Source organism: Hypanus sabinus, chromosome 11, assembly GCF_030144855.1.
Source record: "Hypanus sabinus isolate sHypSab1 chromosome 11, sHypSab1.hap1, whole genome shotgun sequence".
Classification (NCBI taxonomy): Eukaryota; Metazoa; Chordata; class Chondrichthyes; order Myliobatiformes; family Dasyatidae; genus Hypanus; species Hypanus sabinus.
Genome location: NC_082716.1, coordinates 80,849,191 through 80,921,279, shown reverse-complemented (window position 1 = coordinate 80,921,279; position 72,089 = coordinate 80,849,191). Strand labels below are relative to the sequence as shown.

Sequence of the window (72,089 nt, the reverse complement as noted above, 5' to 3'; positions counted from 1 at the left end):
TTTCCAATTTAAAGAAAAAAATGGTCCTTGAACTCTGGCTTGTTTGCACTGTGGCCCATTATCTCTGTCCAAGGGAGGTTTGCTATCTGTGAGCTTAAAAATACTCTGGCAACGAACAGGGGAGAGTCTATAGAGCAGGGATTCCCAACCTAGGGTCCACAGACTCCATGTTTAATGGTAGGGGTTCATGGCATAAAAATGGTTGGGAACCCCTGCTATAGAGTATTACAGAAATAATAATGTATAATTCTAATCCTTCTAAAAAGTGACGGGGTTGACAATAATTTTCATGGGATTCATAGGAAACTCAGGGAAAAAGTTAAGTGCTATTGGACAGAGACATTTGAAGTTAGAGAAGAAAGAAGAATCCAAGGGATTTAGAGGCATTTGCAGTGTGCCAACACTGAGGCTGAAAGCTGTGGTACCAATAGTGTTGAGGAAGGAAGCACGTTGTTGGTTTGAATTGACTGGGGCAACAAATAACCTGCTGGAGGAACTCTGCAGGTTGAGGAGCATTGGAAGGGGGAAAGGAATTGTTGACATTACAGGTTGAAGCCCTGCACCAGGGTTTCAAAACCCACAAAACTTTCAACTAGATATATCAATTATTCCTTTCTCCGGCTGAGTTCATTATGCAGAATTTTGTTGCTTTCCAACATCTGCCATCTTGTGTCTGAGTTGATTTGTTTTCATTATGGTACTACCTTTCTATGCCGCTCCCCTGTAATGATGACTTATTTAAACCTACAGCATTTTGTTGTGTAGTCATCCTCAAGGCCAAACAGGGCAAGTTGAAGGCAAGTGGAGAACAGACTGATCACTCTGCACTCCACACAGCTCCTCCCCTGGCCAGTTTTTGCATTTTGTCTCTCTGTTGTGCCAATCTGGTGAGGGTCTCTTTTCCTACTGCTCTAATCCATACACAGGGTGCTTGGACAGGGTTCAATAACCCCTCTGCAGGTCCCCCTCACACTGGAAGTCTGGTAACCAAGTGTCTACAAGAAGCACTGAGTTATCTTAAGGAACTGGATCACAGGAGCAATGACTATTGCTCCTTCACTTACATCAACAGGCTAAGCTAGGATGTGAGAGTCTACTCCAAACCAAGTTAAGTATTAAAAAAGTCTCAAAGTTAATTTCAGATTAATCATCCTGCAAACTCAATACATTTCACTGCTAAATTTACTCAGTAATATGAGACCGTGTATTTCATGATGTGATGGTGTTCTTTGGTGCAGCCGTGGTTTAGAAACTGGAACTGAATTGGAGGTATTCCCTTGGGATTGACTGGTGGCAATGTTCTCCCCATCAAGTGAAGGAATATTGTAAATTGTGTAGCAACAGCGTCCTCTGCTGTTCAATTTGAATACAACAGCTATCATTTTGAACTGTTAAGTTAGCTTATTCTGCAGTAAAATTTCCTCCATCCTTTTCAAGTCGATGAATTGCCCCCGTTACTTCCACTATAACAGGTATTCAAATTCTCTTTCTCATAACACATATCTTTCTCAGAATGGACGGGAGTATTCAGCCCATCAAGTTTACTGTATACCAGCTCACAGAGCAATCCAAATCCTGTACCTATTCCCTTGTAACCCATTCTCTCTCGCTCGAGCCCATTAAGTTCTGCCCTGATTCTCCTGCCCACCCCACCCAGAGCTATCTGATCTACCCAGCCTGCATGTCTTTCGGTTGTGGGAGGAAACCAGAGCACAATGGGAAACCCATGTGGTCACAGGGAGAGCATGCAGACTCGATGTACAGAAAGCATCCAAGGTCAAAAATTAAGTCTGGGTCATTGCAGGTGTTATTTCTACTTGGCAAAGGCATGGGTAAAAGGAGCAATGAAATGAGAGCAGAAGTGACTGTCACCATGAACACAGGGATCTGTGGTTAAGCTCGATCATTTCAGAGCCTGGTTGAAACAGTTTGCTGACCATCCAGGATGTTCTAAAACATAGAAGTCATCTTGTATTGATGCAATCAAAGATCTGGATCTTACTGCTGGTGAGGAATTGCACTGGGTAAGGCATCCTGAGACTGTGTTAGACACTTTAGAGTATTGACAACCCAGCTGTGGGTTTAAGAGTGACCTGGGACAGTTTAGACGACTGTTACAGTGTTACCGGAGTTAATAGAAACTTTTCCAGAAGCTGGACAGGTTTCCAAAGATTTCAAAAGGATAATTGAAGTGATGGTCTGTTAATGGCGATGCTTTCAGCAAAAGAAGATAGTTATCTGCCTGGCTTAGTTTATTTAGACACTGCCTGAGGCATTAGTCCTATTGTTGAAAAGCTGTCACATTCTTTGCAAGAGAAGTGGATTTCTCAAGCTTCAGAGTATAAAGAGGAGAATGGAGTTCCTTTCTTCACTGATTTTGTCCACTATCAAGGTAAAAAACAAGAATTGACCCCAGCTTTGCCCTTTTCAGCCACAGCTCATCATGGAGCCTCCTCTAAAGCACACAAACATAATGACTCCAGTGTCAGCACTTAAGACCGATGTCTCTCAAACAACAGCTCAAAGATTAAAGTTTCAAAGTACATACGTCTCTTTTCAAAAAATGTATAAATTATACAACCTTCAGATTTGTTTGCTCATAGGCAGCCACAAAGCAAGAAACCCAAAAGAACCCTATTAAAGAAAACAAAATAAAAATAGACCAACAGCAAGAGAAAGGGGGAGAAAACATAAATCATGCAAATAATTGAAGCGAACAACTACATTCCAAACCAAAGCTAAGTCCTCAGATCCGAACCCCGGAGCAGCCCAGAGTAGGCCCAAAGCCTCACTGATCAGTTCATCATATTAGTGAGCACGGAGTACAGCAGCCAACATTGTCTTCATAGTCTCAGTGCCATGGAGAGAGGAGCTTCCACTGCGGAGATGAGCAAAATCGACACCCTCTCTTTTCATCTGTCTGCGCCAGCATTTAAACTGAACAAACAGGGGAACAGCAAAAGGCTCTGGTGCCCTGGAGAGAGGAGTGACCATCTTGGAGAGCAAGCAAAATCTGGTCTGGCCTCCGATCTGGGCCAATGTATAAATCGTCTGAACAGACCTCGCACTAGGACCCAGCTACTGAGAAGGGCTCGGGGCCTAGACCACGCTGCTCAGTGACTCACTCCGGGCCCAGACTTTACCGTCCAGCCCAAAGCCGCTCTCAAGCTCTTCAAATCAGCTCAGCACACGGAGCATTCCAACCTCTCACCCGGGCAGTTGTATGGCCATCAAATATCCTCTGCCCAGACTCCATTTTCTCTTCTCACCCACCGCCCAGAGTGACCCAACCTTGCACCCAGGCTTCAGTTGTTCAGGCATCGGAACTCCACCTGCAACAATTCTGCAACACATCATCTTGGCTCATCCCCCAAACTTGCCCCTTCACTGTTTGCAGTGATAATTTAACACTTTACCTCAGGAAAGGTATTTTAGTGATGTTTTCAATTGGATTTCTTAACTTTTTAACTATCAGAGAGCTGTCACATACGTTCAGCGTTGCCATCTTAACCGGAAGCTGAGTGAAGATCAGAATGAATCTGTACCTAAAGATGACCCTGCAAAACATTGCCCTATCCATAATAAACTTCACCCGTTGTGAAAGTGATGTGGCTTTAGATTTTAAAAACTATTGAGGAAAGAGCAACGGATTTGCTTCAAATGGTGCTCTTCATCAACACATTACACATGTAGCTGCAAGGCCACATTAAAGTGTGATGAATAAACAACAACAGTCATGTTACAGCCCTACATCCTGCTCCCCCTTATTGGGCATCCAAGATTTCAGATGGCATTTCAAAGCACGGTGAGGAGGAAGGAACTTTGCCATTTGTGAGCTCTTTATGCACAGATGTTTATAACAGCAATTTAGACACTAAATTCTGCTCCGTTTGTTGAGAAAACATGTATCCTAAAGGGCAATGAGAGAATGCTTTCAAAATGCAGGCTATGCTAAGTAAGCAGAGCAACAGATCACTAGCCCAGTCAGAGTTTTTGGATCTGTTTTGCATCCATGGTGATTCATCATCCTACATTTTAAAGATCTGTGCTGGTGTACTGAAGAGATCAGGTAGAGGAGCCACACATTATCAGACTGAAGCATGGACTGTTGGCAATACTCTTACACTTCCAACACTAAGGCTATGTCCACACTACGTTGGAGAAATCCCTAACCAAAGCTTTTTCTCTTCATTTTTACCCTCTGTCCACACTAAAATGGTGTTTTCGTCCCCTGAAACCAGAGCTTTTCAGAAATGCTTTCCAGGGTGGGTATTTTTGAAAACGCTGCTGGGGCAGATCAGTGTGGATGGGGTAACCGGAGAAATCTGAAAACGCTATCAGACTGCAGCGCGCCATTTCACTGTTTTCTTGAATGCAACCTAATAATTTCAGAAAAGGCGGCAACGAGTCTGAAGCCAAAAGAGTTAGAAATGTACTCACCAAATACTTTGACCCATAACTTACTGAATAAATAAGTATACTGTACTCACATTGCTGTTTTCTGTCCTTGCTCATATGAAGGTGGTTTACCTATTTATGCAAGTACTTCTCTGACAATAGATGTGTAACAGCCTAATGTAACATTGTATGGAAATACAAGATAATACTGATGTAGACATGTTTTATACATTTAACAAAGTGCTTTATTAATGCAACAGAGTTAGTCAGTTTTTCAATGTTCGTCGTCAGCTGGGTCAATCTACCCATGAATTCCCTGTCGGTTGCCTCCGTATGCTCCAGTATTTGTTTTTTTTTACTTTTAAGTTCTCCTGCACGAAAGCCAACAGCTGTCCGTTGTTTAAGTTTTTCTAGTCTGTAACTACACAAACGCGCTCTTTTATGGCGAGATTCGACACCAAACATGTCACTTATTTTCAGTAGATGTGTCCTGCACATGCGCAGGAGGAGATTCGCCAAAATCTCCATTTCACTGTGGATAGAGATATTTTCAAAAATGCATAGTGTGGACGCCTATCGTTTTTACACGAAACTGGCGTTTTCAAAGTTATCTGGTCTAGTGTGGACGTAGCCTGAGTCTAAATCATAAACACGAGGAAGTTTGCAGAATCTAAAGTAACATGCCCAAAATGCTGGAGGAGCAGGTCAGGCAGCGTCTATGGAAATGAATAGATAGTCGACATTACAGGATGAGGCCCTTCCTCAGGAATTTTATTACTCTTCCCACAGACTTGCTAAGGGTTCCCATCATTTTTAAAAATATTACTCACTTGGCTTCACCTATCACCTTCTCGCTTGTCCTCCTTCCCCTACTCCACCTTTTTATTCTGGCATCCTCCCCCATCCTTTCCAGTCCTGATGAAGGGTCTTGGCCTGAAACGTTGACTATTTATTCACTTCCATAGATGCCGCCTGACCTGCTGAGCTCCTCCAGCAGTGAATGTGTGTTGATTCTCCCTGCAAGAAATATCCTCACAGCACATTAGGTCACGAAGCACATTAACAGCCCTGGCAATCCACCCTTCACACAGAAGCTGGACTTAGGATTGGTGATATGTGTGAACATCCACGGGCCTACTGTTCACAGCTTTGAGACAAACATTCTGGAAGCACATCAACAGCCCTGGCAATCCACCCTTCACACAGAAGCTGGACTTAGGATTGGTGATATGTGTGAACATCCACGGGCCTACTGTTCACAGCTTTGAGACAAACATTCTGGAAGGTGGGAGGCCTCCACTGTGCCGCCCTTGATAGACTCTAGTTCATAGTCTCAACATGGTCTCTCGCAAAGCAACAGTATCAACAGAACATGTCAGAATAACCTGCGTCCTGATGTAGGTGTGACAGACACTGCACTTGGACAGAGAGAAGAATTAGAGATATGCAGTTTCTCTAGCCAATGCCAAAAGGGCAGACTGGTGCACTGGCTCAGTTTGATTTCAATAATTATGCAAGTGTCATCATTATTGATGATCACCCAGTAACAGCTGTGGAGGAGCAACTGTCTGTGTCAGATGTCAATGAAAGTTTTATAGAAGTTATCTCAAAGAAGCGCTGTCATTGGCTCAAAGAAGAATGTAGGAAGATAGTGCAAATTGTGCAAGCACGTGGGAATGCTTAGAGTGAGAAGAACTGGCCAACTTCTTCCAAGATTCCTCCTTGTTTTGTTAAAAAGCACACAGGTCTGAGCAGCTCAGAGAGGAACTCCTTTATTTTGCCTGGCAAGCACCATGTCTCCATGTTGCTCATACATCACCATCATGAGCAGGTGGGACATCAAGCAAGCATCTCCTCAGAAGTGTTCACAAAGTAGAACTCAAGGTGACCAAAAAAGGGTCAAGCAAGAAGTTCTTCAGGCCTGCGTCCGAGACTGTTCTCCGTTTGAAAAAGTAGCGTTGAACATTAACTGTTTGTGATGCCAGAGAGGGAGTGCTCAGACTTTTATTTTGAAATACAGTGCTACTGACTTTTCCTGGTACTTTGCCAGTTCTAATCTTACCCAATTGTATATGTCCCAGATAAAGCACCTGGAGTTTGGACACTGTATCTTGACTCCCATGTTCAGCTGAGTGGAGTACAGCTTCACTATTCCCAACAGTTCTTTGGAGGAAACATCTGCTCTTCCAGCATAGGGGGTCAAACAAACAGGTTGAGGAATTTGAGGCTGTGGTGGGATCAAAAAATGATGCACTGAAGTCTGATTCCATTGGATTCCTCTGGGATCCATTCTTGGATAGCCCAGTATTCTACCCCTCAGAAGTAAAGCTCTACCATGGACAGAAGTGAGAGACAGCAATTCAGAGGGAAGAAATATCTGTAAAAGTACAAGAGGAAGGTCAGGGAAAGGAAATTATCCACTCCCTCACTTGCTAAGACTTAAATGTATAGTGACTTATTGACATGGAAGTATTCAACATTACAAATCTGAAAGCAGGTATTTCGAATAGGTGATGGAAGCATTGAGAATCATACAGACATACAGCATGGAAGCAGGCCTTTTGACCCATTGAGTCCATACTAACCATCAAGCAACATTTACACTAATCCTTCAATATTTCTATGCTTTTTTATTCTCCCAATATTCTTGCAGTTAAAGTTGAAATGCAGATCCTAAGCCTCCCCACCCCACCACCCTCCTGGCTACTCACCAATCTGGAAAATAGAAGTGAAAACCTCAGAGCAAGACTGCAGTAGCAGAGAGATATCACAGACTGCTGTGCACTCTGCTTTACGGAAACATGGCAACATGCTCATCCCTAGCATTACAGGCACAGGGCTTCGCCTGGACGAGACACTGGTGTTTGGAAAAGGCAGAAGCAGCGGTGTTTGCTTCATGATTAACTCAATGTGGTGAACAGATTTAGCTGATCTGTTGCAGTCCTGTTCCCCTGACTTGGAGCATCTGATGCTGGTCAAGTGTTGTCTATTCTATCTGCTGAGGGAGTTCCCCAATGTCTTCCTGGTTGTATTGTACATTCAACGACATGCTGGCACTGGAGTAGCTGAGCACTGTGATCAACAGTCGTGAGACAGTGCACCCTGAGGCCTTCCTGATCACTGAGGGGAACTTCATCCAGGCCACCTTGAAGATGTCTCTGACAAACCACCATCATCCACCTGCAGAACCTGCCAACAAACTTGATCACTGTTACAACACCATCAAGAATGTTTATGGTGCCATCCCACACCAGGGATGGTCCAGTCACCAGGCTGTACTTCTGTTCCCAGCATACAGGCAGAGCAGGCGACTGCAGCACAAGGGAAGAGGAAGGTGAAGGTATGGTCAAGGGAGTCGGGGGCGCGCTCTCAGAACTGAATCATTGTAAAGGACTGTATTCAGGGATTCATCTTCAAATCTGAATGAATTTGCCACAGTCGTCACTGAGTTCGTGAAGATCTGCCTGGATGAATGCAAGCCTCCAAGAACGTACTGAAGAAACCCGAACCAGAAGCCCTGATGAACCAGGAGATTTTCAGCAAGTTGAGGGTTATATCTGTGGTATTTAAAATCAGCAATCTCAAGAAGTCCATGAATAACCTAAGGAAGGCCATCGTGAGAGCAAAACGGTAATATTGCATTTAATTAGAAACACAAGTAGTTCCTTAAGATTGTTATAGCTGGAGATGGTACTGGGGATAAGCTCCCATTACCTATTAAATGCTCCCAGTGGCATGCACCTCAAATAGCCTCTAATAACCTGGCCTCCACATCTGGCTTAGCGACTGTCCATGGAACCATTGCTACTGAAAGGAGAAGGGGCAAAGACGGGTTACTGGCACCTTAAAACCAGTTGCTTCAGGCAGATGGGGCTCGTCAGTTTGGTGGGTAGCTCATCTTAGAGAAGGAAAACTCTGATCTCAAATCTCTGCTGCCTTGCATCTATACTCACTCATCAGGAAGACTTAGGGAGTAAACCCCGAGGGAAAAATCTGGAGTTGGAGTCCTATGTTGAGTTCCACGTTGACTGGCAACTCTTGTGATGTTGCTGGAGCCCAACTGTATCCATCTCTGTCATTCCTTTGGGTTCATCAGATGCATGGACAGGAGCAGCTTGCTACATGGGCAACTGCTTGCTCCCCATATTGTACTGCCCTGGCTTTAACTCTTAGACAGCTAGGATGCAACATCATGGTTGACCCTGACCAACCAAGCCTCAGAGAAACACAATCGGTTACACGACAGCATGGCAGGGTTTACATGTGTTACATCCTATGAAGCGAAACCTAAAATCATAAATGACTGCGATGATTAACTCCCCAATAAGCTCAATCCCTTTTATGCACACTTGAAAGATAGAGCTACAGACCAATGCAAATCCCTGCAGCATCCAAAAGCCTCAAAATGGCATCAATCATACCAGTGCTCAAGAAGCGCGGAAGTTCAAGAGCTGCCTCAATGACTACTTCAATGACTCTCATATCTACTGCCTCAATGACCATCGCTGGTAGCTCTCAGAAGACCATAGGAAGTGCAGATTGGTAATAACACCTTTTTGCTGACTATCCACACAGGTGCACCTCAATGATATGTGCTGAGCCCACTGCTCTGCGCTGTCTACACTCATGACTGTGTGACTAGCCACAGCTCAAATGCCATCTATAAACTTGCCACTGTCATTGGCAGAATCTCAAAAGGAAATAAGGAAGCAAACAGGACTGGGATAGATTGGATTGTTGGTATTGCAACAGTAGCCTTGCACTCAATGTCAGCAAGACCAAGGAATTGACTGTGGACTGCAGGAGGAGGAAGCCAGAAGAACTCAAGCCAGTCATTGAAAGAGTGAGCAGCTGTAAGTTCCTGGGGGAAGGCATCACAGAGGATCTATACTGGGCCTAAAACATTGATGCAGTCACAAAGGTGACTTCACTTCATTAAGAATTTGGGGAGGTTTGTTGTGGCACCAAAGACCCTTGCAAATTTCTACAGATGTAGAGCAGAGAGCATTCCGACTAGTTGCACCACACCTATTATGGAAGCTCCAATGCCCGGGATAAAAGAGGCTCAGCCAGCTCCATCATGGGTACAACCCTCCCCCTTATCGATAACATCTTCAAGAGGTGCTGTCTCAAGAAGGTGGCATCCCTCACCGTCTGGCACATGCCACTTTCTCATCTCTACCACTGAGCGGCAGAGGGTACAGGATCCTGAAGACCCACACTCATCATCTTAGGAACAGTTTATTCCTCTCCACCATCAGATTTCTGAAGTCCATGAACACGCCCTCACGATCTCACTTTTGTACTATTTATATTTTTTAACTTATAGTAATTTCTAAGTCTTACACTGCACTGCTGTCACATTAACAAATTTCATGACATATAAGTCTGATTCAGATCAAATCCCCAGAGGTTTTGTCACTGATTTCCAACAGGGGAAATATACAATTTGCCATTTAACATATCAACACACATATCTTTGGGATATGGGAGGAAACTGGAGCATGCAGAGGAAACCTACACACAGTCACAGGCAGGACATACAAGCTCCACATAGAGAGGATAAAAGATCAGGATTGAACCCAGGTCTCTGGCACTGTGATACTGCAGCTCTACTACCTGTAGCACAATGATGCCCCTTGCCTCAGCTTGAAGGGCTGTTGGAGACCAGCTTTGTAACTCAAATTGTCATCTGACTGTACATATATACAACCAAATGAAACAACATTCCAACAAACCACTAAGCACCCACAAAACATACACCTCACACAGCACATAAAATAATTGTCAGAAATAGGTTAATAAAGTATCACTCAAAATGCATGTGAAGTGTGTAACAAAGTTAAACAGTAAACAGCTTGCTTTCCTAGTGACAAGACCTTGGTGATGACAGGGTGTTCATTAGTCTCACAGCTTGGGGGAAGAAGCTATTACCCAGTCTAGCAGTCCAAGTTCTGATGCTCTCGTACCTCCTTCCTGATGGTAGTGAGTCAAAGAGATTGTGGGTTAGGTGTTTGGGATCCTCAACCATGCTTCAGGCCCTTCATATACAACACTTCTTGCAAATGTCACAAATAGGGGGTAGGGAAACACTGTAGGGTCTAGCATTCTGATGCCTAGCAGCTCCCACACGATACAATGGTGCTTCGGAAGGAAGCTGTGAGATTTGGTGTGGGGCACCTCAAACTCCTCAGAAAGTGTAGACGCTGCTGTGCCTTCTTGACTGATGAGGTGTTATGGGTCCAGGTTAGATCATGCTAAGTGCACACCATGGCAATCAGAGTGGACAGATAACCAATGTGCAAAAGACAACAAGATGTGCAAATACAAAAGAGAATAATAATAATGGTAAATATTGAAAACATGGGATAAAGAGTCCGTGAAAATGAGTCTATAGGTTGTGGGAACAGTTCAGTGATGGGGCAAGTGAAGTTGAGTGGTTATCCCCTTCGGTTCAAGAGCCTGATGGTTGAGGGGTTATAACTGTTGCTGAACCGGTTCCTGGGGGTCCCTGATGATGGATGCTGCTTTCCTGCAACAGCATTCCGTGTAGATGTGCTCAATGGTGGAGAAGACTTTACCTGTGATGATTTGGGCCATATCCATCACTTTTTGTAGGATTTTCTATTCAAGGTCTTTGGTATTTCCATACCAGGCCTTGACGCAACCAGTCAATATACTCTGCACCACACATCTATAGAAGTTTGTCAGAGTTTTAGCATGCCTAATCCTCTCCAACTCCTAAGGAAGTAAAGGTTCAACTATCTTCAGTTGTTTCCTTCCATCATAATTCATGACGATTGCTGCTGATTAAACGCAATCCTCAATTCCATTCAAAATCCCTCTACAGATAAAGCAGCAAGACCACGGTAACATTCAGGCATGGACTGATAAATGTCATAGAAACACTAGGTGATAATTGTTTCCAACAACGAAAGAATCTAACATACTATTCTTGACAGTGACGTTACCATTGCAGAATCTACCATCAGCATCCTGATGGTCACCTGATGATATACTCAACTAGCCAGATAGCCAGATCAATACTATGGCTACAACAGTTGGTCATAGGCTGGATATTCTGTGACAAGTGATTCATCTACTTACACACCAAAACCTTTTCACCAACTAAAAGACACAAGTCAGGAACATGATAGAATACTCAACAATTGCCAGGAGAAGTGCAGGTGCAGCAGCACATGAGAAGCTTGAGAATGTCACATAGAGCATCCCATTGGATTGGTTTCCACCACCTTAACTGTATTTATTCCTCTGCTGGCAAAAAGTGGCTGCACTGCACATGACCTATAAAATGCACTGCTGTTCTTCACCCAGATTACTCAAACAGCAACCGTCAAACCAAAAACCTGTACCACCAAGAAATTGAAAGCAGCAGGTTTATGGACAGACAGCCACTTGGAAGCTTATGCAACACATCTCCTTCATTATCGTGGCTTCTAAATCTTTCCCAACACATTCTTAAAATTTTGAGATACAACAGTGTAACATGGTCTTCCGGCCCAGTGATCCCATGACACCCAATTACATTCATGTTACCAATTTATTTACCAAGCTAAACATCTATGGAAATTGGGAAGAAACCCATGCAGTCACAGGGAGAACATACAGCACCAGGAACCGAGGTGCTATGATATCCGCTAGGCTACTCTGTCACTCCATCTATAGGAAAGATGTTTTCAGGACTTGAGGAGCTGATATATAGATGGAGGTTGGACTAGTTAGAACTCTCTCAGTGTAGGAGATTGAAGAGTGATATAGAACACAAAATCTTGAGGGACATAGCGAATGCACTCACCCTTCACAAGGTTGGGATTAAAGACCCAGGGGTGATAAAGGAATGAGCTAGTGATATGTGTGTAGAATGTTCAGCCAGTGGAACTCTTAAAGACAGTTGAACAGGTTCATGGATGGGAAAGGTTTAGAAGGATATAGGTCAAATGCAGGCAATTGGGACTAGTTAGGCATTTGTTCAGCAAGGATCATTTGCGTCAAAGGGCCTGTTTTGTTGCTGTATGACTATAATAGCACCGGATTTTCCTTTATTAGAAGGACTGCAATGAAGACAGAAACACACTACAACTTCTTAAAGACAATCAGGGAAGGGTAACAAGTTCTGTCTTTGCTTGTGATACCAAAATCCGAAAAAAATATATATTTAAGAAACTTTGTTATTAACAGTATTCTTGTTTCAATTGTGAATTGTCCAAAATTCACTTAATGTTTCTAGTCCTAACTTAGATCAGTAGAGACATGGAGAAAAATTACAGAAACAGATCGTACAGCCCAGAGTCAACACTGGCCATCTTCACATACACTAATCCTTCTCTATGCCTTCAATTCTTTTCCTGTTCCCATTAACTACCCCCAGACTCCACCACTTGTCTACTCTCATAGGGCAATGGACAATGGACAATTCACCCACCAACCCATATTGTTTTGGGACATTCAGGAAAACAATTTCTCGGGGAAACCCTTGTGGTCACACAGAGAACGTGCAAACTTCACATAGACAAAGCCAGAGATCAGGATCAAACCTGAGTCACTAGAGCAGAGAAGCAGCAGCTTTACCAATTGCAACACAGGACTTATATTCGTCAACAGTCTGGGTACCCTGAATCTCCTGTCAGGAGTGGATGAAAATAGATTACACTCACTATTTCAAAACTACTCTAGAATTAACTTTATCAGGTGAAATCTTGCAAGAGAAACTTGCCACATAGGTCAAACAATCACCATGCCCTAACCTAACCATAATAATTCTTGTGAAAGACCCTCGGCATGGCTAGCAGCCATGCTTTCCTCACTCCACCTAGAAATCCTCATCAATTACAAACCCTTGCAATAGAAAAACATTACACTCTATCAACAGGTCTACATATGGGTATCAATTGGTCCATTTTGAATGATACTAGACTTTTCAGACAGTATTTCTTAGGACAGCTGATCACCTTTATCTATCCTTGTGGGTAGCTTATTCATGTTGTTGGTGCAAAATCTGTATTACTTTCTCCATTGTCCATGCAGAATCAATTATTATCACTGACCAATATGATGTGAATTTTGCTTCATATCAGTACAGTGCAAAGATATAATATTACTATAAATTACAAAAATAAAAAGTGTAAAATAAAGAAATAACAAGGTAGTGTTGTGGACTGTTCAGAAATCTGATGGCAGAGGGCAAGCTGTTCCTGAATCACTGAGTGTGTGTCTTAAGGCTGCTCCATCTGCTCATAAAGAGAGTAGAGTCCTCCCAAAACCAGTAAACTGTGTCAAATTTAAGTACCGAGAAAACAGCTTCAAGAAAATACCTTCCAAGGCTATTCACACTGGTGATCTTGAACTTCTGGTTGTGTGTCATATTAACTCTCTACCCCATTTCCACACCACTGCCTGACCTTGGCCCTCTCTACTGCTGGAGAGAGGCTTAATTCAAATCTTATGCTATTCAGTTTGGTTAGCTTACAACCCAATGGTATGAACACTGAATTTTCCAACTTCAGGTAATCCATACCAAGTGTCCTCGCACACACTCACTTGTCCACCGAGTTCTCTTCTTCCTCGGGATGGATACACTAAGGAAGGAGTTAGAAGAATTCATTAATCCCTTCAGAAATCACCTACATCAAACTTATAATATGCAAGGAAGCCACCAAGTTTCTTGGGAAACAGGTCATCTAAATTGGTTCAGGTCACCAACAATCACAGTTCAGTAACAAAGCTGCTTTTCACAAGCACTCAGGCTGATTCACATACAGAAAGTCATCATTCAGTACCCTTCCGTAAGCTAGTGCTTTTCCACTTAGTAGATCTGTCAATTTTATTTGTACTGTACTGTAAACCTTCTCAAAGCTCTGAGAGTGGATGTATGGTCTGCCTAAGGGTTTTGGCCCAAAATGTCGACTGTAGACTTTTCTATAGATGCTGCCTGACCTGCTGAGTTCCTCCAGCATCTTGTGTGTGTTGCTTGGATTTCCAGCATCTGCAAATTTTCTCTTGCTTGTTTCTTCTTTCTTTGTTCACCTTTCCCATCTCCTCCTCCCCTCACACTCCATGGCCCCATTTGCCCACAATCCCCACCCCTCACCATCGGGTTCCACCCATCATCTATCAGTAGGTGTCCCACCACTCTCTGACTGCCTGCTTTTTTCAGCAATTTTTCTTCTTCTCTCTCAGCGCAAGATCTTGACCCAAAATATCAGCTACCACCTCATATATCCACAGGAACTGCTTGAACTGCCCAGTACTTCCAGTGTTCAGTTTTGTTCAACAAAACAGTAACTGCTTTCAGTAACTTCTTAAAAGTGCTATTTAAAATCTTGCCAATATCAAATGGCGTGCTGGGTTAGGTCAGTTTCTGTAATTGGTTATATTCCAGCTCACTGGTCTTATCACAGTTGAGGAATTAACACACATGCACCCAGCCTCAGTGCTTTGTAAGTGTTTATAGTACAAACAAAATTCACAAATCTCCTAACAGTGGAAAAGCATTAACTCACGGAAGGATGTACTGAATGATGACTTTGTGTATGTGAGTCAGCCTGAGTGCTTGTGAAAAGCAGCTTTGTTACTTAACTGTGATTGTTGATGACCTGAACCAATTTAGGTAATCTGTTTTTTAAGAAACTTGCTGGCTGCCTTGCATATTATAACTAATGCAGAAGTGATTTCTGAAGGGATTAATGAGATCTTCTAACTCCATCTTGAGTGTGTCCAAATTCTCCACAACTAATTAAAATATTTCTAGAAACACCTCAGGATCCACGAATGCTTTATAAAATGACATGCCCTTCTGGATTAGCATGCTAATTCATTCGCTCCATTCGTAAACACGTAAAAGGTTCACAGGGATAAGACTCTAGCACAGCACACAAATTCATTGACTTTCTTCAATTCCACAACTCCAGGAATCAAAGCTTTAATACCAATGTGCATTCACAGCACCTCAAACACAGTAACTGCAGTTATCAAATCTATTTTTGTCAACATGAAGGTTTTAAAATTACCCATGATAAGACTTCAATTTTAGTCAGTAAATAGCCTGTGGAAGATTTACTCACTCTACTTACTCACTAAAATCTCTGGTCATTTTATTACCAACCCATTAAATGCAGAGAATGGAACCCTCATTTGAAACTTGACTCTATTTGGGTTAATATTTTGCAAAGAAACTTACAAAGAAGAAGTTCATTTTTCTATAAAAATTATTTTAATGTAATCTACTTGGTTACAACGCACCATAGATTACTGCCATCATACTGACAGTAACAAGATGTGATACATTATGCCTATAAAAATTTAGTGAACAGACTCATAACACAGCATAATGGGAACAACTTCTCATGAAGCATATCAGAAATGACGAGTCCAGTTTTGTTATTGTAGGTCACTAAATTCCCATTAAAAGCTTATGATCACACCAATAGCATGGCATGGCATTTAAACAATGGCATGGTTTAGTGAGTATTAAGCATAAGCATGTGACTCTTAGCTTGGACTTCTCACTGTTAAGATTATTTTATTTTTTAATCTTTATTTTTAAATACCATTTCATGCCTTTCAAAGTTTAACCATTACAACCCTATTACTACGAAATCTAGCATTTCCTAACGGTGGTCAATAATTTACTCATGAATCTTTCCTAGAATGGTGTTTTTAAAGCTGTTAATATTTATATACATTTACACCTTGCTCCTCAAACAAGTTTGTAGATGTCTGACTCAAAGATGTAGGGTGGACATTAGATCAAAAGAACAACACTCATGCATGTAAGCAGGATGCACATACTTATCTAATTTGGTTTTGTCCATCAAAAACAACATAACTGCAGTAAATGTGAAATGAAAACAGGAAATACTGAAGATATTATTCAAGTCAGGCAGTAATTGTGGAGAGGTAAACAAAAGGTCCACAAAACCAGTCTGATCTCCACAAACTTTCTGGCAAGGTTTTTATTTTTGCTTTAACCTGTGAAGTAGCTCCATGTACACAAATCATGTTCTAACCCCACTTCAGTCAGAAGGGTGCCAGGGATCAGCATGGCTTCCCATCTCTGATGGATAGAAAGGAAAATAGTAACCACAACAAAAATATACTTTAGAAAATTTATAAATTGTTCCAGTATTTATAAAGTCAATGCAGCCCTAAATAGTTAAAATAATGTTATTTTATGTTAAGTGATTGCTTTGGACTGAAACCAATGAATAAAGCCAATGATTAAAATGAAATGCAACATCGGTTCAGTTTCACTGGACCCAAAAAGATAATGACAGGAAAGGGGAGAAGTGGATATTTCCATATGGAATATCAATAAATAGCACATACTTAGCATGCATTTTGGGAAAAGTCATCAGAATGGGATGTAACAAAATGAATAATGGTCATCTCTGAAACTTCTTCCGTTTCTTTTTGCACCGTTTGCTGTCTTCAATAACATCTGGTGGGTCTGGTATAACAAACCCATTGGTCAGCTGATAATACACTACAGTCGAGTCGGAGTCTACAGCGGCCAGGGTAATCTCCTGTTCATTCTCATTACAGATACAATCCATGATTCTTCTAATCCTAAACAAAAATGAACAAAATGTCAATATATGCTTTGCCTAAGTCATGAAAACTTCAAGTTACAATATTTAAGTAAAAGATATACACAAAGAGTATCAGCAGGCTTTCATATCACTTCAATTTGTTTTTTAAATTTCAAAATAATGTGATGCCTCCCTTATTGAGCCTACAATTATAGAAAACAAATTTCTTTTGTAGCTAAGGCATATGGCAGAAATACTTCAAACACAGGTAACTTGTTTCTCACAAGTATAATCATCGGCATTTATACATTTTTCAAAAACTTAAGTTATTGATAACCTGAACTACAAAAAATGAGAAAATTGGAATGGAGTTTTGAATGAAATTACAAGTCTCAAATACACCAGTTTATTGGAAGGCAAAGTGAATGGTGAATTGAATCAGATGAAAAGTTCCCCTGCACTAATTCTTCTGAAAGCTTTACTTCCATAATTATCAGCGATGAAGATCTGCAAAAGGCAGTTGCCCGAGGTAATCATATGACTGGCTGATGTGAGAAACTGCAACCATACATTAATACAAGGTTTTTCAGTTTTCTACACAGCGAAGGTAACTGCATCCTGCACTGGAACAGACAATATGCACTGCCAGGATCGGTGGCCCTTGCGGTAAATACAAAAGGAGCATTCAAAGAGCTCTTGTACAGACACAGTGTGTAGGAAATGAAAGCCTTGCAATCCTTTGTAGGGACTTGTGTCCAGATACCTTACAGGAATTGCAAAGCATCTGTCCGCAAGTACAGGAAAGTACAAAGGATTGAGGACTACTATCATCAGGGTCTCTCTTCCACCCATCTGAGATGGGTACTCAGGGGCACTGCATATGTAGAGCTCTTAACATTGTCAATGATCCCTCCCATATGTCTAATCTCTTTGACCTCCTACCATCAGGCAACAGGTACCACAGCATGAACTGTTAGGATGGAAACCCGAGTTTCCTGCCACCACCCAGGTCTCATCACATACGAAGCACCGGTAACATTATACTGTTTACTTTTTAGTTAATGTTATAAATGCATCTTATTATTTGGTGGTAGTAATATATTTCTGGTAATATTACTTTTTGCGATGTGTGTGTGAGTTATATCTACTGTGTGGTGGACCTTAGTCCAAAGGAACGTTGTTTTGTTTGGCCATATACATGTGTACAATAAATTGAACTTGATGGAGACAGGATTAGTTGGGCATTTGATTACTAATATAATTAGTTTGACACACGATTGTAGCACAAAGGTCCTGGTCCTGTGTTGTATTGTTCTGTGTTCTACGTACTATATCTGAATTTAAGCTGTTTGACGCTGTAATTCCTGGTTACTTTTACCAAGACACATTGATGCAACTAGTTAGGAAATTTTCTAGTGGGCATCAATAGAAGTTGGTCAAAGTTTTCTGTGACATGCCGAATTTATGCAAACTTCCAAGAAAGTAGAGGTGCTATCGTGCCTTCTTTGTGATGACAAGCATTGTGACCTTGTGCATTAAAAAGACTGATGAACACTCTTAAGATGATACTCATGGCAAGGCAGTGCTTCATTTTATATAAGTAATCTGATTACAATTCATTGACATATCCCAAGTCACAAAGTCAAAATTAACTGGACTCCCCCTAAAATAATCTCAGATATTCTGACTGCACCAGATTTAAAAAACTAACCAAAATTATACCTTTATGTCAACAGAAAAAGAGCAAAAGAAAAAAATTGATCAAATAGAAAAGTAGTGTAACTGCTGAAAATCTGAATACAAACAGAAAGTGTTGTAAATAGTCAGACTGGCAGAACCCAGGGAGCGAAAGTGTTTAATGTTTCAGATTAATGAGCTTTCATCTCAAAAGTAATTGCTATATCAAATAGTCAAACTTATTGTGAATGAAAAAGGATCTCCTTAGAATGAAAGCCATGGAAAACATTGTTCAGTTCCCCTCACATCAAATCTCCCACACACATGAATGGATGCCTTTAATTAAAAGCATTCTACCATTAAAACTGCAGATTTATCCAGACTGTGCTGCATTATGTGCACAGTATTGAACTGATGACACTTCAGGTGACTGATTATCTGGTATCCTATCAAATTTGTCCAATGCAATATCAAAAATAACATGCTTTTGTTGAGAGTTAATACAGACTAACTTCATAACGACAGTAATAATTAAACTCAATTCCTGGACCAAGTCAAAAATCTTTAAACACAGAATAGCAAGCCATACTGCAATCACACTGTCCAGCAATCTGGGCTTGATTCCGTCTTCTGCACTGCCTGTGTGAATCCTCATATCCGCCTTGAAAGCACATGGTTCAGTTTCCTCCCACTTCTCAAAGGTGTACTGATAGGCAAATTGACCTTAAATTGTTCTTAATATAGGTAGAGGTGGTTTATGGTTGATGAATGAAAGAGGGAAATTAAGTCAGGAAAATACAAATAAGATGAAATGGAAATCAAGAAATTTCAGATACTGGAATTTGGGGTAAAAAAAAACTAACAGCTGGAGGAACTTAACAGGCTGGGCAGCACCTGTGGAAGCAGCAGGACCATCAACCTTTCAAGTTAAGACCCTGCAGAGAGGACAGAGTATAGAGCTAGAGTAATGTACCCTGCAGAGATTATAGATGAAACAGCCAGTTTTTCAGATGTGAGGGAGAGGGATGACGCAGGTTATCCCTTTATACAGGCAGTTCAGTGACCAAGGTTCTGATACAGCTTTTGCTTAAGGTTTCTGAGAAATTTAGTATATCAATTTTCTCTGTCATACCACAAAATAAAGCTGCTATGGATAATGAACAATCATGATTTGTATGTAATTTATTCTCTATAAAGTATGTCATTACATTCTGATTGGGAAACAAAGACAATGATATTAATGCAGCTTTTCTTTATCTCTTCTACAAATTCTCAAAGCATTTGAGAACTGAATCATTTCAGCTGTTTCACTCATTTTTAAATGATCGAGCCTATTAGCATTTAAATCAACTGAAATATGCTGAGGAAACATGCAAAAAAAATGATCAACCAAAACAAATTTAGTTACATGGTACATAAAATAATAGTTTTAATAGCTGAGAAAAGAATTCTCCATTTGAAGAAAAACATAAATCAAAGAATAGATTGCTCTATTGAGGAGAAACTTCATATCAATAATACAATTATGCATTTTGCATCATGCATTACATAAATGTTTATTCATGAACGATGAACAAGAGATATGTATAAATAAAATGCAGAGAAGATATTTATTCTAATCAGTTGAAATACTGGATCCAATTGAACTAACATATTCATGGCAAACTGCTTCACTTGATATCACTGAATATGTAAATATATTAAATCACTTTCAAAAATCAAAAAATAATTATACCAAAAGGTTTTTAATAGAATTCAGTAACTGCCAATTAATTAGATAATTTATGCAAAAAAAATTGTATCAATTAGGCTATTTAGGAAAAAAAATCTAAGTTATCTTTGTTACAGTAAACATTATTTCAAAATTCAAAGATACTTGTGTTTCAGTAGTTACATTCTTGTGCTTACAAACCAAGACAGAAATATGAAAAGAAATGCATCCAACCTCAAACAATAAGCAAGTTGTCTAGGGAAGCTAGTAAATCAGGTTGAACACTTGCTTGATCATAGTTCTTAGGCTCATTGGGTAATAGTAAAGAGCCAATACTTATGGGCCGAAGTAGGGTGACATCAACAAGCAGACACAAGATCAGGAATAGGCTAGATAAAGGCTTCCCTTTCGCTCCTCCAATGTGTCTTTGCCAAAGCAAAAGAAAACTGGTTGCTGGGAATCTGAAATAAAGGTACATTTTGCAAATGCTCAGCAGGTCTGGCAGTATCTGTAGAGGCTTGAAGATTCAGGTAGATGATCTGGATGCCACCTGTTCTGCTGTGTAATTCCATTATTTCCTATTGTTTTCACAATTTCAGAACAACAGCTTGTAACTGATATCACATGGTTTATTTATGACCCAATTTTCCAACTATCAATGTACGCTACTTTTTTTAAAATCACTAGATTTTACAGATTTATTTCCATTTTGCACTTCCCCACCTCCCTTCACCCACTTGTCAACTGGTCTATCTATCCGTCTCCTTTGCTTGATATTTAAGTACAAGCTTTTCATCTCTAGCATCCGACACATCTCATGAAGAACACTTATGCTGTGCAGATATTGCCAAACTTCCGAGAGCCTATAGTGCTCAATTTTTAAATTCAGTTTTAGCGTTTTGCTTTTGTGCTGCGATTAGACAAGTTCTATCCATGGATCCAAGTTTTTCAATATTAGACCAAGAGTACTCAAAGCCCATTTCTAGGTTTAGTAGCATATAGAAAGAAACTTGCATTACAGTAATATGATTGGAACTCAGATCTCGCATAGCCCCATACCACACTGGAGCCAGCATGTCTATAATAGCATAAAGAGGGGGGAAGCAATGTATTTAAAGAAAAAATGATTGAACTCCATTACATTCAGTCAATTGCATTCAAAATTAGAGCAATAAGAGATGCCCCATGCAAGGTTTATGCAATCACCAATTCAAATCAAGAATTAAGCAATGATTAAATTTTCTCCTGATATGAAGTACAAGAAATTTCTCTCTTGATCATTCACCAACAGGAAAAGATCAACTACCCTATCACATCTTCCCTATATGATGTTATTTAGAGCATTGAGGCTGCTTAGCTTTTTACTTCCTCCTTCCACCCCAGGCCTCACTTGTCTGGAAAAGGAAAGGGTGGTGTTTACAAGGGAAAAAAGTGAAACTCTGCCCTCTTCTACCCTTAATCAACTAAGACCATTCCAGGTCATATGGACTAAATCACCAAAAGAGCCACTCTTTCCTGTCCTCTCAATGCTCAAAGGGGGAAAAATTGTCAATGCCTGTCTAAGCACACATCAGCTATTTCCTATCCACTTGAATTGTGTTCACTTGTATTTGTCAGGTCTGCTGTGAGACATTCACTACATCAAGGATACCATTGTTGGTTTTAGAGTAGTTTATCCCCAATGAATACATTATGTAGATGCCTCAGCAGGACAAGGTTTTAGCCAGATTACTATCAAAACAAATCTGACAATGTGGCCTTAATAGCTGAACTTCCTCCTCTGTGCACATGGCCTAGTTACAAACATTGGCAGAGAATTAAATAATGGACTTGTTGGCTTGAGGCAGTGTACGCATTTTTTTTTGTTCCCTCTGCATATCACAAAGGACACTACTGTAATGATTATAAAACTAAAATGAAGAGTGTCCTTCTTTCGAGCACTGAATTTTTATGACGCGATTGGCCAGGTAGCTTGAATTATATGTATTTTTGAAGTGGACCGTTCAGCCCATTATATTTATGCCTGTTCTCAACCAACTCATTCCCCGTTTGTTAAAATGACCTTTTGAGAACTGGTTCTAATATCACAACAAGATTTAGCCAGATGCATTCACTTCTGATAGCCCTATCAAAAACAATGAAACTAACGGTAATTAACAACTTCAGACTTTAAGGGAGATGGGCTGTTAAGCTCAGCCATCCAGAGTCGTTATACATGTTAGTCACTCTGCAATTCACTTTTGAAAGTAGTATCCCACAGTTTAGATCATACTTTAAATGTATTAGATGATACCATTTCACCAAACACACCCCATAAAGTGAGTTTGTGATCACACTACCAGTCCAAGAAAGTAATAAACTTCTGTTACTGACAAACATCCTCTCCAGCACTGAAAATTGACTATTAAATGTGAAACACTATTCTTCAGGTTTGAATCTAACAATTTTAAAGCGGAGATTATTCTTTTTCTCCTCAGTGCAGTTTTTCCTTGGTTTTTTGGTATCCAACTTGCACCAAATTCACCTTGATGAATTTACGCAATCTTTGTATTTCTTGTGTTGCTAATTTTGCTATCTCCGATGGCATTCCCATGGAGCAAAAAAAACCCCTCTCTACCTAATTATATCATTAGCAGCTTACCCCAGGTGTATATCTTCACACAAAATACTGAACATTAATAGAAGACTGATTTTATTACTTTGCTACAAAAATTGTAGACATATGATACACCTTGTTGCTTATAAAAGGGTTCCCATGTAGAATGGCAGCCAATTATGATTCAATGCCCTTCCTGAATTCTGCCGAGTTTGAATGAACTAAAACCTTTTAGATAATGGTATTAAGCAAAACATCATCAAATGGACAATGGACAGCTAAATATAGTTATAATATTCCTACAAGCAGCACTGATACTGGAGATTTCCTGTCCAGACGGGTAGAATGTGGATTTACATTTCTTATCTCCCACTCCTGATGTCTAACTGCTTCAGTCTTTGACATGCACCATCTTTCTCATACATAACTTTATGTATTGCACTGTACTGCTGCCACAAAAAATAACAAATTTCATGACATATGTGAGTAACTATAAACCTGATTCTGATAGTGGTCACTATTGTGGACGGAGAGTGGGAAGGGGAATCATGGTTTTAGGGAAAAGGGAAGGGAGGAGGGAAGGAGCAGGAAGCAGGAAGCACCAAAGAGACATTCTGTAATGATCAATTAACCGATTGTTTGGAAACAAATTACCTTTCCTGGCATGCCGCAGGGCTTGGGGTGCAGCACCCTTACCAACCCCACCCCCGGCACTTCCACTCTGCCATTTGTGCCACACCTCTCCTGCAGCACTCCACCCTCGCCACTTCCAATATCCTTTGCTCCTGCCAGATTTACAAACTCACTCTACATTCTACATGCGCCCAAGATCTTTGCACAGTATCTTATAATCTATCTATCATGTATGAATGACAATTTTCCTTATAAATTTTGATCTTGACTTAACGGATAAAAAGCACAAAATTACACATAGCAGTGATAAAGCTAACTGGAAGTGTCATACTGTATAATGTCTGTTGTTCCACTAACTTCTTCCTGAATACAGTCGGCCCTCCTTATCCGCAGATTGCGCATGCGCGGATTCAACCAACCGCGGATCAGGAAAACCTGGAAGTTCTCTCTCCAGCACTCATTGTTTGAGCATGTACAGACTATTTTTTTCTTGTCATTATTCCCTAAACAATACAGTATAACAACTATTTACATAGTATTTACATTGTATTGGGTATTATGAGTGATCTAGAAGTGACTTAAAAGTACAGGCAGCCCCCAGATTATGAACTAGTTCCGTTCCTGAGTCCGTCTTTAAGTCGGATTTGAAGTCGGAACAGGTACATCCGGTATTATTTAGCATCAGTCAAACGTTTTTCTTAGTATATAGTATATATTTTACCTTTCTATGCATATAAAACACTTAAGAAACGTATGTATTTCAATAATTAAACCACTGTGTTGCTTAGAAATAATTGTAGCTTTCATCAGGGCAGGGCCTTTCACATGCTCCATTAAAACTGTTCCGATTGTTGACCAACTGTAGCCTAACGCTTTTCCAATGACCGATGGTGTTTCACCTCTTTCCGATCGCTTTATTACTTCCACCTTATTTTCAGTCGTGATTATTTTCATGAACAGTAACACTGCAGATTCAGAGCTGCGCCGGGTCCTAAAGACCACCGCACTGAAACAGGTTAAATAAAGGGCTTGAGCATCTGCGTTTTTTGGTATCCACGGGGGTGGGGGGGGGTCTCGGAACCAATCCCCCGCGGATAAGGAGGCCCGAATGTATTGAATAATTTTCTGTATATTGGTCAAAATTTAAAAATGGAACTAAATAAAATTCAATAAAGTAGCATGTATACAGAACTGTAACTTGTGCAAATCTCTTAACACTTATATCTGCATAATTGATAAGGAAAGAGAATACATTATTTCATCCACGCACAAGGATATGTTTGTAGTTATATACATTTCAGAAACAAAAGAGGAGACAATGGATGTTTTTTAACATCATAGATAACAGAACATAAAATTCAAAAGCAACCACTCAACCAGTCAGGCAGTATCTGTGGGAAGAAAAAGAAAGTTAGCGTTTCAAGTCAATAACCTGACATTAATCAGAAACAATGGGCTGCAGCATATTCACCTCTCAGTTCTCTTTCCGTGTTAGCTAGTTTCTGACCTTAGCAATTGTCATTGAAACACTGAAGTCAGAGCAAATTGGAGGTCATATACTTAACTAGTATTTTTGCTAAGTCCAGCAGCAAAAGAAAAAGAGATTGAGCGGACTTCATATCAGACCCCTGAGTTACATGTCAGGGTCAGCTGCTATTGCAACACAGCTGAATTCGTTTGAATGAAATCACCATTATTTTAAAAACAAGTAGCTTACCTTTGTTTATTTTCCTCTGTTTTTGAATGGATGCAGATCAAGATATTCACAAGTAATTTATTTAATTTTCTAATGTTTAAAAAAAATGCACATTCAAATTTGAAGGCTTCTTAAATGTCTCCAATTAACAGGCCTCTGACAGCAGAAATCTATCCAAAGTTTGTAAGGTTACCTAGGGCAGGAGTTTACAGCATGAGGTCCACAGACCTCTTGCTTAATGGTATTGGTTCATCCAAAGTATAAAAAAATGTTGGGAACCTCTTATCTGGGCCTTGCTGACTGAGGTTTAGTCAACACGTTCAGACTGCTCTACTTTGTGGAACGGCCACCCTATAGTTCGTCAAGTGGTCCTGCAGGTCTAGAAGTTAAGCTTGGTCTCGGGAAAAGTACAGGTTGAAAATATGGGTGATGGGCCATCCCACCTCTATTGGTGCTGTGAAGCCTGCTGAGTATTCACAACATTTGTTGGTTTATTCACTAGAATCAAAGCTTTCTACTGATGGTGGCAATTTTTGCCCAGCAATTCCAATAATTATTAGTTTAATTGGTTCCTCCTCCAACAATTACAAGGAACAATTGCGCAGCTGCTTTGAACTAAGGAGGATTTATTGCAGGATAAGAAGTGACAAACAAAGGTGAACGAAAAGCAGAGTGATTTATTGGGAAAAACGTGTATCCAGAAATAACCTGTTTCTGAATAATTTTAAAAATTGAGAAGTCATTTCTTCAATATTAAGTCATTAACAATGAAAACAATAATATAGCTTCTATATAAATGAAAACAATAAATAAATGCATAGTCCATCGATACTGAATTAATCTCTGTTGTTATGTGCATTTAATTTCCAGTTAAGGGAACCCTTTCTTTAAAACAAAAGTAAGTCTGTATATTGTGAAATATGTTAAGCTTCTGGTGCCAGGGAACACCACCATAAAGTCAAGAATGTAAAAGGTGACATTGGAATAGTTAGGTTCAGTGCCAACTTCAGGTATTGTATATGGAGGTTACTGGTTCTTCCTGCAACCATTCTAGGTGCTCTGGATTACTTCCACATCACGAAGATGGGCTGATTGGTAGGTTAATAAGCTACCCCTAGTGTTAGTGAAATTTCTCACTCTCCATTTCTGATCCCTCTATGAGGATTGGTTCATGTTCTCTGTGATCTCTGTCTCAGAGGCCGATGTCAGGCTGTCTTTAAAGAGGGTGAGCCCTCTTTAAGGTGGCAGGCCCTGATGGAGTACGTGGAAAGGCTCTGAAAACTAACTGGCAGGAGTTCTCAAGGACATTTTCAACCTCTCACTGCTATGGTCAAAAGTTCCCACCTGTTTCTAAAAGGCAACAATTATACCAGTCCCTAAGAAGAGTAGGGTGAGCTACCTCAATGACCATCATCTAATAGCACTCACACCTACAGTGATGAAATGCTTTGAACTCCTGCCTCAGCAAGGACCTGGACCTACTGCAATATGCCTATTGCCACAATAGGTCTACAGCAGACACAATCTCAATGGCTCTTCACACAGCCTTAGATCACCTGGACAATACAAACACCCACATCAGGATGCTGTTCGTTGACACAGGATGCTCAGTGTTTAACATCATCATTCCCACAGTCCTGATTGATAAGCTACAAAACCTAGCCTCTGTACCTCCTTCTGCAATTGCATCCTTGACTTGTTAACCAGTGGACCACAATTGGATTGGTGATAATATCTCCACGGTGATAATCATCACTGGTGCATCTCAAGGATGTGTGCGTAGCCCACTGCTCTGCCGTCTCTATACCCATGACTGTGTGGCTAGGTATAGCTCAAATGTCATCTATAAATTTTCTGATGATACAACCATTATCGGTGGAGTCTCAGATGGAGATCAGAGGGCATACAAGAGTGAAGTATACCGCCTCGTTTAGTGGCGTCGCAGCAACAACTTTGTACTCAATGTCAGTAAGATGAAAGCTGATTGTGGACATCAGCAAGGATAAGATGGGGGAACATGAACCAATCCTCACAGGGATTAAATGAGGGGGGGGGGGAGGAAGGGGGAGAGGAGAAGAGAGGAACAGAAAGAGAGAGAAATTTCAAGTTCCTGGGTATTAAAATCTCTGTGGTTCTAACCCATCTCCAACATATCAATAAAGGTGATGGAAGAGATTTTGTTTGTCACCTATAGATGTACCATGGAGAGCATTCTGACAGGCTGCATCACTGTCTGGTATGTAGGGGAGAGGGCACTGAACAATTCCAAAAGAAGCTACAGAAAGTTGTAAAATTAGTCATCTCCATCTTGGGTACTAGCCTCCATAGTATCCAAGACATCTTCAAGAGACAATGTCCATTATTAAGGACCCCCATCACCCAGGACATGCCCTCTTCTCATTGTTACCATCAAGAAGGAGGTACAGAAGCCTGAAGGCACACACTCAGCAATTCACGAACAGCTTCTTGCCCTCTGCCATACAATTCCTAAATAGACATTGAATCTATGAACACTACCTCGCTTTTTTTAAAGATATGTATTACTGTATTTCTGTTTTCACACTTGGCCATATCAGTAAAATGTTTCAAAGCCACACATTCCCTAATCTTAATCAATCTTCTCTAATAATTGTATGTGAATCACATTTAGCACAAGCTTGTGTTTTGAAGCTCTTTAAATACATGACATCAGTCATTTTGAGAACAATGTTATTAAATGCACTTGCACATTCTTGTTACAAGCATCACTGTCCGAACATCTAAATTATAGATTATCTTAATGATAATCCATGGCTACAAAGCTCTGCGGAAATTTATCAACTCGTAATAAGCAAGCCATTCTATGTAAGATTATGCAGGTGAAGTTTGGTGACAAAAATCACATACATAATGCAAATACAAATTAGCCAAAGGAAATTTTGACAAGCTGTATATTTTATACTGTCACAACACAAAATAATCAGCTTTCCAGGTGAGGCAACACTTTACTTGCAAACCTGTTGGGGTCATCTACTGTATCTGGTACTCCTATGCAGCCTACTCTACACTGGTGAGACCCAAAATAGATTGGGGGACTGCTTTATCAAGCTCCATCCACAAGACAGGAGCAAAAGACAGGATTTCTCAATGGCCAACTATTTTAATTCCTCTCCTGTTCCCATTCTGAAATATCGGTCCATAGCCTCCTCCATAGTTAAGAGGATTAGTTCCTAGTTCCTTGGCATAGACATCACCAAGGATATCACAGCAGTGCCTCTTTTGCCTCAGGTGGCTGAATAGGTTTGGCATGAGTCCCAAAATGCTCAGGACTTTCTTACAGGGACATCATCAAGAGCATCCTGACGGGCTGTGTTACTGCCTGAAACCCTCAATTGCAGAGCACTACGGAGAGTGGTGTGGACAGCTCCGTGTATCTGTTCAGGACATTTACAGCAGCAAGTACATAAAAAGGGTCCGGAGGATCATCAGGGATTCCAACCACAGCAACTGTAAAGCTTTCATCTGGCAAACTGTACCACAGCATTAAGGCCAGGACCAACAGGCTCTAGGACAGCCTCTTTCACCAGGCCATCAGATTTTCAATACACATTGATATAACTGCATATCTGACTGTATACAACCTTAGTGTTTGGGCAATATCATCCCACATTTCCCCTCTTTATTGCTTGGACATAGTGACGGCAATGTAACAAAGATTTGTACTCCCTCATGTTCTGAGATGGATGTAAGAAATAAAATTCTAAATCTAAATTTACTGCCACGATGAAGCTCATCTCAGGTTGAAGCAGAAACACCTCATATTCCCTCTTTTTCTCTTCCTTTTTCCTATCTCTTACTCTAGCCTCTTACTTCTTCTCCTCACCTACCTATCACCTCCCCCGGTGCTCCTCCTCCTCCTCTTTCACCCATGGTCCACTCTCCTCTCCTATCAGATTCCTTCTTTGCCAGCCCATTACTCTTCCACCCATCACCTCCCAGTTTCTGACCACTCGCCACCCCTCCTTACCCAACCCATCTGGCTTAACCCATCACCTTCCAGCTTGTCAAGCTTACCCTCTCCCCACCATCATTTGCTGGCATCTTCCCCCTTCCTTGCCAGTCCTGAAGGGTTGACTGCTTATTCATTTATGTAGATGCTGCCTAACCTGCTGAGTTCCTCCAGCATTTTGTGTGTGTGTTGCACAAAATAACTTGAAATTTCATGTGAAAGAAAGGTGCCAGAGTTGGACCTCCTTCACAGAACATATCTAACCTTCCAGAGTGGGACAGAAAAATTAATGATGAATCATGATCCCATTCAGAGGGGTTTACTATTTGCCCAAGAGGTGCAGGTTTGAAAAGGACAAAGACAGCACCATCAGTAACCACGATTATGAGTGTTTAATATCAATAGAACTCTTCAAGAAACTGAAAAATCCAAAGGGAGCTTGGAAAGTTCAGAAATCCAGTTGCAAATTACATTCTTTTTGCCCAGGTATAGTTTTGGGAGAGAGGTCTCTGGTGGTATCACAGTTTCACCACATAAGCTTAAAGACTGTAAGGATTTTCAAGGAGCGATGAGAGGGTGCATGAAGGAAGATGCCAGGAAAGCCGGGGAAGAGCTTCTTACGTATGATGGCAGTTAGGCCAATGGCACAAGCACTGTGACTGGCGATGACATGCTGTTGAAAGCCCAGCCAGAGAGAACAAAAAAACTACTTTGCTAATTAAATTTATGTTGCATTGAGACATGTTTGAGAAATTAATGTGAGTGCTATGAACACAAAATATGAAACCAAGTCACATCAGGAGAAATTATAGCAGTTGCCCAAAAGTTTAATCAAGGTAGTAGATTTTAAGGAATTCCTTAAAGGAGGTAATAGAAGTATAAGGCAATAAATCAAGTCTGATCTCAAGATAAAACATCGAGTCTCTTGCATAGAGCTAAAGGTATAACTGCAAAAGAGGCTTAGCTACATTTTTCACCACATCATTAATTAAACTGCTTTTGGAATATGACCTGCTTAGCAGGAGAGCAAGTGATAAAAATATTGTTGTTACAGGTTTAGTTTTAGTTTTTATTTTGTGTTTACTGGAGATTAGAGACAAAAAGCACCAGCAACACCTGGTGTGAATATATGGTGATCACCACCAGCAATACTATCAATAGCTCATTTATATCATGTGAGAGAAAGTCCATGATCAGAAATGGAATGGGAATCATCACTATTATTGAAACAAAAAAAATGAAAAAAAAAACAGGATTCTGAACATATTTCAACCTACTTTAACTAGAATAGTTTACTTTCTTTCAGTTTTTGACACTTTGCCACTGCTCTCTGAGGAATACTCTACTGGGTGAAACATCCCTTTCCCAAATAGGTTTTCTGCTCATGTATTGCCTTCTCCACTTGCATTACTTGTTTCCTTGTGTGTAATGGTCAATCATTCCCTGAAAGTTGCTCATCTCCTTCCTCAGTTTAGCACTATTTTGGTTAATACAGTTTCTCTATTAATCCAGCCAGTTCCATCTAACTCTACTAAATATTACATGTCCAGAATCTAGAATAATCCTACATAAAACATCTACAGTACAAGAATGATAATGCTCAGCCATTTTAGTGATGACACCCCAGCAACGTGCATGGTACTGACTGACGTACAATAGAGGCACACACAAAAAAAATCAGAATTGCTTTGAAATGTCTCATGTACTTTAATTACCTTGAGCCTGAAAAGCCCTAAACATGTGAAGTATAAATCAAGAGCACTTTCTTATCACATTTCAGCAACAATACCTCATTAATGACAAGACAAGTGGTGTGGTGAAAGCAATGAGCACCTATGGAACTAAAGGACATCCTGTAATAGTTTTCTCATTGAATCATGAGAACAAAAATAAATGAGTTAGAACTGAAGTCAATGTCAGGATGGCCAAAGAGGGAATTGCTGCATAGAATGAATTCGTTCATCAGTATTAATTAATTATCCAAAAAATTCTCTTAATCAATCTGGCTTTTAACAGACAGTAAGGTTGGCTCTGATTGACTGTTATTAACAATCAAGTTACTGTGCTAAAACTAAGTCACAGCAAAAGAAACTTTCACAATCATTGAGTTTTCAAAGTTCAAAGATCAAAGTAAAATTTATTTATCAGAATACATACACGTCACCACGTATGCCCCAAGATTCTTTTTCTGTGGGCATACTTAGCAAATCTGTAGAACAGTAACTGTAAGGCTCAATGGACAACAAATTGTGCAAATATAAATATTATTAAATAGCAATAAATAACAACCATTAAAGTGAGACCACTGGTTACACAAGTAGCGTGTGTATTTTCCCCTTTTTGTTCAAAAGCCTGATGGTTGAGCCTGTTCTTGAACCTGGTAGTGCAAGCCCCAAGGCACTTGTACCTTCTACCAGATGGCAGCAGTGAGAAAAAAAGCTTGGCCTGGGTGGTGAAGATCTTTGATGATGGGTTTTAAGTCACGTTTCAATAAATTCTCTAGCCTCAGTTAGTGAACAAGCTTTCCACCAATCGACATTCTGGCTTAAATACAAGAGATAATGGAACAAAGTTTGTATTATGTATTCAGAGCAAGGAAGCAGAATTAAAAATACGATCTTTCTGAGGCACTGATGAGTCAGCAGTGGAAAGATATCCGTGCGCAGATTCCAAGGCATGCATTAACAGAATACGGAGAATCTAATTTCACTCTTTATGGATGAGAGGACATATCAGGTGAAAAAACTTCTTGGCATCTAATTACATACCCAATGGTCAGATTACTTAATGGACAACTAATAGGATCTTCAGAGAGATTTATTTCTAGCAAATAAACCTTCAAAAATTAATACTCTGCTGATGTTTGGATAGGAAAGAGACAAGGTTGTGAAAGACAGTTTTGTTTCAGAGTGAAAGACTAAGTTTAAAAACAGCTTGCCTCTCACTGTGAAACAAAATTGCATGCTACTGAAACATATAACGTTCATCTAAAAAATTACAACAGCATAATGCTTTAACATTTAATTTTAAGGGATGGTGAAAACAATGGGACAATATAATGTTAAGGCACAATTCTCATGAAACTTAGCCTTACATCAGCAGGGATATTTATTTCGAAGGTGAACCCTAATGCATTTCAATGACTGATGAACAATTTTGATGACTAGGAAGGCAGCAAGGTGACAACATCATCTGAGAAAGAGCACAACTGAGGCATAAAGCTTTGAACCCTTACAGACCTAGCTGACTAAGAAACTTTTCATGTGTAACTACATATTTCTGACAGAACATTGTAGTTGGCTTACACCAACTAACTTCTGCAATATTCACCCATTCATTCAGGGAACATTACTAAAGCCTACTTTTGAAAGTTCATCAACCTGAAACATTAAATCTCCACAGTTGTTGTACGACCTGCAGAGCACTTTGTCCCGCAAAGTTTGCATTTTTAATTCTATTTCTTTCTACTAAGTACAGGATTCAATGCTTGTACCATGAACATATTTATGAAGTTGCCATATAATGCAGAATGTTTTCAGCTATGTGAATAAGAATGGGTCAAGAAAAACTTCTACTTTGTTTTACACTTTTTAAGTACATACCAAGAAGGAATCCAATTTAACTCTTTCATTACAGTGAATATAACTGCTCTGCCACAGATTGAATGCTGTACAGTTTCCACAGTAACAGGGTACTAAAAGCACACAAAAGCGAAGGAGCTTGTTGAGTATGAAAAACCAGAACCTTCTTAATCTTGCAGCTGCACTTCAGGAAACTACCTGAAGCACCTTTTAACCTTTAACAACCACAGACTCAGCAAATGCCTGAGAAGGAATTCACAGTATGATGTCAATACAAGTCAACAAACATAGCTTTATTAACTCAGTCATTCTTCGGGCAAATCCACTACAGCAGTCAAGAGTTGAGGTCAAAGTTCTCTTGCTGCTAAAACAAAGAGAATGCGGCTGAACAATTAAATGCTCATCTTAATTCTGGGTTCTCAATTGCTGGCCAATATTATATAATGCAAATATTGAATTGAAAATAAAACTCCTCAGGAATGGTGCATTAAAAATGAATTTAAAAACTAAACATGAGGCATTTAATATTCTAAAGTAGTAAAGATAATGAGAACACTTAATTTGAAGATTTTAGCAAAGCACTTTTCTAATTAGATTTTACTTGTTTCAGAAATGGATCACAGCAAAATAATTTTATGCAAAAGGATGATTAGAGTCCACAGGCCTTCCTTCTCTTGCCTGTGACTCCATTATCTTGCATGTTATAGAGAAACAAACAAAACACCAAAAAAATTGTCGGAAGACTCTACGAGTCAGTCAGCATTGATGGAGGAAAATGGACAGTTCATGTTTTGGATTGAGAGCCTCTATATGGAGATGGACAGTTAATGCGAATTGTTGGTCCATTTCTTTTCACAGATGTTGCTTGACCCACCCAAGTTCCTCCAGCAGCTTGTTTATTTTTTCCTCCGAATTCTAGCATCTTCAGTCTCTGTGTCTCCAAGAAATAAAAACAATCTGCAATTTAGGAAAACCAAAAGCAGTTGAGCAATGTACTTTTATATGTACAAGAGTAAATTAATTTAACCAAGCATTCATTTTGTAGGTCACCTGAATTTTGTTAAGCCTTCTCAGTAACTCATTGTTACAAAAAGACACAGGAACAAAAATGCTGGGAGTGGCTCAAATGGATGTCAAGTAAATCAAAGCTGAAGTAGGCTGCTTGCTCTGCCCACCTCGCAGTCATTCACCAAGATCACAGCTGAGCTTTTTCTCCCAGCTTTCCTGTACTGCTGGCATTCCATAATTCCTTTATTATCATAAAGTTATTCATCTCTGCATTGAATATACTCACCAATGTCTGTAGCCAAAAATGTCCCAAAGATGCACCTGTGGTCAGGTGAAGAAATTTCTTCCCATACCTGCCCTGAATGGCCAACTCGTTATCCTGAGGCTAGACTCCCTGACTTTGACACCCTGGCCAGGGGAAATATCATCTCTGTATTTGCTCTGTCAAACCCTTGATGAATTTTGCTTGTTTTAATAGAGATCATTTTTCCTTTTAACCCTCTTCCATGCCAGGTATCAGCACATTTTTATTGCACGTACTCCAGTCCTGAAGTAGGGAGACCAGACACGTACATAATGTTCTCAGTGCACTTGCACCAAGTCTCAATATAATAATGTCTTTACTTTTGTGCGGAATGTGTGGCAACACTTGCAGTCCACTCCCAGCTCATCCTTAGGTTGCGTTCGTTGTTAATGCAAGTAACACATTTCACTGTATAATTTGATGTACAGATGATAAATAAATCTGAATACCTCTTGCAGTGAAGAGCAACCTGATATTTACCTTTCTAATACACCCATACCTGCAGATTAGTTTCAATTATTTATGTTTAAGGACACAGCCGTCCCTGTGAATGCCAACTTTTCAAGTCTCTTGCCATTTAAAAAGCACTGTGCTTTTCTATTTATTTCTACCGATGATGATTTCAGATTTTTCATATTATATTCCATCTCTACGCTGTCACCAATTAGTTGACTATATAATCCCTTGAATGCTCTCATCTTGTTCACTCCTCATACTGCCAGCCAGCTTTGTATCATCAATCAACTCGTGTATGTTACACATGATCGCCCCCTCCAAATAAATGGAACAGATTGTTGTCAAGAAGGATTCAGCACCATCACTTTGGTAACCTATTATTTACCATCTGTCAACCAGAAAAAAAGATATTTTTTTCTTACACAGTTTTCAGTCCATTACACCTCAAGCTCAAACAATTTGCCAACCATGAGCTTCTTTCAAATAATGTCAATTTGGCCTAAGATTTTTATTACTTTTCTATATACCCCATTCCCACTTCCCCTACTACCGCAACAGGGTTACTGATATGTAGTTCTCCGTTTTCTCTCTGCTTTTTCTTCCTTGACCAGTGTGTTGGCGCGTGGCCAAGTGGTTAAGGTGTTCGTCTAGTTATCTGAAGGTCACTAGTTTAAGCCTTGGCTTGTGTGTGTTTCCTTGAGCAAGGCACTTAAGCACACATTGCTCCGCGATGGCACCAGTACCAAGCTGTATGGGTCCTAATGCCCTTCCCTTGGACAACACTAGTGGCGTGGAGAGGAGAGACTTGCAGCTTGGACAACTGCCGGTCTTTCATAAAATAAACCTTGCCCAGGTTGCAAATCCATGGTCGAGACTAACGGAGGCCTACACCTTGACTAGTGGGATTATATTTGCCACTTCCAATCTGTGGGAACCACTCTAGAAACTATGAAATCCTATGCCATCTCCAAGGACAATTCTTTCAAAATCTTGGATGCAGGTTATCAGGTTGTAAAGTTTTATCAGCCACCTGCCTCATCAATTCTTCCAATACTTCCTTGACGAATACCAATTAATATTTCCTCCATCTTGAGACCTGTTGCACTCAACCATTTCCTGGATGTTTATCATGTCTCTTTATATTTTAATTTTTTTTTCTCCTGCCATTTACTTATTGCCTAATATGAACACACCTGTTTCCAACAATAAACAGCCAACATCAACTCTTTTCTAATCGATTCCTTTTCATACTGTATATTTATAGAAACATTTACATTGTACTCATGTTTTTTTTTGCTTAGTGGTTCTTGTATTCTCCTGCCCCATTACTTTTTCATATTTTTGCTCCCCTTTGCTGAATACTGAATTTTTCTGAATCCTCAACCTCATTGCTTTTCGGCAGAAATTATAGGCATCCGCTAGTCTCGTGAGACCATGGATTTGCACCTTGGAAGGTTTCCAGGGCGCAGGCCTGGGCAGGGTTGTATGGGCGACCAGCAAAGCTGCCCAAGCTGCAAGACTTCCCCTCTCCACACCACCGATGTTGTCCAAGGGAAGGGCACTAGGACCCAAGCAGCTTGGCAGAGCAATGTGTTGTTAAGTGCCTTGCTCAAGGACACAACACGATGCCTCAGCTGAGGCTCAAACCAACGACCTTCAGATCACTAGACCAATGCCTTATCCATTAGGCCACGCACCAACACAGAAATAAACCTTTTCTTTTTATCAAATACAATCTTTAATTGTCTTATTTACCTTGGCTGATGCACTTACAAGATATATTTTGCACTTCTAAAGGCAAAATGTTTGTCATTCACTTAAATATCAAACTGCTAACAGGCATGTCTTTAATTAGTTTCCCAGATTACAAAAACACATCTTATAACTTAATAGTTTAATTTACTTGGATATAAGGGCTTGACTTCAGAATTAACCAAATCACTTCCAAATTTGATGTAAAATCCTATAATCTTATGACTTCTTGTTCTTGATGGCCCCTACCTAGCTATAAAATTATTAATCCTTCTTCATTGTACAACAGTGAATATAAAAAAAGTTAGTTTTCCTCAATTTGTTAAAATGCTATTTTGTACACACTTTATAAATTTGCCCTCCACATTATCATTGCTAATGTGGTTTGCCAAAGTTCCCCAAGGTTATTTTAGTATCTTTATAATAGACTTCTTGATTTATACTACTGTATACCCTACTTGCCTTCACGTGAACCCTCATGTCTTCCATGCCCACTATTTAGATTAGGCGTTAACTATAACCTCAGTTATTTCATTTTCTAGGATACTGATCACAACTCGATTCATAAAGACCATTCCATCAGAACAACCTCTGCTCCTCGTAGTGTCTCTGATTTCACACAGACTTTTGAGCCATGCTTTTCACTGGGATCTAAGTGACTCTATGCAAATGTATATGTTGGTCAGATAATCATATCTGGATTACAACCTGACAGGTTCCCTTTGGTCTTTAGCTTCTCTTACACCTTCAAACAAAATCTTCCTTCTTAGTTCATTCTACATCTCCATCAAGAGTTTCCAAACGGACCATTACAACTTGAATTTTCCCCTCCTTTTTCAAGTTCCTCTCCAACCAAACCGTGAAGAACTTATCAAGCCAGGCAGCACAGCCCTTGGGTCTACCGGTTGTGGCTCTGGTGAACAGTATTTATACTTCTTACTGTCTATTACTACCATATTCCTTTCCACTCCCTCTAAAGCATCTCACTCCATGTGCTACCATCACTTTGCTCATTCCTCATTGCCTCTGTTCTCACCGACAGTCTACAAAAAAATTTCTACCTTTTGGACAAGGGCAAAAGATGGGGCTCTTCTAAATGCCTCCCTCAGTGACACCCTCCAGTCCATCTTATTGTTACTTCACTTAATCTAAGGGATATCATGCTCTTTTGGGGCAAAATGCCCAGGCAGCTTTCCTTCTCCCAGATACATCACAGTCACTTCAGCTCACCACCTCTGAACCAAAAATCCTCAAACTCCAGATAAAGTTACTTTAGGTCGCATTGTTTTCCATCTGCTCCCACACACAACAGCTACAACACATCACCTGCCTTGCCACAGCTATGCTAAATTTATTTTACTTGTCTGTTGTTTTTCAATTATAAAACACAATCCATCACTGCCCCTGTCTCAAAGTTCTTACTCACCAAAATCCACACTCCACAGTTAAAGCTTTTGGCTGGCCCTGTACTTTATGCAAAAACATACCATTCTTCAGCAGAACCTACTAATTTAGACCCACAGATTCACTATTTCTGAGACAGCTAATAGTCACTACAATTGATTAGTGCCAGCAGGTTACCTGATTAACAGGAAATCTGGCATACTATACTGTACTTTCATCATTTTTTCTTTGCTTACCAATGCAATGAAAACCAGGTTACAAAAATCTAATGGCAATACCAAATTAAACCAATAAATATTTAAAATGAATCTTCAACCTTACTCAGAATCCACATTTGGTAGACATGGCATTCAGTGGGTACTGCATTCTGTGCCAAAACATGTCTATCTTACCACTTCAGGAAACAGTCCAGTACTATTCTGAAAATAATTATGGCAATTGAGTGCACTGCAAAGAAATATAAGTGGTTAACCTATTGCATACGCTGAATGCCCAACTAAAAGAGACACTCTATAGTTAACAAGTACACCCTCAGCAAAGGTTTATCATACGCATGTAAAAGCAGCAGTCATATTAACTCAATACAAAATGATTTCTAACATGGATTCCCCATTTTGTGGCACAGTCAACTCAATGGAACTTTATAATTACATCATATAACTGATTTTCCTTTTAATATACCGAGTACAATAACATCTCTGACAGCAAAGTGTAGATTGTTGCATTGTTACTCTCCAAGATCTTTAATACAATTGAAAGACACAGATAAAGCTACATTCACATAGGATAAACCTGACTTTCCATTGGTTAGATATACAACAGGGAACATGATTCTCAACATCCCTCTCATCCCAGTTCAGAAATTTTCTGTAAGTATTGGCAGCTTAAAAATTAGATGAGAACTGCAGGTACAAGATCATAAGATTTATATTTTTGCAGCTTACAGAATGCAAGGTACATAGCTTTCAGCTTATAGTCCTACATACTATTGCTGAAGAGGCCATCAATCATTCATCCTAGCAGTGGCAACGTCACAAGGGCTTGCTTTCAGGAGTCAGACTGGCAACAGACCCCAGGACGACACTAAAATAACAGAATTTTTAAAACATGTCCACCTCAGAACATTCCTATTCCCTTAAAGCAAAGAGAAATGGCCAACAAATTAAACAAACTTTCTAACTTAAAGCAGATGACTGAAAGCCTTTAATAAAGGACAGGTTGCTTAACTGCAAAACAGAAACTACTTGTATCAATACAAATATTTTTCAATCAAACAAATTCACAAATATAATCTGAAAATTCTTTGAAGAGGGTAGTTTTCTCTATTTTGGTCGGTATATTTTATTAACAAAATCGCTGCTCATGTTGATTATCTAGTCATGATAACATTGTTATTTGTGAGAGGCCTCTGTGCACACATTTACTGTTACCACAATAACAATCCTGCTATCAGGAACCTGAAGGAACACTCGCTACTTCCATCGATATTTCCAAATCCAACATTTCTCAAAAAGCTCAACATCACCTCCCAATCTCTGCCATTAAGAACAGGAGCAGCAGGTGCACGGGAACACCATTATCTGCAAGTTCAAGTCACACTCCATCCTGATTTGAATATATAGTCAGTTTCAAATCCTGAACTCCCAGCTCAAATCACTGTGGGAGTCGCTTCACCTAAAGAACCGCAGCAGATTTCTACTATCTCTTGTGGGAAATTCAAAAGGCAAAAAAAAGGCTTTCCTGCAAAACCTCCATCCTGTAAAAACACACTCCAGCAACAGAAAATTGCTTTGTATATCCAAGGATTGTAGTGTTCTCGCTCGGGTGTAACAGAACGCCGAACTAAACACCAAGATAAACCGTAGTCAATGAAGACAGGATCGCAGTAAGATTAACCGTTTACTGTTCTTTCTTTTTCGATCTTTTTAATGAGTTTCATATATATAAAAAAAAACATAACATAATAATGAATAGGTTATGAATACAACAGACTTGAAATTGCATTGGTAATAAGATAATAATATCCTATTAAACATCAACAGAAAAAAGTACATTAATCAATCAAGTCTATATAATTATATATGAAAAAAAAACAAAAATAATCGTCAAAAGAAAAAAAAATTGAAAATATGTAAAAGAAAATATATATTGAAAAAAAAACACTAAACTAAACTAACATGGGCAATAATAACAGTTTATAAGTATATGATAGTGTCAAAAAACTCCGGAACTCCATACCTGAACAAGAATAAACAGAGAGAAGGTCTGGAAAAGGCCAAATTAATTCATATGAAAATGTCAAATGAACGGTCCCCAAGTTACTTCAAATTTGATTGATGAGTCAAAAATAGTGCTTCTAATTTTTTCCAAGCTCAGATAAGAAATAGTTTGAGAAAACCACTGAGACGAGGTAGGAGGATTTACTTCTTTCCAGTTTTGTAATATGGACCTTCTGGCCATTAATGTTACAAAAGCAATCATTCGTCTAATTGAAGGGGAAAACTGATTACCATCCTCATTTGGTATACCAAAAATTGCAGTAATAAAATGAGGTTGTAAATCGATATTCCAAATTGAGGAAATGGTAACAAATATGTCCTTCCAATAGTTATGTAAAGTGGGACATGACCAAAACATGTGGGTCAATGAAGCCACTTCTAAATGACACCTGTCACATTGAGGGTTAATATGAGAATAGAATCGAGCAAGCTTATCTTTAGACATATAAGCGCTATGTACAATTTTAAATTGTATTAAAGCATGTTTAGCACATATAGAAAAGGAATTAACCATTTGTAAAATTTTTTCCCATTTATCTGTTGATATATTATATCAAAGTTCTTTTTCCCATTCTTGTTTAATTCTATCTGATATTTCTGGTTGTATCTTCATAATCATATTATAAATAAAAGCTACTAATCCATTCTGACAAGGATTTAAGGTAAAAATCAAATCTGAGAAATCCATTGAAGTTGAATTGGGAAAAGATGGTAGAACTTTATGTAAGAAATTTCTGATTTGTAGATATCTGAAAAAATTAGATTTAGGTAATTTAAATTTGTTGGAAAGTTGGTCGAAAGACATCAAAGTACCTTCAAAAAAAAGATCTCGAAAACATTTTATACCTTTCCTTTTCCATATGCTAAAAGCTTGATCTGTCAAGGAAGGTTTGAAAAAAAAATTAAGTAAAATAGGGCTATCAAGAACAAAGTTTTTCAGAGTAAAAAACTTACGAAATTGAAACCAAATTCGTAATGTATGTTTGATAACAGGATTAGATATCTGTTTATTGAATTTAACTAAATCAGCAGGAAGAAAAGAACCAAGAACGGAAAATAGAGAATATCCCTTTACCTCATTGCATTCCAAATTTACCCACTGCGGGCACAATGGTGAATCCAAATCTAATTTCCAATACATTAGGTTACGAATATTATTCGCCCAATAGTAAAATCTAAAGTTAGGTAAAGCTAAACCACCATCTTTTTTAGATTTTTGTAACTGCCTTTTACTTAACCTGGGGTTTTTATTTTGCCACACAAATGAGGAAATTTTTGAATCAATGTTGTCAAAAAAAGATTTAGGAATAAAAATTGGTAAGGTTTGAAATAGATATAAAAATTTCGGTAAAATCATCATTTTAATAGCATTAATCCGACCGATTAATGATAGGAATAAGGGAGTCCATCTTGTAGTAAGTTGTTGAATTTGATGAAGCATAGGTAAAAAATTCAGTCTAAATAAATCTTTATATTTCTTGGTAATTTTTATACCTAAATAGATAAAGTTATCAGTAACAACTTTAAATGGTATCCTGTCATTCAATAAAGTTTGCACGTTTAAGGGGAATAATTCACTCTTATCCAAGTTTAATTTATAACCAGAAAAACTACCAAATTGAGCCAACAAGGATAAAATAGCGGGAATAGACCTGTCAGGATCAGAAATATATAACAGCAAGTCATCAGCATAAAGTGATAATTTGTATAACTTCTCATTACGGGTAATACCAAAAATATTAGGAGATTCACGAATAGCAATGGCTAAAGGTTCTAATGCGATATTAAATAATAAAGGACTTAAAGGACAACCTTGTCTCGTACCACGAGATAATTGAAAAAAAGAGGATCTATAATTATTTGTAAGAACAGAAGCAACAGGTTTATAATATATTAATTTAATCCATGATATAAAATTAGGACTAAAATTAAAATTTCTCAATGCATCAAATAAGTATGTCCATTCAACTCTATCAAAAGCTTTTTCAGCATCTAATGAGATAACACATTCTGGGATTGTGGGTGATGAAGTATAAATTATATTAATCAATTTTCTAACATTAAAAAAGGAATACCGATTCCTAATGAAACCAGTTTGATCTTCTGAAATAATCTGTGATAGTACCTTTTCTAATCTAATGGCTAAAATTTTTGTACGAATCTTAGAATCTACATTTAATAATGATATAGGGCGATAAGATGCACATAAAGTAGGATCTTTATCTTTTTTAAGAATTAGAGAGATAGTAGCTTCATAAAAAGATTGAGGTAATCTCTTCTTAGTAAACGCATCATTAAAGATTTCACATAACCAAGGGGAAAGCAAAGAAGAAAAAGTTTTTAAAAATTCTACAATATAACCATCAGGGCCAGGAGCTTTCCCTGAATTCATTGATGAGATAGCCTCTCCTATTTCGGCCATAGAGATAGGAGCATCGAACAAGCTACGATCTTCATCTATCAGTTTAGGAATATTCAAATTGTTAAAAAAATTATCCATCATGGACAGGTCACCATCAAATTCTGATTGATATAAAGATTTATAAAAATCTTGAAAAGTGTTATTGATTTCTTTATGATCAGTAGTTAAATTACCGTCTTGTTTATGAATTTTAATAATTTGTCGCTTATTCGAAATAGCTTTTAATTGATTAGCTAACAGTTTACCAGTTCGATCACTATGAATATAGAATTGAGCCCTGGTCCTAATTAATTGATTTTCAATTGAAGAAGATAATAATAAGCTATGTTCCATTTGAAGCTCAACTCTCTTCTTATAAAGTTCTTTGGTAGGAGTCACGGAGTAAATCTTATCAATTTCCTTAATTTTATCCACTAATAAAGCAATATCTAAATATCTTTGTTTTCTTTTACCAACGGAATATGAGATAATTTGTCCACGGATAAAAGCCTTAAAAGAGTCCCAAAGTATTCCTCTGTCAATTTCTTCAGTATAGTTTGTTGAGAAAAACATGTCAATTTGCTGTTTTATGTAGGTGATAAATTCTGGGTCTTGAAGCAAAGTAGCGTTAAGTCTCCAAGATCTAATATTATTGGAAAAGTCCGAAATCTTAATAGATAACTTCAAAGGTGCATGATCCGAAATAGTAATAGAATCATATTTACAATCAATAACATCCGTTAATAACCGATGATCAATAAACAAATAGTCAATTCTAGAATAACTATGATATACATGTGAAAAAAATGAAAATTCTTTATCTTTAGGGTTCAAAAACCGCCATATTTCAGTCATTCCCGAATCAACTATAAAAGAATTAATAAGTGAGGCTGATCTATTCGGAAGAGTTCGGATAGGTTTAGATCTATCCATCGAAGGATTCAAACAACAATTAAAATCTCCACCCATTATCAACATATATTCATTTAGATTAGGAAGGGAAGTAAATAAACGTTTAAAAAATTCAGGGCAGTCAAAGTTTGGAGCATAAACATTAACTAGAACCACTTTTCGATTAAAAAGTGAACCAGTTATCAACAAAAATCTGCCCTGTGGATCAGAAATAATTTCATGATGTGTAAACGAAATTGAGGGGTCTATAAAAATAGACACACCCCTAATTTTGGCGGTACAATTCGAGTGAAATTGTTGACCCTACCAGATCCTAAAAAAACGCTGATTATCCTCCCTCCTAATATGGGTCTCCTGTGCAAAAATAATATTAGCGTTCAACCTATGGAATACTTTAATTATTTTTTTACGTTTAATCCGATGATTTAAACCATTAGTATTCCAAGAGATAAAGTTAATAGATTTATCCATCATGTGTGTATCATAAAAGGTTAAAAAGACACATAACCCATAATTCAGGAAGAAGGAAAATTGATTCAGGAGCAACCGGAGAACATGACACCTCAACAATATTAATAATTTAAAGTCGGCCCATAAACTAAAAGCAAAAAAATAAAAAGCAAAAGCGTGAAAAAAGATCCCTACCCCCTCCCCCCACCCTTCGAAGAAAAGCCAAGCGGCAGGCGCATAATCTAACACTAACATTACCCCCATTTCAAGATGGCAGCTCCATAAAAAGATTTAAAAAAAACTATGTAACACCCAGATTTAAATATAGGGTTGCAAAAAGAAAATATATATCAGTCAGAATGAAAAAACTAAAATAATAAAACAATCATTAATAAAAAAAGTATAAACATTAAAATTTGAAAGTGTAATATACCTTTAAAAAAAATTCCATGTTCAAATACAAGAAGGATGACGTTTCAAAAGCAAAGACATATGGGAAGAAGAAACGACATTTTGAAAAAGCCATATTACAAAATACAAATGTAAGTTCAGCAATCTATTAAAAAAATTTAATTAAAAAAAGTTATCAAAATAGGATTGAAAAAAAAGATTTAATAGACACTACAATATATATAAAAAAAGACCAAAAAATCCAAAACATTCGTCCCATTTCTAAGTACAGGCAAACAAATAAATGCTTACAGAAAGCAAAGTCTTATGGGAAGAAGAAACGACATCTTGAAAAAAAAGTAAATCATTATTACAAAATATAAACGTGTACATCCGAAACAAAAAAAGAATAAAAAAAAGATATTATAAAAATTAAAAAGAGCATCTAAAAACAATGATGATAGTAAAAAAAAACCAGACCCGTAGATCAGGATAAGAAGTTATAACCCAGCTTCACAGGTTAAAACTTAAAATGAAATGGCATCCTCTCTCCGAAAAATCTTCAACATAACACATAGTTCAAGTTGCACTAGAAGATCAATATTCTTCAACAAATTTCTTCGCTTCTTCCGGAGTGTTAAAAAATTGCTGACTGTTGTCGTTCAGCGTAATTCTAAGCTTCGCTGGATACATTAAAGCTTGTTTAAGTCCAATCGAATGAATCTCTGCCATCACTGGTTTAAAAGCGATTCTCGCTTTCATTACTTCGAATGAATAATCTTCAACAATTCGAAATGTGTTGGTGTTGTGAGAAATCATACCTTTTTTACGAGCTAATCGAATTAAAAGCTCTTTCTCCCGAGGATAATGAAGGCGAACAATCACCGCTCGTGGTTTACCAAACACAGCCGAAAATCTCGCAACTCTGTGAGGGCGGTCGATAACAGGTTTAGTATGCAAACCTTCACCACCGAAAATTTCCCACAGTAATTTAGAGAAAAATTCAGTTAAATCACCGGACTCAACTTTTTCGGGGAACCCGATGATTCGCAAATTCTGTCTGCGAGATCGGTTTTCGAGATCAGTAATTTTAAACTTATACTGATCTACTGTTTTAACAGTCGATTGTATCTTCTTGTCCAGCGCTTCAATTGTACGTACTTCTTCACAAATTAATTTTTCAAGAGTCGTGATCTTATCTTCATGCCGATGAATATCCGATGCCTGCGATTGAAGCTTAGTATCAAGCGATCTAACAACTCCTTCAAGTTCAGACATTTTCGTGGTAAGCTTATTTTCCAAACTTGCCAGTTTACTTTCCATTTTACTTTCCAGCTTGCTTTCCAAACTTGCAAGTTTAGCATCCAGAAGATTAGAAATTGCGTCGATGGATAAAGGCTCCTTAGACGATTTCTTGCTTGTAGCCATTTTAAGTTTGACAGAATTAGATCAAATATAGTTTTAGGAAAAAAAAGTTAATCGAAAGTATCAACTCATATGATTAAGTTCGAAAAGATTTGATTAAAGGGTGATTATAGTTGAAAAAATGAAGAGCGCCTAAAAGGCAGATTTTTACGTCGCCATCTTGAAACTCCCTAACCGTTTACTGTTCACTGTTCCACATTAACGTATGGTGAAAACTGTTGATAAAACAATACAAGATTTGTACAGCATTTGTTTCCTTCTTGATATTACATTTACATCGTAAATACTAGCAAAGGCAAAACTACAACAACTATATCACATTAAAGTGCAGCATACAATCAGAATCTACCTACGCCATTGACTGCTTTAAATACACTTCAACACAAACTATCCGCAACTCTTTAACTAACGAAAACATAAACCTTATCGACCCTCGTTACTTTTAACAGAATCGGCATTAACATTTTAGTTCAACATATCGATTATCTCATGACATACGGCGTTGCTTCCACTATGTTTCTAGTGCATAGAAAGACAACTTTTCTTGCGCTGGACTCACACATGTCAGCCCCCACCTTCCCGTTTCTCCAAACCGGTATTTTCCCACAGGACGTGGCAAAACCGGATGTGACATCATCACATGCCGCAATATATCACAGACAACGAATTTACTTTAAACAATCCCAACTTTAACTAGAATGCTAACAAACGACTTAGTAAAGCGAAAATATTATAAGCTAAATAACTGCCATAAAGGCAACACACTCCCCGCTTGACCTTCGTAAGGTCACAATGAACATAATACAAAACTTCAGTCTCTAAATCAGTCCTTAGGTAGAAGTAGAATGACTTCTGTAACAGGCCTTTGGTAAATTTTCGCGTCACCTTGGTCGGTAGTTTTCAACTCAACCTTCCTGACATGTCCATCCCTGCTAGGGAATGTAGCAGTCATTCTGGCCATTGGCCAGCAGTTGCGGGTGATTTGCTTGTCCCTGAGCAGGACTAAATTTCCAACTTGAAGATTTCTGCAGGGTTCTGTCCACTTTTGTCTGTGTTGCAACAAAGGTAGATATTCCTGTCTCCAATGAGACCAGAACCGATTTGCCAGAGCCTGGACCTGTCTCCATTGCTTTAAGTACAAATCCTTATCAGAGAAGTCCCCTGGTGGAGGGGGAGCTCCTGCCTTCTGTGTAAGGAGCATTGCTGGCGAGAGTATGAAGGGGTTTTCCGGGTCAGAAGACACAGGTAGGAGTGGTTGTGCATTTATAACGGCTGTGACCTCCGCTAGTAGAGTGCACAGTACCTCATGGGTCAATCGGGTGTGTTGCTGCATCTCAGGTTTCCTTTTCAGGGTTTTTTGCAAGGGCGTGAACCGCTTGACTGCCTGCTCTTTGTTGTTTGGCAAGCACTGGCGTGGTTCTCTGAAAGGCAGTGGGGTGACCCCATTATTTGCTTCATCTCTGAAGACCTTGGTGTCCTTTGTTTTTAAGAAAATGGCGTCTTGAGCTGATTGAGCAAGTTTATTATCATGCTTAGTTTGAGCGAAGACTGACTGACCTAGCGTCGTCAGTTACTTTACATTCGTTAAAGCCTTGTCGTACTTCCTTGATACACATGACACTTGTGCAGGGTTGAAAAATTGAATTGCGGCCACTCTCTAGCACATTGGTCTTGAGTGTGCTAACCGTCGGTTTGTGTACGTTGCCAGGGCACACCTCTCCTATCACCACCCAGCCCAGATCCAGGCGTTGCGCAAAGGGGGCATCGCGTGGTCCATTGACCTGCTGCCTAACCTTGTGCACCCAAAGAACATCTCTTCCTAATAGCAGGAGTATTTCTGCTTTTGGATCCAGTTCTGGGATGTGCTTGGCGATGTGGTGGAGATGTGGCTGGTGTAGCACCGCACTTGGCGTCGGGATCTCAGTGCGGTTCTTTAAAATCTCATTGCACTCTAAGAGTGGAGGGAAACAGATGACGTCTTTACCATCCAGGGACTCGAGCTGGAAGCCTTCTGCCTTCCATCCATAAGTTTCCATGTTGCCTGAGCAAATTTTGAGGTAGTATGGGAACTGCTCACTCTCAATGTTGAACAAGTTAAAGAACTCTGGACTGACTAGTGAGCTATTGCTCTGATCGTCCAGAATTACATAGGCTTTGATGGCCTTGTCTTTGGCTCCCTTAGGGTACACCTTAGTGAGGCAGATCTTTGAACAAGAACGGCTTGACTGAGCTTGACCGCAAACTTCTGTGCAGCTCGAGCTGACAACAGTTGTCCTGGAGTGAGCCTCACCCTCCCCGCCGTCCTGTTGTGGGGGTGAAGGAGCGTTGTCGGTTTGCGGTAATGGGCCGGGATGCATGGCCCCATCGTGATTAGTGCTATTACATTCCGGACACTTCATGGAGATCGTACACTCTCTAGCAAGGTGAGAGGTAGAGGAACAGCATTTAAAACATATTCTTTTCTCCTTGAGAAGGGCCATCCTCTCTTCAAGGGGTTTTTCCCTAAACGTTCCGCATTTTCTGAGGGGATGGGGTTTGTTATGCAATGGATAATTCTTGCTAGGGTCGTGGTTAGTTGTAAAGACTTCAGTCTTAAGCACTGAGATGGGTTTATTAATGTTGAAATTATTCGAAGAGGATTTATCTGGCTTGGTGTAAATTGTTCTGCTTCCTGGACCCATGATGCTAGGGTCGTTTCGCTTCTTCGCCTACTTGCACACAAACCTAGTGAAATACTCAAAGGGAGGAAATCGACCATTGTGGTCTTCTTTGTACTCTGAGGCAACAGACACCCACCTGTCCTGCAGCCCAAATAGAAGTTTGTCTACGATTTGTCTAATCCCGTATGGAGTATCTAGGTATAATAGACCAGTTGAGTAGCCATCTTCTTTGGCGCCTTGAGTCTCCATGAGTAAATCTCCAAGCTCCCTTAACTTAATGTGGTCCTTGGCTGACACCTTAGGAAAATTTTCCAGATGTCGGTATAGCGCCGCTTCAATAATTTCGGGGGCCGCGTATCCCTCCCGAAGTCTCTCCCATGCTTTGCTTAAGGCTAGCTCGGGTTTGTTGACGTACACTGAACGTATGCGTCTCACCTGTTCACATGATTCTTTTCCCAGCCATTTTGCCATAAGATCCAACTCTTGGAGCTGGACTCCGTCGATAGCGTTGGTGAATGTGGAGTACCATGCACGGTAATTTTCAGGTTTATCGTCGAACTGGTACAGTCCCGAAGTGACGAGATCTCGTCATGCTAAATACTGTGCCGGGGTTCAATTGCAAGTGGCATGCGGCCTGGGGAAATATGTCGGCGGGTATATGACCGAGGGCGTACATCTGTTATGGAATTTGCTGTTCTGAATTCGGTCTTTGCCTCTCTTCTCGCCAGATCTGGTAAGTTTGGTGTCGATAAGTATTTGTCATCAGCCCTTTCGTTCTTGAATTCATCGCGGAGTTGCAAGGGTAAATTGTCTTCCTCGGATGGATGTGATGCAGTTGGGCCTCTCTGAGACTCCTCATGAAGTGGGGCATTATCGAATAAGTATGGAGAGGAAGAACGAATCTTCAGGTCTATTTGAGATTGGACATAGTCGCTTGTGCGTCCCAATCTGATCTTTTCTGAAGTAGATTTTACGTCAGCCAGATCATACATTTCTTCAGCATCTTCTATTAACTCTGCTTCCACCCTGGCAGCAGCTTCTTCTCGTTCCAGCGTCACCACTTCTAACTCTGCCGTTAGCCTTGCCCTTTCCAACTGGTTTTGGGCTTCTCTGGCAGCCTTTTCCATTTCTCTGGCAGCTGCTTCCTTCTGGTTTTCAGCTTCTCTGGCAGCTGCTTCCATTTTCAATTTTGTCTCTCATTTGGCGTAGCGCACTCGCACCTTGGCGGATTCTGCTTTAGCTCTTGTGTGGGCGGCCTTACTTGATGATGCCCTTCTGCCCCTGTCGCTGGATGGCAACGACTTGATGTTGGATCGAGTTGTCATTGTAGCAATTGAAACACCTGATAATGCCGTCTTTTCACTGCAGTGTTCTCGCTGGGGTGTAACGGAACGCCGAACTAAACACCAAGATAAACCGTAGTCAATGAAGACAGGATCACAGCAAGATTAACCATTTACTGTTCACTGTTCCACATTAACGTATGGTGAAAACTGTTGATAAAACAATACAAGATTTGTACAGCATTTGTTTCCTTCTTGATATTACATTTACATCGTAAATACTAGCAAAGGTAAAACTACAACAACTACATCACATTAAAGTGCAGCATACAATCAGAATCTACCTACGCCATTGACTGCTTTAAATACACTTCAACACAAACTATCCGCAACTCTTTAACTAACGAAAACATAAACCTTATCGACCATCGTTACTTTTAACAGAATTGGTGTTAACATTTTAATTCAACATATCGATTATCTCATGGCTTACGGCATTGCTTCCACTATGTTTCTAGTGCGTAGAAGACAACTTTTCTTGCGCTGGACTCGCACATGTCAGCCCCCACCTTCCCATTTCTCCAAACCGGTATTTTCCCACAGGACGCGGCAAAACTGGATGTGACACCATCGCATGCTGCGATATATCACAGACAACGAATTTACTTTAAACAATCCTAACTTTAACTAGAATGCTAACAAATGACTTACTAAAGTGAAAATATTATAAACTAAATAACTGCCATAAAGGCAACACAAGGATAATGAATAACAATAAATAAGTGCACATGTTGCATAAGAGTAAAGCAAACAACAGTTCTGTAAGGAGAAGCTAGATAAGTTTCATAAGAAAAAAGGATATGGCAGTGTGGTGGGATAAGATATCAAGGGTAGGGCCTACACGGAACATTAAAAGGCTACAGACTGCTTGGATCAAATAGTCCATTCTAATCTATGAAACAAAAGCCACTTGTTTGGTCCTTCTAAATCAAGTTAAAGCAGTTCAATTATGCCATGCAGATCACTACAACCCCAGTCTGCATTGCAAAATGTTCCCAGGAGACCTGCCTGGGTTGAAAAATGAGACTGTTATCCTGGGATACTTTCTGGATAGTGGAATGAGGTCAGAGAGAAGAGGAGAAAAATAAAAATAAAATCAAACACCCAAAATGCATTCATTTTTCAGATAATAGAAAGTAACAACTATTTTTGTCCCTCAGTCACATTTCTTGGCATTAACCAATGATACCTTACGTTTCTGGGCCAGATTCAACTATCTGAATAAGGTTCCTGGCTCAAGCAGCAGGTTTTGAAAACAGATTTGATATTAACTATAATCTAAGAAGCAAAGAGTCAGAAGAATTGATTGACATTAATACAGCACATCCTTAAGCCATTCCAAAATACTTTACAATTATTTGATTAGTTCAATCTCTAACATGCAAATAAAATGCATGTTACCTCACTCCTTTCAATTTCCAATTTTTGCTTAATTTAACATACAGAATACATGTTCTCTTTTGCTCTCCAGTAATAAATAAATCTAAATACTTAGATACAGACACACATACATCATATATATATATTGATTTCCACAAAGAAATTAATGGGCAGTAAATCCTATTTATTGCATCCCATTTGATGCACTGCTGTGACACCTCGATTCCTCAGATTATCATGAGCTTTGATTTAATGGCTTCTTTGAGAGGAAACATTTCCAGTGATGTGCTAACACATCAAGCTAACTGATACCAATGTGAAAAGCAACTGAATTCAAATATACACAAGATCAAAAGTAATAAACATTCTAATATTTAATTTCCCATTCTCTTCAAATAAAGATGACAAGAAAACTACGTCTCATAATACAAAATCTTCTGGTAGATATCCCTACATTGGATTACCCGATTATATCATATTCACTGTTTGGGTCAAGATACACCATGCTTCTTCATCCACCAAACATTTTTGACTTTGTCCCTTCTCTATGTGAAGTTCTCTCTCGCTCTCCACTAACATTGTCACCAAGTATCCCACTTTCCATTATTCACCAACTCTTCAAGCAGTAGCCCACCCAGCTTAGGAAGGGCATCTGATGCTTCTTCCAGCCTGTCATCTAGAAGCAACTCTACCCCTTCTTTCAGCTGAGTGGAATTGAGTCCTGACCCATTTTAACATACCCCTGTGGAAGGAAATTCAGTCCTGGCTTACTGGCATCCTTCTAACTACTTTCTTCTTTTCCTTAACCTCTTCATAATTCTTGTCTTAGCCTCCCTTGAAGAATTAAATTTGGTCTAGTGAATCTTCTCCAGCATTCCTCTGCTGCGCTCTCTGCTCCTATCATCACCAATTCCTCTATCCATCTTCCTCGCCACTACATTGGGTTATACCACTCTTTTCTAATTTGCTTGACCACACCTTATTCATTAAAATAATTACCCACATATAATTCAACAAGATATTAGCAAATCATATTTTATTTATAGTCCAAAATCATCCTTCCAAGTAGCCAAATCAATCATTAAAGCCAACTAAATATCTATAAGATAGTTCATAAGAGAATACTGAAGCAAAAGTTGAGTCTGAAATACCAGAAGGGAAAGAAGAAACAAGATGCATGTTCACATACCATCAAACTGAAATATTTTATTTATTTTACTGGGAAAACCATCCCAAATAAAGAAAGCTTTTTGATGCCAGGTTTACATTGCCTGTTTCTTGATGCAAGTTACAGAACCATCCAAAAATGTACCCTATTTTACAGCCTTTTGTGGTGCACGACAAACAGAGCCTAGTGGAATAAAAAATTTTGTTGTACCACAAAATCAATTTGGCTGTTTCAAACATATATTTGTGATGATTACTAAATCTAGGCATGTATCCAGTGTAAATAACCTGCTGATTTCTTGGAGGGAAAAAAAGAGAAAATGTCTAGTCAGGTAAGCGATTGCACTGAACATTGACCTGAAATAACAGCACAAACACCCCTGCTGGTTCATTAGTTTGATGGTTTGAAAATAATTGCTGATTAGTGGAAATGTCCTCATCAAAGTGAACACATTTTGAACACAATGAAATTACCCAGCATTCTCATATGAACCAACCCTATTATTCAAAATTCAGCCTTAATGAATAACCTACATATCCAAATGAATTTTATGTGCCTCTCCGTCCCTCTCCTTGTCATTACCAGAGAGAATAGAGATTATGATGCACTGTTCATATACAAATAATAAACTTATACACTCAAGGTTTCCAAAGAGATTGGGAACTTTGCTGTCACCTCTTTCATAGTTTTACAAATGGGAGCTCCTTTTCAGGGAGACACAATGCACAAAACAGACTAAAGAAAGCATGAAAGAGGGGAGTGAATAAGAAAATGAGATTTTTTTAAAAAAAAGGAAAAATTATGTAGAAATATATTTGGTGATAAAGGGAAAATCTGCTGCAGATTGCTCTAACTGACTTACAACAGCACTGAGCACATAAACACGAGAAAATCTGCAGATGCTGGAAATCCAAAGCAACACGCATAAAATGCTGGAGGAACTCAACAGGCCAGGCAGCATCTATGGAAAAGAGTAAACACTCAATTCAGGCTGACACCCTTCATCAGGACACTGAGCACAAGTTGGCCAGTGGTGTAGTGGCATCTGCACTGGATTTCAAGGCGAGTGGTGCAGGGTTCGAATCCAACCAGCTCCTTGCACGCTTCCCATCTATGCTGGGTTTAGTATTGAGCTAGCAACTCAGCCTTGTAAAAAACAGACAAAAAAAAAATGCTAAAGAAACAGCAGGGTTTGCCAGCCAATACACAAGGCACGGAAAGGAACAATCTTCCTTTCTGAGAACAAGCAGTAACCTCTGCCTTAGTCTATCAGGAAGTATGACAACAGGTAAATATTCCCAGTGAAGTTTTCAGTCAGTTATTAGGAACTTCATTGGTAGGTAACTTTTGGAAAGGTTCAAAAGTGATAGGGTTGTGGTGACTTCTTAGTGCCAATATTGATTGACACCTCCTTAGTGCAAGAGGTTCTGAGGACAGAATTTATTAGGGGTGTGTCTAGAAAGGATTCCTGACACAATACGTGAACAGGCTGACGAGGAGGGGCCGTACTGGATCTTGTACTAGGTAATGAACTTGGTCAGGTGACAGATCTCTTAGTGAGCAAGCACTTCAGAGACACTGACCACAATTCAATGACCTTTAGACTTAGACAAGGATAGGAGCAGACAGTACTTTTTAATTGAATTGGGAGAGGGCTAATTACGAAACTATTAGACAGGAACTTAGGAGAGTAAATTAGGAGCAGATGTTCTCAAGGAAATGCAAAGGAGAAATGTGGAGGTTGTTTAGGGATCCTTTGTATGGGGTTCTGAATAGGTTTGTCCCATGAGGTAGGGTGAAGGACTATGGTTGACAAGTTAGATGGAATATTTAGTCAAAAGGAAGAAGGAAGCAAAGGAAATATAAGTTAGGAAGCAAAGAATAGACATGGCTCTTAAGAGTAATAAGGTAGCCAGGCAACAGCTTAAGAATGGACTTAGGGGCACTAGAAGAGAACTCAGAAAGTCTTGTTGAGTAGGATTAAGGAAAACCCCAAGGTGTTCTACACATACATGAAAACAGGAGGATTTACTAGAGTGAGGGTAAATCCAATAGCGGTAACAGAGGAAAGGACATGAAATCAGAAGTAGGGAGGTCCTCAATGAATACTTTACTTCAGTATTCACCAGTAAAAGAGACCTTGATGAAGCAGAGGTAATCTTTGAACAGGCTAAGCTGCTGGAACGTGTCACAGTTAAGAAAGAAGATGTGGTGGAACTTCTGAAAAACATTAAAATAGATAAAGCCCTTGGGAATGGGGGTATATACACCAGGTTACTAAAGGAAGCGTTGTGCATTTGATGAACTTGGTGTCCACACTGGCCACAGGAGTAATGTCAGAAGATCGAAGGATGGCAGATGTTATAATGTCTATTTTCTATGTTTCTAAAAATTTGATCAAGAAAAGTAATAGGGATAATCCTAACAATTATAGCCCAGAGACTCTTACATCAGTGGTGGACAAACTATTGGAGAGAATTCCAAGAGATAGGATTGAAGAGCATTTGGGGAAACATAGTCTAATTAGGGACAGTCAGCATAACTGTGATGGGCAGGTCATACCTCAAGAGCCTGACTAACATTTTTGAGAAAGTGACAAAATGAATTGATGAAGGCAGACTGGTGAATTCCATGTATATGGATATTAGTAATGTGTTCACCAAGGTTTCCCACAGTAGGATCACAAAGTCAGGAGGTGTGAGATTGATGAAAACTTGGTTCTGTAGATTTGAAATTGGTTTACCTAGATAAGGGAGCACATAATAGCGGACAATCTATGACCAGTGGTGTTCTGCAGGGATCTGTCCTGGGATCACTGCTCTTTGTGGTTTTTATTAATGACTTAGATGAGGAAGTGGAAAGGTGGTTTAGTGATTTTGCAATGACAAAGGTTGGTGGTGGTGCTGTGGATAGTGTAGAAGACTGTTGTAGGTTAAAATAGGACAGTGAAAGGATGCAAAGCTAGGCTGAGAAGTGGCAATCCAGAAAAGTTTGAAGTGACACACTTTGGAAGGGCAAACCTGAAGACAGAGTACAAGGTTAATGGCAGGATTCTTACCACTGTGGAGGAACAGAGGAATCTTAGGGTTCATATCCAGAGATCCTTCAAAATTAAGACGAAAGTTGAAAGGATGGTCAAGAAGGCCTATGGTGTGTTGCCCTTCATTAGTCGGATTGAATTCAAGAGCCATGGAGTAATGTTGTAGCTCTATAAAACTCTGGGTGGACTACACTTGGTATATTATGTTCATTTCTGGTCATCTCATCATGGGGAGGTTATGGTGCTTACTTAGGGTGCAGAGGAGATTTTCAAGATGTTGCCTGGATTAGGGAGCATGTTTTATGAGGAAAGGTTGGGCACTCTACGGCTATTCTCTTTGCAGTGAAGGAGAATGAGAAGCGACCTGATAGAGGAAAATAAGGTGATAAGAGGCATACTGTGGATAGCTAGTGCCTTTTTCCCCAGGGAGCTAATGGCTAATATGAGAAGACATGCTTTGAAGGTGACTGGAGAAAAGCACAAAGGTGTCAAGGGCAGTTTTTTTTTTTAAAACACTGTTGTGGGTGGTACCACACTTCCAAGGTGGTACTAGAGGTGGGTAAATTAGGGAGATTTAAGAGACCCAGACAGGCACAAAGATTTTAAAAAAAAGGAAGGCTATGTAGGAAGGAAGAGTTACACTGATCTTGGAATAAGTCAAAAGGACAGCAAAATATCATGGCTGAAGTGTCTGAACTGTGCCATACTACGTTCTATGATTTGAGCAAAGCTTGAACAGCATTTTGGCAATCGAGTCAAAGCAATTCTCTCAGATTTCAAACGCAATGAAAATATTTTGTTTAAACAGAAGTATTAAAATAAAACTGGAAAAGCTACCTAATTAAAATAAGTACATCCTCTACAACATTATTTCCTGATCAATTCTGTGCCTCGCAAATTCCTTCAATTAGAGCAGATCTAGCAGATAAAATCACAAATGAGAAAGCTGTTTACATTTCATTTTATAGAACATAACTGCAATGTAGTGCACTATGATAAAAATGGATCTGAATTCTCACTGACTAGTTAGTCCAAACAAATTTTGCTACTTATACCATATGCAACATTTGACAGTGTAATTGACAAGAAATCATATAAGTTGGTAGCAAACCACTGAAATAAATGAAAATGGAATGTTTGCATAGTTTGTCATAAAAGTCCATTTGCTATTTTTCAGGTAAGAAAATCTGACATGGTGATCTTACTGCCTCTCAAGTTGTCTAACAAGGCACCCAGTTCAGGAACCACAGGAATGGAATGTCTCCATCTCATAAGTTAATAAAACAGTCCCAAAAGAGAATGTCGTGTATTGAGATAAAGGAATCAAGAAGCAAAACGTCACTTCACTTTGGTGAAGCCTGCTAGGTGATGTTTCTCAGTGTTGTATTAAGATGCTCTTCTCTAAAGATTGCTGGAATCTGGATGCCAGATTCCAGCAAGTACCTAAAATTTTCCTATGAGGAAACAAAGCAAATAAATGGCTAAAAAATACTTGAAAACTCTACAGCTCTTTTTCAAAGCGATTAGCTTTATATTTTAGTAAAGTTCAAAATTCACAAAACCATGAGCTCTAAGAAAATCTTAAGTATAAGTGGTTTGTAAAAAATATATACGAATTGCACAATCTTGGGCCAAAGGGTCTGTTTCTGTGCAGTGTTAGTCCATCACTAAAAGTAAGAATTTTACATCTTTTGATATCAAATATTTTACGTAGCAAACTGTGCTTGCCTCAAGTACCTACGGATTTATAGAGCATGTTGCTATTAAGTAACCTCTCTCCTACCCAAGTCTTGCATTCAGAAATGCCACCTGCTCTCATTAGCTAACTGAACCACAGTATAGTCAGTGGGTGGGATCCAACATCACAACTCCTATACCATTCAAGTGTAATACTGTAATAAAGATGTCAATTATGTTCATTGATAGGAAAACCATGAAAGCTGGTGCAATGTTAAGGGAATAAAATCAGACAGAGAATAAAATCAACGCCCACTTCCACAAGGTTTAGATTGCAATGGCGTGTACATTTCCCGTATGCAGTTGAACCTGAAAGTCCACTGAAAGGTCCTAAAAGGTGACATCAGCGACAAATTGCATGTTATTTCATAATCACAGCATAGTTACCTCAGTCATTTTAATCTCCTCACTACGGAAAACAAAATAAATCATGCACACCATGGAATATAACGGGATTAACTTAACCTCCCTAGTCAGCTATCTGGTTCTCACCAGCTGAGCAAGTTTTGCTTAGGTGCACCTTGCCTCAAATGTTTTTATTGTAATGTTCCCCATGTTTAATGAAACTGAAGGCTTGACTCCCAATCTCGCTCACACCCAAGGCAGATTAATAGTCCTGCTCAGTCAAATGGCATCACTCTAGAAACTACAAAGCCTTTGGCAAATAAGGTGATATTGATATCAAGATACCACATGTGAATGTGGTGAAACAGCACCAGTTTACTAAAGTTTCTGATTTTTTCCTCCATAAGTGCTTCAACAGCTGGTCCACTCTCCCAAGAAAGCAGGGAGAAAACGCCACTGACTCACAGTGCAGGGGACTCAGGTTCGATCCTGACCTCAGGTGCTGGCTATGGAGTTTGCATGTTTTGCTTGTCACCACTTGGGTTTATTCCCATGTCCCAGAGATGAACAGGTTAGTAAGTTAGTAAGGCCACCATAAATTGTGTAGGTTAGGGTTAGAATCTGGAGGGAGATGATGAAAAGATGAGGATAATGAAAAAAAATGGGTTGTTGACATTTGGCATGGACTTAGGTCAGCTAAGGGGACTGCTGCCACGCTGCATTCCTTTGTGATTCTATGTGATTCTATGACTCTAAAGGACGATTTTGTGTATTGAAGCTGAAAACAGAGAAGCAATAAAACGCCACATTCAAATGTCAACAAGGAAAACCTTAAGAAAATGCTGTTCAATTGCTTGCAGTGCCTGAGACACAACTGTTGTAATACAAAGTGAGGTGTCGAGAAATTCCTTCCAGCTCCAATAAAACATTACCTTTTTCTCTATTCACAGATGTTGTCTGTTTGCATCTTTCCCTGCAAATTGTTTCTCTATCAGTAAATTAATAGTCTCAAACGAATAAACTCATCCCCCCCATCCCTTCCCACCGATCTCCCTCCTGGCACTTATCCTTGTAAGCAGGACAAGTGCTACACCTGCCCTTACACTTCCTCCCTCACCACCATTCAGGGCCCCAGACAGTCCTTCCAGGTGAGGTGACACTTCACCTGTGAGTCAGCTGGTGTGGTATACTGCGTCCGGTGCTCCCGGTGTGGTCTTTTAAATATTGGTGAGACCTGACACAGACTGGGAGACCGTTTCGCTGAACACCTATGCTCGGTCCACCAGAGAAAGCAGGATATCCCAGTGGCCACACATTTTAATCCCACGTCCCATTCCCATTCTGATATGTCTATCCATGGCCTCCTCTACTGTCAAAATGAATCCAAACTCAGGTTGGAGGAACAACACCTTATATACTGGCTGGGTAGCCTCCAACCTGATGGCATGAACATTGACTTCTCTAATTTCCATTAATGCCCCTCCTCCCCTTCTTACCCCATCCCTGACAATATTTAGTTGTTGGGTTTTTTTTCTCTCTCTCTGCCCATCACTCTGCCTGTTCTCCATCTCCCTCTGGTGCTCCCCCCTCCCCCTTTCTTTCTCCCGAGGCCTCCCATCCCATGATCCTTTCCCTTCTCCAGCTCTGTATCACTTTCGCCAATCACCTTTCCAGCTCTTAGCTTCACCCCACCCCCTCCGGTCTTCTCCTATCATTTCGCATTTCCCCCCTCCCCCCACTACTTTCAAATCTCTTAGTATCTTTCCCTTCAGTTAGTCTTGACGAAGGGTCTCGGCCCGAAACTCTCCTTATAGATGCTGTCTGGCCTGCTGTGTTCCACCAGCATTTTGTGTGTGTTGTAGTCTCAAACATTATTGTAATATACAGATATCAAAATTCAAGGTACCATGGAATGTTTCTTCTTATTTCCCCCATTACCTATGCATCAGATTCAGTAATTCTCCTCAGCTAACAACAACGCCTTACCTCTCATGACTCAGTGACATATGAACAGGCAACGGTACTACCACTTTCTTATTTTCCTGTTCTCCAGGACAACCCTGTAGATAAATCAATTGAAGCTCTTTCGATCCCTTGTAAGTCACATCCTTCCAATTCCTGGCTACAAATGAAAAAAAAAGTTAACCAACAAACAGAAATAAGAACTGCCCACCCTCCAAATTAAAACATCATAACTATAAATACAGACAGTCCCCAGGTTACGTACAAGTTCCATTCCTGAGTCCGTCTTTAAGTCAGATTTGTACGCAAGTCAGAACAAGTACATCTGGTATTATTTAGCATCAGTTCATCAAACGTTTGTCTTAGTATATATTTTACCTTTCTATGCATTAAGAAATGTATGTATTCCAAAAATTAAACCACTGCATTGCTTAGTAATAATTGTAGCTTTCATTGGGGCAGGGTGTTTCACATGCTCCATTATTCTCACTTTATCCATTATCCTTTAAAATTGTTCCAATCGTTGACCAACTGTAGCCTAACGCTTTTCCAATGACTGACGGCGTTTCACCTCTTACCATATGCTTTATTATTTCCACTTTATTTTCAATCGCGATCGCTTCCCATCAATGGAACAGAAACACTGCGGGTGGTAGGTCCCGAGCTTTGCCGGCCTACCGAGGTCCACTGGGTCCTAAGGACCACCACACTGAGACAGGCTAAATGGGACAAGTGTAGGCTATGCTGTGTTTGGGTATTTGATCCTCCACAATATTCCGTGTAGGTATTTAAACTGGAGGTGGCAGTGTTTTCTTTTTACGAGTTCGAGTTGCGAGGTCGACATCAATCCGGCACAGATGGTACGGGAGTCACTGGATCGACAGCAACCTGGCATGGAAACGGTCTGTCACTGGATCGAACTCGCTGATCTCACTGTGCCACCAGACAACTGGAATGGTGGGGGGGGGGACGGGGTCAGGGTGAATCTTACTAAGAAAAATTTAAGCCAAATACAAAGTTAAACACTCAACACAGTGTCAATGACAATGACTTAAAATGACGGACGGCGTCACAATCCGACTTAAGATGGCGGACGGCACCGCGATCTGACTTTAAATGGTGGACGGCGTTCTCCTTCCTGGGTTCGTAAGTACGAGGTGTCTGTAAGTCGGACCTTCATAACTCGGGGACTACTTGTACATTAATTTTCTATTTTTGTCTATGGTGCAAGCAATAAAGTCAGCTGTTAATTACATTTTTCATCATTCTGCATAAACGCTTTACCTTAATTGTATGCTTGGAAAACAACTACTTACATAATTTCATTGGGGGTGCGGGGTCATGCTATTGACCATCTTGGTGGTTCAGACTGCGTACTTGAGAAGAAAGAGATGTACAATAGTGGGTTTAAGAATTCCTGTCTTAGAACCATTGACAAGTGGCTCATCGTGTCATGTAAATAGTATTCACTGCACTCACGGAAAATGCTAGAGGAACTCAGATCAGGCAGCATCTGAAAATGAATAAACAATTGATGTTTTAGGCCGGGACTCTTCATCAGGACTGGAAAGGAAGGAGATTCCAGCAAGATGGCACCAGCGACCAACAGCGACATGCTGCACAGAGCTCACAAAACCAAGATACTCTTCTTCTTCTGAACTGCGATCGATTGCGATCAATTTCCTCTTAAAAATATACTTTTGAGCTGTCCAAGTGATCTGGCACTTCTGCAGTCTCCTGGGGCATTTGGCAGGGATGAGAACAGAGGATGCAGCTACAGCCATTGCCGTGATGGTATGAAGCAATGATTCCCAGTGGTGGAACACAAACCAGTGGTTGGCTGCACTACCTCACACCAATTATAGCATCAATTTTAATCTTGCTCGTCGAGAACAAGAGCTGACAGCTGAAAATGAAAAGGTGTTGAGTGCTATCTGCCTGTGTTTGACTGGACTCTTCTCGCTGCTACTGGCGAGCGCAGTGTTCAGAAGTCAGAAGGGCATCACTTGTTTCAACGCTGAAAGTGCTTCACAGCTAAGAACTCACGTTCGGGGACACTGCAGTTAATGTTATTTGTTTACCTTTTATTGTTTGCACAATATGTTCCATCCCCTCCTCCCCCCCACAGACAGACAGACTCACAGTGTTTGATAGTCTTGCTGTGTAGAGTTTTTCTTTAAAAGGGTTCTATTATATTTTTGTTTAGTGGCTATCTGTATAAAGACAAATCTCAAGGTTGAATACTGTACGTACTTTGATAATAAATGTACCTTGAACTTGGAAGATGTCAGAATAAAAAGATGGGGGAGGGAAGGAAGACCAGCTGGAAGCTGACAGGTGAAGCTAGATGGGAGGGATGGATGGAAAAAGGAAAAGGGCTGGAGAAGAAGGAATCTGATAGGACAGGAGCATGGACCATAGGGGAAATAGAGGGGTGGGGAAGAGGTGAAAGGAAAACAAAAATGTGGAAAAAAAATTACTGGAAGGGAAAATTAATGTTCATGCCATCAGGTTGAATGCTGCTTAGATGGAATATGAGGTGTTTCTCCTCCACCCTGAGAGTAGCCATATTGTAGAAGAGGAGATCATGGACTGACATGTTGGAATGGAAATGGGGATAGGAATTAAAATGGTTGGCCACCAGAAATTTTGCTTTTGGCCGATGGAGCGCAGGTGCTTAACAAAGCGGTCCCCCAATTTACGTCAGGTCTCACCAACATAGAGGCCGCATCTGGAGCGCCAGATACAATAAATGACCCCAACAGATTTGCAGTGAAATTTTGCCTCACCTAAAAGGACTGTTTGGGCTCTTAATGGAGGTGAGGAAGGAACTGAACAGGCAGGTGTGCCCTTCTTCTGCTTGCAATGATAAGTGCCTGGAGAGGAGATTAGTGGGCCGAGATGAATGGTCAAGGGAATCATGAAAGAAGTGATCCCTGCAAAAAGCAGTAAGTTGGGGTTGGGGCAGGAAAGGTAAAGATGTGTTTGGTGGTAGGATCCTGTTGAAGGTGGTGAAAGTTGCGAAGAATGATGTGTTGGATGTAGAGGCTCATGAGGTGGTAGGCAAGGACAACTGAAACTCTATCCCTGTTAAAATGGCAAGAAGGTGAGGTGAGGGAAGATGTCTGCAAAATGAAGGAGATGGCAGCATCAATGTTTTGAAAAGTAAAATGGTGAACCACAAGCTACAGAATGGCACTTTCACCTCAAGTACTATGTACTCAATTAAGGTATATTTCTGCACAATGTTTATCTCTGAAATGTTAACAATGACAATGGTCCACCAAGGGGAAGTGGAGCAAACAGCTGCATATACTGAAAATCCAAAGTTAAACTAAAAAGGCTGGAAGATTAGCATCCATGGAGAATCAGAATTATTATTACTGGCATATAATGTGAAATGCATTGCAATTTTGGTGGTGCAAAAACGTCAGTATTTGGTTTTAGACAATGTTCCTTCACAACTGAAGAAGTGGGGAAACGAGTATACTTGAGTGGGACAAAAGAGCAAAAGATCAAAAGTGAAGATGATGACTCTGATGCAAGGGTGATTCTGAGCCATTCCACTTGTCTCTGACCTACCCTTAGTTTCCTAGATTTTCTCAATGATGCCCAAAGCTCAATCAATGGCACCTTATCTTCCATCCAGCACAATGTAATGTTAAAATCAACAATCTCAAGAAGCCATGCTGACTGGCAACTACTGCGACGCCGCTGGTGGCAAACTGCATTTGTCTCTGCCGTTTGGAATCATCAGCTGCGCGGAGAGGGGTAGCCTGCCACATGGGCAACAGCTTGCTCTCCATATTGTCCTGCCCTGGCTTGTATATCATGTAGACAGCTGAGACTCATCTTCCACAATCTTCAGTGTGACCAGTGTTTTCTTTTCATATAGCAAGGTTCATTCTGTTCTTTTGCATCTTTTCATACTGTCCACTTCATGTTAACAGTTTCCTTGACCTGGAACACATCATGGAAATTTTCCTCACATTCAATAATGATTTTCCTCCATGGAGATTTATAAACACACAAAGCACATCAGTGCATTCCTTGCAACAATCACATTCCTTGTTGTGATTGTAGAGAATCAATATTCACTGTTTCTCTCTCCATTAATGCTGCATAATTTACTAACAGCACTAGCATTTTTTGTTTTTAATTTCTGCACTTACAGTTCTTTACTCAAAGTTTAATATTCTTTTAGCAAACAATAAAATGCATTGGTTGGATAGATTGGGCTTTGAATTTATCAAACCTTTTGGCATTCTTTCAACTTGATTGCTTCAAGCACTCTTCTGCTTAGATTTTGAAATATGCATTATACATTTTGCACCAGCAATGGTAAATGCAGACATGGTTCAGTGCAGCTTTTGAAATGCAGCACTGCATTGATAGGAAAACATTGAGTAGAGCTTTCACACAGATCACTAAATCTGTTTTAAAAGAGCAGTTCACATCTGTAAACATAGCAGAGAAAGTAGGTACACAACCAAATCACGTCCAACTATCACAGGATCGCTTCAGTTTTAACCCTTGGTGTTACTGTACTTATTTTAACCACTTATTTATTCACAATAAAACATCCGTGCGTTAAGAAGCAACTTTTCAACTCAGGAAGCTTAAAAATGTAATTAATTTCATTTCAAATATCCATTAAGTACATTGTATATATAAGATACCAATTATGAAATAATTTGTATTATTCTATGCACTGTCAGTCTAAGTGCAAATTAACCTCACCAGCCTCCCATTGGCAGTTGAAAAAGAAGTCCCAGTTCTTTCCTGCTTTTGCAGTCAGTAATCATACCTTAGCGGTTGGACACTGTATCCCCTAGCTGAGAAGGAAGGGTGGATAAAGGAAGCAGCAGGAGCGGAAAATAGCAGACACAAAACCACTTAATCACTCCAAGCCTCTCTCCTACCAAAGGATTTCCTTTATGATACATATTTAAAGTATCTTTTTTATTGCTGTTGAAGTAGCCATTTTTATGTTTAAGGTTATGACAACAAAAGCTCTCCAAATCTTCAGTCATCTCTTCCTTGAAGAAACACTTAAAAAACCGCCACATTCCTCTAGCAGGGAGTTAGAAAGGAAGTTGAGAAGCAGGACCACAAAGGTAGTAATCTCAGGTTTTCTGCCTGTGCCACATGACAGTGAATATAGGAATAGAATGAAGTGGAGGATAAATGTGTGGCTGAGGGATTGGAGCAGGCAGCAGGGATTCAGATTTCTGGATCATTGAGACCTCTTTTGGGACGGGAGTCACCTGTACAAACTAGATGGGTTGCACTTGAATCCCAGAGGGAACAAATATCCTGGCTGGGAGGATTGCAAAGGCTATTAGGGAGAGTTTAAAGTAGGATTGCTGGGGTGTGGGAACCGAACTGAAGAGACGGAGGAAGAGGCAGTTGGCTCACAAATGGAGACAGCTTGGAGACAGAGCGAGGAGGAGGAGGAGGATAGGCAGGTGATAGAGAAGGGACACACTCAGACTGATGATTTGAGATGTGTCTATTTTAATGCAAGGAGTACTATGAACAAAGCAGATTAGCTTAGAGCATGGATCAGTACTTGGAGCTATGATGTTGTGGCCATTTCAGAGACTTGGATGGCTCAGGGGCAGGAATGGCTACTTAAGAGAGTCAGGCTTTAGAAGTTTCAGAAAGGACAGGGAGGGAGGCAAAAGAGGTGGGGGCGTGACACTGTTGATTTCAGAGCTGCAGAAAAGGAGGAAGTCATGGAGGGATTGTCTACGGAGTCTCTGTGGGTAAAAGTTAGGAACTAGAAGGGGTCAATAACTCTACTTGGTGTTTTTTATAGACCACCCAATAGTAACAGGGACATCGAGGAGCAGATAGGGAGACAGATTCTGGAAAGGTATAATAAAAACACAGTTGGTGTGGTGGGAGATTTTAAATTCTCAAATATCGTTTAGCATTTCCCTAGAACGAGGGTTTTAGATGGGGTGGAGTTTTGTTAGGTGTGTTCAGGAAGATTTCTTGACACAGTATGTAGATAAGCCTACAAGAAGAGAGGCTGTACTTGATCTGGTATTGGGAAATTAAACTGGTCAGGTGTCAGGTCTCTCAGTAGGAGAGCACTGAGGCTGTACACTGAAGTGTACAAAGGGGGTTATAAATCTAGTCAAGAAGAAAAGTGTTTTCAAAAGGTTCAAAAAACTAGGTAATGATAGAAATCTAGATTATATGGCTAGCAGGAAGGAGCTTAAAAACAAAATTAGGAGAGCCAGAAGGGGCCATGAGAAGGCCTTGGTAGATAGGATTAAGGAAAACCCCAAAGGCATTCTATAAGTATGTGAAGAGCAAGAGGATAAGACACGAGACAATAGGACCAATCAAGTGTGCAACAGTGTATATGGAACCGGAGGAGATAGCAAAGGTACTTAATGAATACTTCGCTTCAGTATTCACTACGGAAAAGGATCTTGATGATTGCAGGGATGACTTACAGCAGACTGAAAAGCTTGAGCATGTAGATATTAGAAAGAGGATGTGCTGGAGCTTTTGGAAAGCATCAAGTTGGATACTTCATAGGGACCGGACGAGATGTACCCCAGGCTACTGTGGAAGGTGAGGGAGAAGATTGCTGAGCCTCTGGTGATGATCTTTGCATCATCAATGGTGATGGGAGAGGTTCCGGAGGATTGGAGGGATGCAGATGTTATTCCCCTATTCAAAAAAGGGAGTCAACATAGCCTAGAAAATTATAGACTGGTGAGTCTTACTTCAGTGGTTGGTCAGTTGATGGAGGAGATCCTGAGACACACGATTTATGAACATTTGGAGAGGCATAATATGATTAGGAATAGTCAGCATGGCTTTGTCACAGGCAGATCATGCCTTACGAGCCTGATAGAATTTTTTGAGGACATGACTAAACACATTGATGAAGGTAGAGCAGTAGATGTAGTGTATATGGATTTCAGCAAGGCATTTGAAAAGGTACCCCATGCAAGGCTTATTTAGAAAGTATGGAGGCATGGGATCCAAGGGGACAAAGAGTGGTTGTAGATGGGTCATTTTCTACATGGAGGTCAGTGACCAGTGGTGTGCCTCAGGGATCTGTTCTGGGACCCCTACTCTTCATGATTTTTATAAATGACCTGGATAGGAAGTGGAGGGATGGGTTAGTAAATTTGCTGCTGACACAAAGGTTGGGGGTGTTGTGGACAGTGTGGAGGAATGTTAGAGGTTACAACGGGACATTGATAGGATGCAAAACTGGGCTGAGAAGTGGCAGATGGAGTTCAACTCAGGTAATTGTAAAGTGGCTCATTTTGGTAGGTCAAACATGATGACAGAATATAGTATTAATGGTAAGACTCTTGGCAGTGTGGAAGATCAGAGGGATCTTGGGGTCCAAATCCATCAGACACTCAAAGCTGCGCAGATTTACTCTGTGGTTAAGAAGACAAAAGGTGCATTGGTCTTCATCAATCGTGGGATTGAGTTTAGGAGCCAAGAACTAATGTTGCAGCTATATAGGATGCTGGTCAGACCCCACTTGAAGTACTATGCCCAGTTTTGGTCACCTCACTACAGGAAGGATGTGGAAACCATAGAAAGGGTGCAGAGGAGATTTACAAGGATGTTGCCTGGATTGAGGAGCAAGCCTTACGAGAATAGGTTGAGTCAACTTGGCCTTTTCTCCTTGGAGTGATGGAGGATGAGAGGTGACCTGATAGTGGTATATAAGATGATGAGAGGCATTGATCGTGTGGATAGTCAGAGGCTTTCTCCCAGGGCTGAAATGGCTAGCACAAGAGTTTTACAGTTTTAAGGTGCTTGGAAGTAGGTACAGAGGAGATGTCAGGGGTAAGTTTTTTTTATTATGCAGAGAGTGGTGAGTGGTGGAATGGGCTGCTGATGGTGGTGGTGGAAACGGTCTTTTCAGAGACTCCTGAATAGGTCCATGGAGCTCAGAAAAATAGAGGGCTATGGTTAATCCTAGGTAATTTCTAAAGTAAGTACATGTTCGGCACAGCTTTGTGGGCTGAAGCGTCTGTATTGTGCTGTAGGTTTTCTATGTTTCTATCATTTCTGGTGTCTTAGAACCCAGCCTGCCGGATTCTACCTTTGAGATAAGTTGCTGTGGCTTTATTAAATATCTGCTTCATTCCTCAAAATAATGTTGGGTCAAAAATAGATTCATTATTAATTCAAATCCAAACCAAAGCAATGCATTGCAAGTCTGTGATTATTGGATGGAAGGCTTTCGGTGACATGATATGCACCTGAATGAATGCTGTCCTCAAACATGTCAGATTAGAACAAGAAAATTTCTGCAAAAGCTAGCAGTAACAACCATCAAAAAGGTGGAATAGTTAGTTATGCAAATAGAGCAGTATTCCCCATTATGGCAGACCTCATCTATTGATTCCTATTTATTTACAGGATTCCTTCTTCACTCCACCTGAACAAAACTTTAATTCAGTTATATTCACTGAGGTAAACATGTCCTTCTTCCTGCAACATTTTGTTGGGCTAGCTGGCATGTCATTGCATTACTCAGAAGACCTACACTCTGAAATGTACGTTTACAGTTTTGGTCACCTAACTCTAGGAAAGACGCAAATAAAGTTGAAAGAGTACAGAGTAAATTTACAAGGATGTTGCCGGGTCTGGAAGACCTGAGTTATAAGGAAAGATTGAATAGGTTATGACTGTATTCCTTAGGATGTAGAAGATTGAGAGGAGATTTGATAGAGGTATACAAAGTTAAGAGGGGTATAGATATGGTAAAAGCAAGCTGGCTTTTTCCACTGAGGTCATGTGGGACTACATCAGAGGTCATGGGTTAAGGGTGAAAGGCAAAAAGTTTAAGGGGAACAAGAGGCAAAACTTTTTCACTCAAAGGGTCTTGACTGTGTGGAATATTAGAGGAGAAGTAACAAAGAATAAAAAATAAGTTACCTCCAACAGTCTAACAGAAAGGGGTTATCATTTCCCTGTCTGCAGGTTGACTCATTATGGAGCCTAATGGCCAAGGGTAAGAATGACCTTATATAGCACTCTTTGGAGCAGCACAGTTGTCTTAATCTCCTCTGTTCAACCGAGGTGGCATGCAGATGATGAGAAACATTGCTCAGAATTGCTAGTTTTCCTTAGGGTCCTTTGTTCTATCAAAGCCTCCAATGTGTCCAGTTTGACTCCTCCTGTAACAGAGCCAGCCTTTCTAATCAGTTTATTGAGCCTGTTTGCAACACCTATTGATGCCATTGCCCCATAGAAGATCGTACTGGCAACAACAGACCGGTAGAACATGTAATGGAGAGGCCTGCACACTCCAAAGGACCTCAGTCTCCTCGGGAAGTAGAGGTGACTCTGGGCTATCTTGTACACAGCCTCTGTGTTGGTGCTCCACTCAAGTCTGTCATCCAGGTACACCCTTAGGTGTACTGCAGGTCATCACCATCAATAGTAACAGGGAGAAATACAGGCTTAGTCTTCCTAAAGTCCATTACCATCTCCTTTGTCTCACTGATGTTAAGCTGCGGATGATTCAGCTTGCATCATTTGTCAAAATCCTTCACCAGAGTCTTGTATTCATCCTCCTGTCCTCCCTTTATACACCCAACTATTGCTGAGTCATCAGAAAATTGCTGCAGATGATATGACTCAGTGTTGTATCTGAAGTCCAAGGTATACAAGGTAAACAGGAAGGGAGCCAATACAGTCCCCTGTGGGGCCCCAGTGCTGCTTTAAGCCATGTCTGACACACAGCTCTGAAGCCGCTGTGGTCCATTATCTCTGACAAACTGTGGACTACCAGTCAGGGAGTCTATTATCAAGGATACAATGAAGTGCCAATCTGCATTAAACAGAGCTTCTCCCCGCAGCAGAGGGATGTATGATATTGAAGGCACTTGAGAAATCAATTCCTCCCCCACCCACCATTCCTGTTTCTCTCTCTCACTTACCTCCTTACCTGCCATTACCTCCCTCTGGTGCTCCTCCCCCTTCTCTTTCTTCCATGGTCTTCTACCCTCTTCCCTATCAGATTTTCCCTTCTCCAGCCCTTTATCTTTTTCACCTATCAGCTTCCCAGACCTTTACTCCACCACTCCCCTTCTCTGTTTCACTTATCAACTTGTACTTCTTTCTGCCCTCCAACTTCTCTTTTTTCAATCCTGATGAAGGGTCAACTGTTCGCTCTTTTCCATAGATGCTGCCTGGCCTGCTGAGTTCCTCCAATATTTTACTTGGATTTCTAGTATCTGCAGATTTTCTCATCTATGTGATTCTTTTTTCTACCTGGATTAGATTCAATTTAAAAATTCATTTAGCACCTTACAGCTAGTCTCTCAGTTGTCTCTTGTTTTGCATCACCATCTTTCTCACCTCTTCAGTAGGCAACATTGCTCTGAACTTTCTTCTCGTGCCTCTACTAACAACTCGGCATTCTCCATTTGTACATGAGTGCATGCTTATATTAATAAAGCAAGCCTGTTGGAGACCAGCAGTGCTCAAAATAAAATCAGGAGATTCAAAAACCACAGTAGAGTGAGGAGACATGAGAGACTTGACACAGTAGAGAATACAAACAATAGAATTCAGGTTGAATCTCTCTGGCCCAGTGTTCCGTGTTCTGCAAATCCAGCATCCGCGATGCTTTGAATGAATATTGAAGATCTCTCTGACAGCATTTTTGACTTACAGAAACTTTGGGTCACAGGCAGCTCTTAGGAATAACTTGCGTAACCTGAAGAACATCTAACACTTCAAAAGAACAGTTGGCCTGTTTAAGAGGAAAATTATCAAGGGGCAACTTGTATGGTCTGGGTTTTCTATGCTTCAGCACCAGTTAAATCCCAAGGAAAATAATTTTTTGTTTTTGAAAATAATCTGGATACGTTACCTTCCAAAAGGTCAAGGAAAACCAGAAATGCAGCATACACTTGTGTACTCTGTCCAATATCTAAAGCCATCATCTCTGCATACTGAAAATAAAACTATGAATTAAAAATTGCAGCACTTCAATCCATCTTACATAATGCCTTTAAATATATATTTTTGTAGAACAAAAGAGAAAACAAATACAAAAATTTGGAACCTTGGGGATACAAATACATTATCCTTGAATGTGGCAACACAGAATGATGAAGAAAGCATATGGTATGTTTGCTTTCAGCAGCTGAGGCATTGATTACGGAAACTGGAACACCACGTCACTACTGGATAAAATCATTTTGCATTTGGGCTGCTGGCAAATTTATCACTATCCGAGATCAGAAGGTTTGAAGAGCGTTCAACCCTCAAGGGTGATGAGGGCCGTGATAACCAGACCTTGAGCAATTCAATGCTGAGACTCTGCCTCCAACCAATGACAGGAGAAAATATAGCTTTGCTTCCTATTAAAGCTGTTGAACATATTAAACACTACTCAAATAATTTACAAGCCATTAAATAATTAAAAAAAGACTATTCAAATTTTAAAAAGATTTTAAAGAAAAACATTTCCTTAAAATACTAACAAATATTTAATATGAAACTATAGCACCCAGATCCCTTCTAATCTCAGGTTTGGTGTTCTTATGCTAATGGAGGAGGGAGTAGAGGATGGAGGGTGCACAAGGACAACTATATGCCAAAATCAAGGTGCTGGTGCTCTCCAGGAACTACTGGCTCCATGCAGTGACAAAGTAACCAGTGCAATAGCATCCAGCACTGAGTGGGGGGGGGGGGGGGGGGATAGAGGGGTGAGAGAGGGGGAGAGGGGAGAGGGAGGAGAGGTGGGGATAGAGGGGTGAGAGAGGGGGAGGGGGAGAGAGGGAGAGGGGGAGGGGGGATAGGGAGAGAGGGGGAGGGGAGAGGAGCGGTGAGGAGGAGGAGGTGGGGATAAGTTGGTATTTGAGGTCAGGCCCTCCCTCAGGTCACAGTCCTACCTTAGGATGATGTAGAAGCCCACCGGGCGGTCCCAGCTCCCCTTCCCCCGATGTATCACTCTCCTCCCCGCTTGCCGCCGCTGGCTCCATCGGTGGTGCATCAGAGCTTCACTCCGCCAGTGTAACCTCAATGTTTTCCGACGAGCCCACTGTTAATCCGATAGTTCCGCCTCCAGCTACGTCTCCACAGCTCGTTCCGGTATCTATCTGCTCACTGCCTGACAAACATCCTCGCGTTCTCCTGTCTGCTTTCGGACTGTAGTCGGTTCCTTCCGTTGGGATTTTTAAATATGTCTATTCTCTATTCTGGGAAAATAAATGGTAGATTCATTTTGATGAAAGACTCCCCTTTCCCATTCTGTGGAGTAATTAAAAGTGGATGTTATAGGGTAAATGAATTTCCACACGTACATTATAAATGTCTGCTTTGCTTAGGAGACACATTCTCATTCATAACTGCACCCAAATGTTAACATTGTTCTTATATTTAACCTGAAAGTGCACAAGTATTTTGCAATCTTTTAAAGTACTGTTTAATTACATTACTTTTCCAAATCACCGCACACTCCTGCTGACACTAAAATTAGACCTTGAAACGTTTACTTTTTGTATTAGTCTTCGTTCATTTCTGGGATTTATTTTCTAATTTTTGTGAGAATATTTGGTCTAAAGAAAACTGTTTTTGCTCGGAAGCATAATTTTGATCCATGTAAAATATTGAGATTATTTTAATTGGGCGGGTGAAGAGGATCTGGAACTGGGGCTACTGTTTAAAAATAAGGTGTCATCCATTTATGACAGAGATTAAGCATTTTTTGTCAGAACGTCATGAATCTTTTAAACTCACTTCCATAGAGCAAGGCGGAAGTTGAATATTTTTAAGGCAAGGTAGGAAATTTCCTGATAGGCAAGAGAGCAGAAAAGCATAAAAGAATTTTA

General features: G+C 39.9%; 1 protein-coding gene across 2 annotated transcripts; it reads right to left on the bottom strand.

Annotated features, from left to right (window-relative positions):
- Positions 1-15,623: 15,623 nt before the first annotated feature.
- On the bottom strand, positions 15,624-71,289 carry tsen15 (TSEN15 tRNA splicing endonuclease subunit). 2 transcript variants are annotated; one of them, XM_059984837.1, is made up of 4 exons: positions 71,151-71,289; positions 70,124-70,205; positions 59,269-59,404; positions 15,624-16,983 (listed from the first exon to the last, which is right to left on the bottom strand). In XM_059984837.1, exons 1-4 carry the CDS (start codon positions 71,238-71,240, stop codon positions 16,800-16,802), a joined length of 492 nt encoding a protein of 163 aa, XP_059840820.1. In that variant the 5' UTR covers positions 71,241-71,289; the 3' UTR covers positions 15,624-16,799. The 2 variants fall into 2 exon arrangements, with proteins under 2 accessions (XP_059840820.1, XP_059840821.1); XM_059984838.1 differs by lacking the exon at positions 15,624-16,983 and adding an exon at positions 31,410-33,785.
- Between the last annotated feature and the right edge of the window lie 800 nt (positions 71,290-72,089).

Coding starts and splice junctions, on each gene's coding strand:
- tsen15 (XM_059984837.1), bottom strand. CDS start 71,240: ATGGAGCCAGCGGCGGCAAGCGGGGAGGAGAGTGATACATCGGGGGAA. Junction 59,405..70,123: donor TTTCCTTGACCTTTTGGAAG/GTAACGTATCCA, acceptor TTTCATTTGTAG/CCAGGAATTGGAAGGATGTG. Junction 16,984..59,268: donor ATGTCACTGAGTCATGAGAG/GTAAGGCGTTGT, acceptor ATTTTTGTTTAG/GATTAGAAGAATCATGGATT.